This window comes from Puma concolor, chromosome D3 (assembly GCF_028749965.1).
Source record: "Puma concolor isolate L17-30 chromosome D3, mPumCon1.1.hap2, whole genome shotgun sequence".
NCBI lineage: Eukaryota > Metazoa > Chordata > Mammalia > Carnivora > Felidae > Puma > Puma concolor.
In genome coordinates, this window is record NC_141678.1 from 47380405 (window position 1) to 47452493 (window position 72089).

Consider the following 72089-nt stretch of genomic DNA (forward strand, 5'->3'; position numbering starts at 1 on the left):
GTTTGATTGTCTTTTTATTTCCCACACCATGCGGTGCTAAAAACCACCTGGGCATTTCTTATTCTCTGCCTGCAGGTGAAAGCCTTCAGGTTTCTGAAGTGTTCAGGGCCCAGAACCAGCTCAGGTCACTTTGTCCTTGGGGGAGGATGACAGAGGAAGCGCCTCCTTCTTAAAGCCAAGTCCCTCCCAGCACAAAAGGGCAGTTATTCCAAAAGGGGAAATGTGGTCTCAATCCTTCTTATTGCTTTTCTCAGGACAGAAACGGCAGGCCAAAACAGCAAAACTCAACCTTCTTACCTCAATTAGGACACTCACTGGCAGGTCCCTTCTCCCTTAATCTTAGTAGGACATTTCGGAAAAAGCAAACCTAACTACTCAACAATGAAGGATTTTCACAGGGAAATCACAGACTTCTCATGTTTTGTTCCCTTGTTGTTGATCTAGAAGCTCCATGTTCCAGCACCTCCCCTGCCCACCATCTTGGTCCCCACCACCCCGGCAGACACCTCCACTTGTACCCCCTTCTCCTCTTACTTCCCTTCCCATTTGGAGGAGACAGATTGGGGCACTTGTCTCCTGTTCCTCGCTCTTTGTGCTGTGTTTCTGGAAGAGGCTGGTTCCTCCTGAATCCCACCTTCGGTGGGCAGCCCTGCCCCATGGCTCCAGCCCCCACTGGCTTCCAAGGACAGCCTTCTCCCCTTCCTTCTGCTGCTACTCTCTGAGTGCCTCCACCTTTCCTAATGCCTTCCCTTCTCTCTGCCCACAGCTCTGCAAATAGTCACTGCCAGTTTTTAAAGCCTCTTGAACCACCTGAGTTGGGTTTTATTTCTTGGTAGACCCTGGATTGTATGCTATATTTTTGGGAAAGATACAGGGGTTCTTGCTGTCCTTCATGTGAAAAACATCAGAGAGCACTCACAGTTTACTCTTGCTGCCTACTTCCTAAGACAGACAGGGAATGTGGCCAGATCTCAGGACCATAGGAGGTCTCCCGTGGCCTCCAGAAGGTGGGCTCTGCTGTGTTTGCCCAACCTTATGTGGCCAGAATCCCTTTTTTGGTGGGGGGCATCTCGGGGACTAGTATTTCACAGAACCCACTTTGCAAAGCCCTGGGCCAGAGTGTATTTCATGGAGATGGGGAGGTGGAGGTGCACATTCAGTGGTTTGCCAAGGACAGGAATTTAGGAAGCTGATGGAGACTAAGCGGGAGCTACCTGTTTATTTTAGAGAATAAGAATGCCTTTGTACAAACTACTCTGGACCTCTGTTTTCTTCAACAATGTCTAAGTAAACCTTTGCTTGGCTTGAGGAAAGATATGCTATGGTATTTGAAATATATCCCAGCAAAGGAAAACGACTAGGGAAGGAGGGCAAAGGTCCTGGCTGGCTTCTTGCCTCCTTCCCGGAGGTGCAGATGCCCGAGTGAGAAGCAGTAAGGGCATCTGCACTTAAGATGTGCACATACTGCACATCTGCCAGTAAGGAGCAGTAGGGCCACAACCCTGACCTACTGCTTCCCTGCAGTCACAGGGAATGATCCCTTCCCCTCAGAGGCAAGGGGACGTCCTTGTCCTCTCTGCGCTCAGGGGGATGGGTCCCAGAGATAGGCAAGGAAATGTTGGTGCCCACCTTTTTAAATTTTTTTACATTTTTAAAAATATTTATTCATTTTTGAGAAAGGGAGAGACAGAGCACGAGTGAGGGAGGGGCAGAGAGAGAGGGAGACACAGAATCTGAAGCAGGCTTCAGGCTCCAAACCGTCAGCACAGAGCCCAATGCGGGGCTCGAACCCATGAACTGCGAGATCATGACCTGAGCCGAAGTCCGACGCTTAACTGACTGAACCATCCAGGTTCCCCCCTTTTTAAATTTTATTTTTAATTTTTAAAAATTTTAATTAATTAATTAATTAATTATATGTCTGTGCCCACCTTAATTCTGGTACGTATTGGAGATAGTAGGCATGCTGGGGTGGGAAATGACTTGGAAAGGTTTTATCATCATTGAATTTGCTTCTCCTTCAGAAACAGAAAAGGTGGGAACTCAGTATACTCTTCCAGTAACCTCAAGGTCAGCGTGTAATGGTCAGAGGCCACGTGGTCTCTTCAAGATGTCCGGGGGAAAAAAGCCACCGCACATATGGTGGGCCTGTGGGGGTTCAGGGTGAACAAGGGGATACCATGGAGTTCTGAGAACCCATCAGAAGCCCCATGATATGTGGCTTGTTCCCTTCCTCCCCCGAGCTTTTGAACAGCTGACGGGTAACTCTCCTGGGACCCCTGTAAAGCCCCATTTCTGGGGCTTAAATGACAGACTGAACCAGTGACCCCTTGTGATGCTCCCTCAGTACTCTTGGTGCCACATCATTCTGTCCTTGTCCCCTCCACAGTCACATAGTGCAGGAATTGCTTTGTCATGACTCCTCCTACAAACAGGAGACTCTTCTTTGGGCAAACATGAACTGGGTAACTGGGAAGTGAGTCATAGTGTCATATGGGGCTCTTCCAGAAAATTCTGCCAGGCTGACCAGGAAGGTGGCCTTTAATATCTTCCAGGACCTGTCCTCCAAACAGGGGTTGCTGTGTTCCATGTGCGTGGTGCCCCTGGTGGTGGGCAGCATGGAAGCCTAACCCCTGGGGCTCCCTATGGGGACTTTCATGGTGAGACCTGGTTCATCTTCACTCTGTGGGAAGGGGATGGCAGGATTGGAGGCCTCAGTGAGGCTACAGTCTCTTCACTCCTCAGCTCTGGAAGGGATTTGATGATCCAAAGAGCAGAAAATGAACCTGCTGCATCTTGAGTTCTGCTCTTCACCCAGTCCTTTGCCTTTTGGCCAAAGACCCGGGATGGAAGTAACTCGGTGGGTAGGGCCTCTCCCTTCTAGAAATATGCCAAATTATTTTTTCAGAACCCTACTCAGGCTCAGCCTCTGCTTTGAAGCTGTCCCTGACCTCTCTCTAGAGTGACCAACTTGTCCTGGTGGCCAGGATTTTCCTTTTTTTAGGACTGGAAGTCCTGTCTCCCAGAAAGCCACCCCCAGTCCCAGGCAAGCGGGGATGGTTGGAGGTCCTACCCTACTCCCCTCCCCTGTCTGAGGCTGCAAATCTGTTATAGGGCACATCACACTGTGTACTCACTGAGTCTTCTCTGGGAGTCTGTGGGCCCTCTGGAGAGAGGGCTACTGTCTGAGGCAGCTTTATCTCCCCTCATGCCTGGTCCTGGTAGGTGCCCCATAAATATTTGTTGAGCATGTATCACTGCTCAAGGCATAGACTCTGGATAAACAGCTCGCTCCCAACTGCAGTCTCAAGAATGACTAGGCAGAAATTCTACCTAAGAATTGACACGGTGGATCCCTTAATACCCCACATCTCTGATGGGTTTGCTTTATTCCCGACAAAGAAAACTGGGAAGCTCAAACTTTGCAATGATTATAAGGGCTTTATAGTCCAGAATCCCTATCTGTAGCAGATAAACTTTTCTTACTTAAGAACTATTGACTTTTTCTGAATGTTTATTGTAGATCATTGGAAAACACCAAGAAGAACATACAATGACCCACAGTTTCATCCTTGGAGAAAATCACTGTTATGTAGTGTATCTCCTTTACAAAAGAAAAGTCAAATAATAATAATTTTGTAGCTTGTTTCCTTATCTTTTATTTATTTATTTATTTATTTTTTGTTTCCTTATCTTTTAATACGTGAACATTTTCCTGTGTATTGTAGAGCATTCGGGGTGCCATAACAAAATACAATAGACTGGGTGGCTTAAACAACAAACATTTATTTCTCATGGGTCTGGAGGCTGGTAAGTTCAGGGTCAAAGTGCCAACAAATTCAGGTCTGGTGAGGGTCTGCTTGCTGTTCTCCCACACTGTGGTCTCACATGACAGAATGGGCATGAGAGCATTCTAGGGTCTCTTTCAATAGGGCACAAATCCCATCCTGCGGGCTCCACCCTCATAACCTAACCACCTTCCCAAACCTCCATCTCCTAATGCCATCAGATTGGGGATTGGACTTCCACATTATGAATTTTGGGGGAACAGAAACATTCAGTGTATAGCACCTCGTCAGTAACATTCTTCTACCAGGTGATTAAAAATAGATTTTATGGCACAAAAACAGACACATAGACCAATGGAATAGAATAGAAACCCCAGAACTAGACCCACAAACGTATGGCCAACTCATCTTTGACAAAGCAGGAAAGAACATCCAATGGAAAAAAGACAGTCTCTTTAACAAATGGTGCTGGGAGAACTGGACAGCAACATGCAGAAAGTTGAAACTAGACCACTTTCTCACACCATTCACAAAAATAAACTCAAAATGGATAAAGGACCTGAATGTGAGACAGGAAACCATCAAAACCTTAGAGGAGAAAGCAGGAAAAGACCTCTCTGACCTCAGCCGTAGCAATCTCTTACTCGACACATCCCCAAAGGCAAGGGAATTAAAAGCAAAAGTGAATTACTGGGACCTTATGAAGATAAAAAGCTTCTGCACAGCAAAGGAAACAACCAACAAAACTAAAAGGCAACGAACGGAATGGGAAAAGATATTTGCAAATGACATATCGGACAAAGGGCTAGTATCCAAAATCTATAAAGAGCTCACCAAACTCCACACCCGAAAAGCAAATAACCCAGTGAAGAAATGGGCAGAAAACATGAATAGACACTTCTCTAAAGAAGACATCCGGATGGCCAACAGGCACATGAAAAGATGTTCAGCGTCGCTCCTTATCAGGGAAATACAAATCAAAACCACACTCAGGTATCACCTCACGCCAGTCAGAGTGGCCAAAATGAACAAATCAGGAGACTATAGATGCTGGAGAGGATGTGGAGAAACGGGAACCCTCTTGCACTGTTGGTGGGAATGCAAATTGGTGCAGCTGCTCTGGAAAGCAGTGTGGAGGTTCCTCAGAAAATTAAAAATAGACCTACCCTATGACCCAGCAGTAGCACTGCTAGGAATTTATCCAAGGGACACAGGAGTACTGATGCATAGGGGCACTTGTACCCCAATGTTCATAGCAGCACTCTCAACAATAGCCAAATTATGGAAAGAGCCTAAATGTCCATCAACTGATGAATGGATAAAGAAATTGTGGTTTATATACACAATGGAATACTACGTGGCAATGAGAAAAAATGAAATATGGCCTTTTGTAGCAACGTGGATGGAACTGGAGAGTGTGATGCTAAGTGAAATAAGCCATACAGAGAAAGACAGATACCATATGGTTTCACTCTTATGTGGATCCTGAGAAACTTAACAGGAACCCATGGGGGAGGGGAAGGAAAAAAAAAAAAAAAAAGAGGTTAGAGTGGGAGAGAGCCAAAGCATAAGAGACTGTTGAGAACTGAGAACAAACTAAGGGTTGATGGGGGGTGGGAGGGAGGAGAGGGTGGGTGATGGGTATTGAGGAGGGCACCTTTTGGGATGAGCACTGGGTGTTGTATGGAAACCAATTTGACAATAAATTTCACATATAAAAAAAAAAAAAAAAGAGCTATGAAGACATGAAAAATTAAGATTTGATAAAGCTTCATGGGTACTGGAAAAAACAAAACAAAACAAAACAAAACAAAAACAAAAAAAATAGATTTTAATCTATTTAATTTATATTAAATTAAAATTTAAATAAATTAATTAAATAAATTAAAAAATTTAAATAAATTATTAAATAAATTAAATAAATTAAAATTTAAATAAATTAATTAAATAAATTAAAAATTTTAAGAATTTTTATAAAAGACAAAGGAGGAATCATCAGTTTTTATTTGTACGTTTTTAGGATGCTGATTAATTTCATCATAAAACATGTAAAATTAACATGTTAATTAAAAAAAAATCAAGGCTATTCCAGAAGAGAGAGAGAAATCTCACTCCCCAGGGATCATCATTGCTAACGGTTTGATATCTGTCTTTCCAGACATTTTCCCGTGTACAGGCACACATGCTCATGTATATGCAATCACACGTTACTAGGAAGGCTGAACATGCCCGACAAATATATCTAGAATGCTTTCCAGACATTGGAAATTTTCATTTCTGAAGGGTTTGTTCATGCAGTTTGCTTTTTTTTTTTCTGGTTTGGTTTCAATTTTTCATATGGATGGATATGATCATTTTAGCATATTTAAGGATATGAAATATTTTATATTAAAATTGTAATTTATTTTTACATATTAAACATTTTATATTAAAATTAAAATATCTCCTCCAAATTTAATTTCTTTTAGCCTTTTTTTTCTCTTCAGAACTGTACATTTTAATGGAGTCCAATATACCAATATTATCCTTTTAGTTTCTGCCTTTGGCTCAAGGTAAGAAAGGCCTTGGCCACCTCTAAACCATAAAATAAATCAATGGCTAAGTATAAATTCCCGTTTTATATTTTAATTTTTAATCCATCTGGAATTCATCTGGCATAAGGAATTACTCAGTAAGAATCCAAATTTACTTTTTTGCCCCCAGAAGGCTAGCTAATTGTCCCAACATTTTTTTCCCTTTAATAAGAAATGCCAGCTGTAGTATTTATATGCAGTGTACCCATTACTGTTATTCTCCAAATTATTCTAAAACTGCAGTTTTGACTTTTTCCCTTAACCAGTGAAATTTAGAATGGCCCAATCTCTGAGGCGTGGGCTTCATTTGCTATTTCTTTCTATGATATTCATCTATTTATATCTGTACTACTTTGCTGTAGTCAGTGAGTATGATCTGAACTAGGTGGAATTTATTAAGGCTTCTCTGTAATATAATATTGTTTTATTTTGGCAAATGTCTTATTTTGTAAATGTTGACAAGAAGATACAATCTCTATATAGTATACACCTTTCGCTCTCTCTCACATCTGTAATTTCTATCACTGTTAAGTGTGTGGTTATGCTTTTTTCAAAAGAAGAATTTGACTCTTGGAACTTGGTTTGTTGGGGAAGGAGACGCTTTTGAACTTTAGATTAAGTCATTGCTAGATTTGTTGGAGAGTTCTCATTTTTCCAGTTTTATTGAAATATGATTGACATAATGACACTGTTTAAGGTACACATCGTAATGACTTGACATATGTATATATTGTGAAATGATCATCACAATACGTTTAGTTAACGTCCATCACCTCGTATAGTTAAAAATTTTTTTCCTTGTAATAATAACTGTTAGAATCTATTCTCTTAGCCATTTTCAGATGTACTGCACAGCAGTGTTAACTGTAGTTATCACCATTATTTTTTTTTAATTAATTGCCTTTTTAAGTTTATTTTTTAGAGAGAGAGAGAGAACAAGCAGGGGAAGGGCAGAGAGAGAGAGAAAGAAAGAGACTCCCACGCAGGCTCTGCAATATTAGCACAGAGCCTGATGTGGGGCTCGAACCCATGAACACTTAGATCATGACCTAAGCCAAAACAAAATCAAGAGTTGGATACTTACTTGACTGAACCACCCAGGCACCCCTCACCATTATTTTATTAGAGAGTTTTGCACAAAGTCTTGGGAGCAAATTTTCAGGTAATTATAACATGCTACTGCACCTTTTTAAACAATAATTATTCTTTTCCTTTCAACCATGCCGACTTATTTTATTTTTGATCTGTCTCTTAGGTACAGAAAAGAGTTGAGTTTAGTGTTTTGGTTCAAGATGAGAGGCATTTTCCCCCATTGATGGCTTCATCCTTTATGTATGGTTGTTTTACTGGTTGTATTTATTCTTACTTAATTTGCATTGGTGGTGGATGGTATTACTTGTTCTCAGTCATTCATCCACCCCCATTCTTAGCCGTTATTCCTAATGGGCAGAGTGTACTCTCCTTCCTGCCTCTTTGACTTTGGGCTTTGCCATGGGCTTGCTCTGACCAGTGTGGTATGGATAGAAATAACAGCAGCCAGTTTTGAGCAGGGATTTTAAGAAGCACTTTGAGTTTGGCTTTTCCACTGAGTTCTGCCCCCTTGCATAAGAAGCCCCAGAGAGTGACTGCATCTACACCTTAGGACATAGAATGAGAAGACTCAGGGAGCCCAACAGAATTGAGTTGTGCCCAGCAGCACTGCCAACCTGGAAACCTGCAAGCAAGAAATACATGCTTATTGTGACAACCCTTTGAGATTTAGAGTTGCTCATTACTGCATTTCCCTTCCCTTTCCCCATCCATTCCTTAAAACTCTCTTCTTTCTTCCTTCTCTTCTATCCATTCATCATCAAAAAACCATTAGCAAACTAGAATGAAGTAGACATTCCAAGCAGGAATAAGGGCCTGTGTGCAAGGTGGGAACAGGGACTGTGTGGGGCTAAGACATTAGCCATAGAGAGGGGGCTTGAGAAATATATTCAGGATAATGAGAGTCAGGTATCTTACTATTGGAAAAGGAGAGGATATATATGGAAATGGAGACAGCTAGAATTAGGGTTGCCAGATCTAGCAAATAAAAATACAGGGTACCATTTGGAACGTATTTATTCTAAAATTTATTTGCTTATCTGATTCAAATTGAACTAGACATCCTGCATTTTTTCTGGAAATCCTAACTGGAATAAACCCTGTAGGGTTGGATTGTAGTGTAGAGGAAGCTGTGTGAGCTAATGGATTTTAATATATAGAGATAAATATAGAAATAAATACAGATATAAATATGGTGTGTGTGTGTGTGTGTGATGTATTCACATATATATTTTCTAGCTCTGTCAACTCAAAAGGCTTGGGGACAATGATACTCTAGTAAGCCATGAGCATACTTAGTGTCCCGATCTTGGTTTCCAAATACGCACAGGAGTTCTATTTTTTGTTTTTTTAACCGGGGCTCCTGGGAGAAATGGCCTGTTTCAAAGTGGGGGCAGGAAAAGGGCAAGCTGAAAAAGGACAGAACACTTCATTGTGCCAGACTGTAGGGAAGTGCTCAATGAATGTTGGGGAACACTGAAGCCGTCTTGACATAACTCCCACTGGCCAACTCGGGGACGGTTTAAGCATCAAAATAAATAAAATAGAAACTGATATAAACCATTGAATAAAATAAAAATTCTTAAGTTCACACGGACTAAATAAATAAATGAATGAATAAATTGGGCAAAGAGAAAGCTCTTTATAATAGAAAGAATGATGGTAATAGAGATATCACTATATGGCAGTTTTCATCATGATAAGGCACACCAGAAATATCAATGGATGCTAAAGTTAGGGTGTGAGAGTGTACTGAGGAAGAAATGTTTACATAATTCCAAAGTATCTGCCATAAAAATACTTATCAGTTACAAAAGGGAAGAAGTATCTTTGCAGGAGATACCTGGCAGATGCCAGCTTAATGAAGTCATCAAAGCTGACACCACTAGTAAGAGCACAAATGGATATTGTGAGCTGCCCAGCAGGGTGCAGTAAAAAGAACACATTATCTGTAAAATTCCAGGCAAAATGCAAAACCTGGCTCTAATCATGAGGAACTATTGGACAAATCCAAACTGAGAGACATTCTGCAAAATGATTGGCCTATAATCTTCAAAAATGTCAAGATCATGAAAGTTAAGAACACATAGGAATTGTTCCAGATTAAAAGAAACTAGACACTCAGCATGACTGGGTAGACCATGTGGTCCTGGATTTGATTCTTTGCTACAAAGGACATTATTGAGACAATTGTGAAGCTTCAGTGAATGTCTGGGTGAAGGGTATGTAGGGATTCCCTATACCATCCTTTCAACTTTTCTGTAACATAGAAACTCATTAAAAGTAATTTTTGAAAAAAGGTAACTAATTAAATATCTATTTAATTGTAGCTTTTCTACATTTTTAGCTTCCTTGATTTTTGTGCTCTTTTCAAAGGTATATATACTCTAAGTTGTTGCTTCTTTTCTCAAATAATGTATTTAAACTTATATTTCTGAATTTATTACATCTTCCTTTGAAGTTATTTATTCCTTTTAAATAGCATGGATTATTGGGGCTCTTGGGTGGCTCAGTCGGTTAAGCGTCCGACTTCAGCTCAGGTCTGATCTCACCGATTTTGAGTTTGGGCCCCAGGTTCGGCTGTGTGCTTGATAGCTCAGAGCCTGGAGCCTGCCTAGGGTTCTGTGTCTCCCTCTCTCTCTGGCCCTCCCCAACTCGCACTCTGTGTCTCTCTCTCTTAAAAATAAATAAACATTAAAAAAAAATTTTTTTAAATAGCATGGATTATTCACTTTTTTATACACATAAAAATATGTGTATATGCATATATGGTTATAAGTAGCATATGTATATTATATGTATATATAAGTATATGTGTATATATATATAGCATATGTATTTATATTTGTATATATACAAGTAGTATATATATATTTGTATGTAATATATGTACATATAATATTTGTATACACACACACACACACACCTGTGTGCCTATAATATATATGTATATCACTTGCCTATAAATATACATACTATACATATTACAATACAAAGTTACATGTATGTAAATTATACGTGTAACCTTGTACATGGTAGGTCTACCTCTTTTCCTTGCATATTCTAGACAGTGCTCCACTACTTATTGCCATTCATGTTTTTCGAGGGAAGTTTGAGAGTTATCTAATTTCTTTCTTAGGTCAATAACTTATTGCTTCTGCCTGGGTGCTTATCGGATACTTTCTTCATATATGAAATTCAACAACTTGCCAGATTTGGTTTGCTGTGAGTTTATTATTATTATTTTAGCTAGGATAGAGTGAGTCTTCTGAGCTCTATATACAAATCTTCTTTTATTTCACAAAGATTTTCTTCTGTTGTGAATTTTGATATCGTCATTTCTTTTTTGTTGTTGTTGTTATTTCCTCCAGGCATAGAAGTTACTTATATATTAGATCTCCATTATTGGTCTGCCACATAAACCATATTCCATCCAATTGTTTTTATCTTTTTAATTCTTTCTCCATCCATTGTAGGTGATTTTCACAAACCTGTGCTCTATGCTACTATCATCATGATTCTATCGATTTAATTCTGCTTCTAATAGCATCTTAGAATTCTACGCTATTATTTGTCTCAGGCACATTCACTTAACTCGTCTAATTGCCTTTCCATCCAAGTTTATCTTGCTCCATCATCTTTCATTCCATTTCTTTGGTTACCCTGGGAATGCAAAGTAGCTGCTGTCTAAAAACTTCCTTTACTTCCAGATTAAACCATCATTTAAACTTTTCTTTATTCCTTACATATTAGTTTCAGTCCCTCTTTTTTGTTGCTGTTGGGAGAATTACTGCTCAGGTACCACACTGGTTCTTTTTGAATGGGACATTTCTCTCCTGAATGGCTATTTATTCTACATAGTTATGTAGAGTTTCACTGTATTTTTTACCTAGTCATTGTTTGGATCCTCCCTGTACACCCTGATCTGGAGGCAGGATGGCCAGTGTTAACACATTCTGTTTAGCCAGTGAGCTGCCTGAGGAGGGTGTAGATGAAATCAGGGCATGAGAAGCTGCAGCTAGCAAACTAGTCTTTCTAATAATTACATCTTCTTTTTACCCTTAGTAAATTTAAAAAATTTTCAAAACAGCTGGTGTCTAAGCAGGACACAGAAACCATCTGAGTATTGAAATCCATGGAATTAAACACTGGCAGTTAGTTCCATGGGTGGTGAAAGAGCTCAGAAGGGAAACAGGACAGCGAGGCAACTGGGAGATAAGCAACAGCGGAGTACCCGCTCCCAGGCTGGAGAGTCAGAGGCGGGAGGCAGCGTTCCTGGAGCTTGTGGCAAGGTCACCTGCGGAAGCTGGCTGCTTGAAGGCAGAGTCCGGTGGGAGCTGGAACAATGGAGAAGCACCTTCACTACTGAGGTGTCTCCTAAGGCACAGAAGGAGGAGGTAAAATACCCTAAATTCTTCCTTCTTCTATCCTTCTAATCTCCCAGCAGTGCCTCCCATTGGCCAAATCCTGCCAGCTGACTCAGGGGCCAGGATGATGCAGCTAAGAGCTGTCAGCCACTTTATAGTAAAGACCAGAGCAGAGGCAGTAAAGATCAGGACTGGCAAAGGTTTTGTACCTTAGAGATTCTGTGTGTGTGTGTGTGTGTGTGTGTGTGTGTGTGTGTGTGTGTGTGAAGTTATATCTCAAACTAAATAGCTATACGCCCACACGTTCACACACACACACATACACATATAATGTGAGATCTGCTTTCTGTATGTTTTATAGCATATTCGAAAATGCTATTTTTATACATTTATTTATTTATTTTTTAAAGCTTATTTTTATTTATTTTGAGAGAGAGAAAGAGAGTGAGAGACAGAATCCCAAGCAGGCTCTGCACTGTCAGCACAGAGCCCAATGTGGGGCTCAAACTCGCAAGCTGTGAGATCACGACCCGAGCCGAAGTCAAGAGTTGGATGCTTAAACGACTGAGCCACCCAGTTGCCTCATATACCTTTATTTATTTTGAAATAGTAATCTTTTGGGGTTCTCAAGTAGTCCTAAAACTTTTCAGTTTTTTAGTTGACTCCTTTGGGTTATAAGTAGGACTGATTTTTATCTCATCATGATTCCTGTGGCCAGTCTGTGACCCTTCCTGCTCCTGGGAAGTCTTAGGTCAGCATGGCCTCAGACGGAAGTGTACATTTGGTACCCCAGTTGTGTCTGGATTCTAGAGCAACCAGTTCAGTACCCTGCAGGTCAAGAGAGTCCATGCTGCCTCCATTCTGATGGCCACAGAGATTTAATACTTGAAGCTCTTTCATGGGAAGACCTGTTCTGCCTGCCTGTAATCCAGGGGTTCTACTCCCATAAAACAGCCCATGTTTCTCCTGGAGCATCTGATTCTATAGCAGTTCTGGGTTTTACTCTGGAGTTTTCCTCTGCTCACATTAGTTCCCAGCGCTTAGCCTAACACAACTTCTAGAACAGTCCTGCAAATATATGTCACGTATGCTGCCACTACTCCTTACTTCAGATTCAAGGTTGACATCATTAAGTTTAATTAACTAAACTTATTAATTAATTGAGTGATTAAGATTAATGATTATGTTCATTGTTTATTTGTTTTTTTTATAAATATGACCTCAGAATACTTCTTGAAATTCTACTAGAAGGCTCTGCCAGTGGCATATGGAAGGACAACATAGTTTCCATCCTGGGCTTTGTAGCAAAGTCCAAACTCCAGATCAAGCTTCAGCAGGCGATGGTTAGTTACAAGGCAATAAACCCAAGGTGTCCCTTCAAGTGTGAGCCATTGACAGATTCTACTTTTGCCATTTTTTTTCCTTCAGAGGAAATCTCACCAGGAAACACCGAGCAGTAACAATAACACAAACAATGGGAAATCAAGATTAAAAAGCAGAACATCTCTAGATAAAGAGTGGGATTCAGAATTCCATTGGAGGCTTTCTTAGAATGGGTTCCCTGGAAACAGACTCTGAGATAAAGGGTTGCATACTCTCCCCAGGTTTCTTGGGGCGTGCTTCTGAGAAACACATCTGTAAAGAACAGAGGATGACAGAAACAAACAGGGAGAGGCTGGCCCTCTGAGCCATTTGCATCTGAGGCTTCAGCTGACTCTCCAGGGAGCTCTCAGAAGAATTTGGTTGGGACAGAACTCTTCAGAATTGTCCCAGGTCGAAGTCAGGGCTAAGACTTTATATTTCTACATCAGCTAGTCATTGACTGTGGACTGCTCTCAGCAGAGGAGAGGGCAACCTTGGACAAGGCAGTTCCTGGTGGGATATTATGTCACCTACTTAGTGCATGGTGTTTTTTTCCCCCTGCCACAGACTCTCTACTGGATCATCTGGCCAGGTAGCACTGCAGATTGCACCTGCATAACAATAGGAATTTAAAAAGGTATAAATTATACCTTGTTTTTTTAGGTTGGAAGGCATGTTCCCCAACATTCCCCAGTCTACCTGACCCCTAAACACCCTTCATTGAGATAGTGGCTTCCTGAATCCTCTTAGAACTTCTCTTCGACATTTGGAGCTCATGTCTCTTACCAAGATACTCCAAAGACACTTTCCACTTTCTACAAATCCAGCTGATTAACATGACATCACTGGCATTGTGGACCAACGTGATATTATGTGAAATCTCCAGAATGCCCAAGTCCCTTCGGACCATGTTATGACAGAGGCCCTGAGGTGTTAACAGAGATTTAACAAGGCCCTGGGGGAGGAGGGTAACTGTTTACTACCATCCATCCTGTGGGAACATCAACTTCTGATCCTTCTTTCCCATAGGGATGGAAAAAAGTTAGCTGGTTTAATAGCTATGGATATGCTGAAGATCGTGTTAAAGATACCACAAGTGGTATAGTGGCTGCAAAGGAGACTTCTATTTGGTCATGTCTGTGGTAATCTGTGTGCTGAAGCAGCCCCATGCTGGCCCATGAGCACTGACTTACATTTGGAGGAGCCTTGGGAGATGGTTGTTAAGCCTTTGGTGGGAGCATTACACCACGAAACTTGGCAAAGTCTACAAGCCTCCCCCAAACCTTGGAAACACTGACCAGCACACCACTGGTGGTAGTCCACTGTCATCCACCACGATCAATACAGGTTTTATAGGGTCTAGAGTGGTGAATTAATGGGGATACCATTCCTGAATATATTCCTGAATGGGCACTGATTTTTGCCATTCTCTTCTGGATATGATTTTTTAAAAAATATGTTTGCTATTGAGGAAGGCAAGGGGGACATTTCAGAGGTTTCCACGTGGCTTTCTCCACTGCAATAGCTCTTATTCCACAGGTCAAGAATCTGATATAAGGGTTCTGTCATTTATCATGTATGCCCATTATAGTTTTATATTTAGGTATGGGGAAATGATCCCTGGATGAATCTATGGACCCAGTGGACCCACAGGGAGTTGCACCTGGGCTCACAACTGGACTCCATATTCTTCAATTACAACAGAAATTACAATGGTGCTTCAAATCCCTGGGAATCAAAGTCAACTCAGACTCTGGATCCAACAATCCTTGTAATATCCTATTATCCCTATGTGACTAAATGGCTATAGGTCACTTTGGGGGAACAACTGGGAGAATTACTACTGAATATAGTTGCTGTGCTCTTCCAATGCCTTTTTTTCCTGGGGACCTGACTTCTCTTTCAGTGGTTCTAGAAACAAAAGCTCTGGTACAGAAGCCTGGTGAGCAATCATGACCTTTTATTTGGGCCTGCAGACTTTTGATGATTCATTCTTGATTTCCTTTAGTGGGATAATTTGTGCAATACCCTTGCTAGCCGTCCCTAGGAACACCATGTTCTATTTACCATATCCATAGCTCTCTGAGGTTCCCGGCTGCTACTCTGACTTTGCTTTTATTGTGATAATTGCTTTGGATGGTGTGATGCTGCCACTAGACCTCTATTATTTCAAAATTCCCATTGTTTTCGATGAGTTCAGTTCTGTAATGGTGTTTCCTACTCTCAGCCTGGGCTACAGAGGATAGCCACCACGAAGCTTCTCAGCAATGCTCATGCTCCTCTCCCAAGCACATTCCTTCTCTCTTTGGCAAAAGGGCATCCTCTGGGACTTCCTAAGGCACATTGCTGGCAATGGGGAGTTTCCAGACCTACCTAGTATATGCCCTTTTACTAGTATATGCATACCCACTTCTCCGAGCCTTGAGATGCCTTTCCAGGCCCCTTGATATATCAGTTTTGGTATTTCTAATTCATTGGGCCATGTGTTACACATTTTCCAAACTTCTAAGAGCCATCCTAGCATCCTAGCAGGGGTATTTGCCTAGATTTGTATATCATGGGAGAGTAGTCCATGCTGGTAAACTCACCTTAATTCAACTTTGTATTCCATGCCCCCACCTACTAGTATCCTTTCCCATGCCTGCTGGTACATATTGGCCAGATCTTGCAGCTCTTTTCGCATATAGTCCCTATTCTCCCTTAGCTGATCCAGCACATCCCAGTTAGGGGGTGCTGAGATCTAACCTCATAATCTGTCTGGTTTCCAGGAGGGGCAATGGGGACAAGCATTGTCTTTTAAGGCACAGCCTCAATCAGGGTCCAGTTAGGAGATTGAAACCGCACAAGTAATTTAAATAGGGAATATTTAATCTAAAGAATTATTAATTAGCAAAAGATATTCGACTACCAAAAGGACTCTAAGGAGTATAGAAAAGAGGACTCTAAGGAGTATAGAAATAGCATATGTGGAAAGCAGCTACTCCTGCTGGGCTGAGGAAGCATGAATAAGGAAGGACCGAGAAGTTAGAAGAAACATGTCCTCTGTTCTGTTCCTTCCAGACCCTCTGGACCCAGACCTCCACGGAAAGGGCATGGCTACCATGGGAACACAGTGTGCTCATGAAGAAGAGACTTACTAGGTGGCACAGCTGGAGCTTGGTCTGCAGGAACAGCTTTCTGGGGAGGGTTGGAGATTGGCAGCAAGGCAGGGAGGAGTGTGGAGGTCATCCAGGAGGGCTGCAGAGTGAGTATCACCAGGCTTCCTGCATGCCGATCTGCCGGCAGCCAGGCCAAAGAACAATGGCACAATGGGACCAGAAAGAGAAGTCCCTTCCTGCGGCTAAGGCAGTGTCACTCCAGTGCCCTCTATGGACCAATATATTTCACCAGCTGAGAAGGGAGAAATGGTTACCAGGTCTTGCTCCAGGCTCCCAAAGTGCGACTGGTATCCTTTGAAAGCCTTGCTTACAAGGTTGGCCCTGGGTTGGCATCTGGGAACTTGGGTTCTGGGAGGCTTCCCACCATTCCTAGAACTGATAAGAGTGGCTCACTGTGCGTATACTCTTTGTACACATTGTTTATGCTGAACACCTGCTTTCCTTCTGGGATTCTGGAATTTGGGTATGTGCCCGGCAGAGACTGCTTAGATGACCAGCCCCCACCCCCCCATAAGAGCTCTGGGCACTGAGTCTCCGATGAGCTTCCTGGGTTGGTGACATTTCGCATGTGTCGTCACAACTTGCTGGTGGAGAACCAGGTGCATCCTGTGTGACCCCTGTGGGAGAGGGCCCTTGCAAGCATGCACCTGGTTTCCTCAGCACTTCACCTCGTGCGCCTTTTCCCTTGCTGATTGTGCTTTACATCATTTTGCTATAATAAACTGTAACTGAGTACAATGATATGCTGAGTCCTATGAGTCCTCCTAGCACATCATCAAACTTGGTGTATGTTGGGGGGTGGCCTTGGGGGCTCCTGATGCACTAGTAGAGACACTTCTTCATTTGAGATCTCTGAGGGATCTTCAAGCAAATGGGGGTGCTATTTCTTTTTTTTTTTGAATTCTTTTTTTTAATGTTTATTTATTATTTTTGAGAGAGAGACAGAGCATGAACAGGGGAGGGGCAGAGAGAGAGGGAGACGCAGATTCCAAAGCAGGCTCCAGGCTCTGAGCTGTCAGCACAGAGCCTGATGCGGAGCTTGAACCCACAAGCCGTGAGGTCATGACCTGAGCCAAAGTCAGACACTCAATGACTATGCCACCCAGGTGCCCCTGGGGGTACTACTTCTAACAAAGGGGTGTGGGCCTTGTCTGTAGATCCAGGGAGCCAAGGGGGTCTGAGAGAGAGCTGAAAATTCTCATCTGCATTACTAGAGATCCCCATCTCACATCCCAGAGTCTGACACTTTCTCTATTAGGGCCCTGATCTTGGCAGAGGAAACCTTCCAGGAGGAGATGTTGACTTTCTCTGGAACTCTGCCACTCTTGTGATTAAGTTCCGAACCTGATCATTCTGTCTGCCTGCCCACAGGCTATAAGAGATCAGCACTTTCTTAAATGTGGCCTAGAAGGCCATCAGGCTTTCACGAGTTTGCATGAATTGTCCAATAGTCATCCCGAGCTTGTCATAATCTTTCTTCAAGAAGTCAAAGGCCTCCAGCAAGGACTACTCAATTCCTTTTATTTAACATATGTTGCATACTTCTCGAGGGCCAGAGATGCCGCAAGGGCCAGTGCACTCACTTCCACCCGTGAAAATGTTAGCAGTTGGAGCCCTGCAACCACCAGGGCCTCTCCCCCACCCCCACCCCCACCGACCATTGGGGGAAGGGCCTCATCCTCATCCCCTGGGCTGATCCAGCTGTTCCACCTCCAACATCCTACCACTTAGTGCTGTGGTGACTATGATTTAATTATACATACATAATAACACTTTTGGAGCTTCCCGTGTGATTGTACACAAAGGCTCTCCTTTATTCTGGAAACTGTCCTGCAGGCAGGCAGTGGAGTTGCTCTTATCTCCAGTCTCCGTGAGGGAACGAAGCCTCAGAAGAGTGACTCTCCTCAAGTCAGGATCCTACTAAGAAGCAGAGTCTGAAAGAAAGCCCAGATTCTTTGGACTCAAAAGTCCTCTCTCTCTTTTTTATCATGCTGTGCTGCCTTGCCAAAGAACAGGGCATTTTAGTTTCCGCCGTAGGTGAGGAAGTTGTTTGGTTCACATTTGCTTATTCAAATTCTTGTGATCACCTCAGTATTGATATGACTGGTGGCCATCTCTATCAGATACTTCTGACCAGAAAGAATCAAGGGCATATGAGAGCAGAGCTTGTCAACTTTAATGTGCAAACAAGTCACTTGGGGATCTTAAATGTTAAGCTCCACACTCTGATTCAGGGAGTCTGCATCTCTGACAAGCCCCCTGGTTGATGCTGATACTCTCGCTTCCCCACCACATAGAGCAGGTACTCCCTTCATAGTTCTTGAGGGATTCGAGTAAAAAAATGTAGGAATATAGATGCGCCTTCATTTTCAACTTGGTAAAACGGAAAACAGTTCCTCGTGTTAATTCAACCCATAAATACTCTTGCTGACAAAAGGTAACAAAAAATATAAAGCTGCTAATAAATCTAATAAAGCTAATCTAATAAAGTTAAATTATTAGAATTTTGCCTACCATAAGATAAAAATGATGATTTCTAACAGCTTCATTCAGGCATTTGATTGGCAAAGCTCGTAAGCAGTGAGTCAGATAGGGGTGCCTGGGTGACTCTGTCGTTAAGCATCTGACTTTGGTTCAGGTCATGATCTTAGAGTTTGTGGGTTCAAGCCCCACGTCAGGCTCTGTGCTGATAGTTCAGAGGCTGGAGCCTGCTTCACATTCTGTGTCCCCTTCTCTTTCTGTCTCTCCTCTGCTCGCTGTCTCTTTACTAAAAAATAAACATTAAAAAAAATTAACACCACACACACACACACACACAAACAGTGAGTCACATGGGTGCCTATCGTATGTCAGTATGCCTTTCCAGTTTTGCAAGAACAAGTCAAAAGACGTAACTAAATTTTGACTGACCCATGGAGACTGGAGTAAACGATTTGGGGGATCAGAGCTGTATTGGGTGATGTTTGCAAGACCAAGCCCCAAGTTAGAAAGTTTCCAAGTAGACTTGAGGGAAATTTCAGGCTATCTGTGATAGCCTTAGAAATCTCTCAAAATGACACCCTGCTGAATGTCCATCTCCCCCTCCCCCACCCCCCAGGCCACCAACCATCTTGTTTCTGTGTTGCTAAGCTCTGCTACACGAAGCCTAGGAGTTACCCATTCTCACATCCTGTCCTTCTTCCTTGCAAGTGCCTGGCCATGGGGCTCCTGCTGTCCCTAGGCTTTCCTCAGGCTGCAGGGTCAGGACAGGAGTAGAGCATGGCCACCCAGCTCATTCTCAGGGTCAAAGACTGGGGTAAAGTGTCACAAAAATCAAAAGTAGTGGCAATCTTGGAAACAGGGGTTGATTTCTTCTTCCTGGGACATCTGGAGGCCTTAGCTCAGGCTTCACAAAGCCTCCCTATGACTTTTTCAGAAAAGAAAAACCCAGCAATTAAAATCAAGTCACCCCCTACCCCCTACCTCTCATTCTTTGTACCAAACCAAACCACCCAGCCAGCCTGTTGTAGAGTCCTTTTCTTGACCGCCTTCGTCCTCAAATGACAAAATATTTCCACTGGAAGTTTTGGGGTCATCACCTCCCTCCCTCTTTTTTCATTTAAATGGCACCAAAAAGGTGTGGGCCAGAGGTATTTTTCCCTTTTCAGAATGGACTTTTCCCTTCAAGAAGCAATGCTTCAAGGCTGGCAATTGAATGTATTTATTTATTTGCCTATCCATCCATCCATCCATCCATCCATCCATCCATCCATCCATCCATCTATTTATTTATTTATTTATTTATTTATTTATTTATTTATTTATTTATTGTATAAGGTAATAGCTTATGGTACTTACCCAGAGCCAGCTGTTTGCAGGATGCCGAGAGCAGGTGGTCTGGGAGGCCTCTGATGAATTGCAAAAGACACTCACCAGCTGCCGACACTGTGTGTAATGAGCAAACCTGCAAAAATCTTTATTTTCAATTGGATTGTACCTTTAAGTAAGCAAGGGAGACAGCCAGTATAACTACAGACCATGACCAACAACCCACATAAACAGTGTGCAAACACAAGTGATTAATGTACCAGTATTTCAAAACATCTAAAGCTAATGAGTCAGATTTACTAGGGTGCACAAAAGAGGGGGAGAGGGGGTGGGGAAGAGAGAACAACTTAATGGACTTTAATGGCCTTGAGCTGCAGCTGAAGAATTCTTCTGCTTTCCATCCACTGTGCCATTGAGCTGGTAAACAAATACCCTGCTGGCCCATGAAAGCCATTTTCTTCCTGGCCATTCAGGGGGTGGCGTTCTGGCTTTAGGATAGAATGAGGGGAGCAAGCTGGTGACCACTGCGCCCTCCAGTGATCTCTGATGATATGCGGGGATAATGGGTTACAAAGACAGACATTAATAAGGTAAGATAAGAGGGGGAGGTTTATTAATTTTTCAAGTAAGTTAGGATGCCCCAGGGCATGGTAAAAGTGTAAAGAATCTGGTGAGCGATGAGGGGCTCGGCTGATTAATGCAAGTCAGCTGTCCTCTGAGGGCCATAGCAATAATGATGAGATTATGGAAGAACCTACTGAAGACAAATGAGATGCATGTGGAATAAAAACGAAGTGTCCTAGTTACTCTTTTGGAGTGCACGGTGGATTTTTATGAAGGAAGAACGGAGGTACGAATGACAGCCTCAGGAGGTGCCAGGACAGGGATGTGCTGGTGCTGGTCAAGTACTTGGGCCGCCGGGGGTTTCAGGAATTCTGGGCCAGCCTGGGAGAAGGGTTGGTGGGGAAGTGCGTCCCAGAAACCCTTTCCGCATGGGTGGACAGAGCTGTCCCCAGGGCCATGTCTGTATTTACTGCCCTGCACAGCACTGTACTTTCATGCTACCATTTCCTCCAGGACGTGCCAGGAGCTGGGCTCCCTCCATTGTTCACATTGTCCCCAGTGGACTTCCGCTGTGCCACCGCTGACCGATGAACTTGGAGCTGGAGAAAGGGAAATTGGAATTCTTTTTCTTGTCCTGTTCGAAATTGCTCCCTGGGTTTTATACTCCCTCTCTCTCTCTCTCTCCCTCTCTCTCTCTGCATTTGTTGTCTTGCTTGCATGCTTCTCTTTGCTCCGGTGCTTCCCCGGGCTGCCTCTTAAGTCTGTATCTTTCAATCCAGGCAAAGGGCGGGCAGGCAGCACCCCATATCCTCACTCAACTCATGCCTTCTGCACCAGTGCGTGGAAGATTGACGGGGGTGACCCTTGAACTTCAAAGTGAAGAATTATTTGCTAAAAAGGCAGCTTCAGATCCTAACCTCCAGATGGTTGGGAGTGGGTCGCTGGAGCCTGCCTTTCCCACAAGCGCTTCATTCGCAAGGGGTTCTGAGGCAAGTCTCTCTCTGATGGTGGTCTGAGAGACACTGAAAGGTTGGTGGTCTGAGAGACACTGAAAGGTAGAGATTAACTAAGAGTTGCTTCTGACAGACTCTTCTCAATAGTGCCTAGAATTTCACTGTGGATGATGTGCTCCTTTATGTTGGTTCCCTGGGACTTGAGCAGTTTAGGGTACAATGCAGATCTCCTCCCTCCCCTCCTACACAGGAGTAACCCCTTAAATCATGGTTAAGACCACCTCAGTGTGAGTCTATTTACCAGGTTAGAGCAGGGCAGAGTTGTAGGATCAAGTCTGAAAGGAAGAGACTAGGGAACAGAGAATAGCCTGGAAAAGCAAGGACCGTTTGTGGAGCCAGGAGGAGGGGGCAGTGGGTGAAGCCAGGGGCTCTCACCAATTTTTTCTTTTTCTTTTTTTTTTGTAGCAAAGCATTTCTTTTCAAATGAAATGTAAATGGAAGTCTTAATATAGAAAGCCAATTAAATGACAGTTTATTAGTACACATTTGTTTTATTTCAAATTTCAGTAAATTACAAAAATGAAAGCATTTGAATGAATGCAAGCACTCGATATTGGGGAATTACAAACAACAGTTCCAAGTGTTAGATCAGCCTTTTGGAATCAGATAAATACTCGCAATTTATAAGTTTGTTTGCAGTTGCCTTTGCAATTGTGGGAGAGCTTAACCAAACCGATCTGGATTCTTATACATGGAGTAGCAGGAAATTTATATTTTCAAGTTGGATCACTGATGATGCTCAGTGTGTGCTTAGATTCCTCTCACAGACAAGCCACTCAAAAAACAACCAGAACTGGGCGCCTGGGTGGCTCAGTCAGTTGAGAATCCAACTCTTGATTTCGGCTCAGGTCATTAAAATCTGTAAGTTTTTAAACTTACACTTTACATTGAATTTACATAAAAATTATAATGCAATACACATTTGCTATATTACATTTTCATGTACATACATGTACATTTAACTTACAATAAAATGTGCAACTTTTGGGGGGGCAGATAGAGTATGAGATAGATGTCACACATTTGAAATACATATTTAAATAATGGGTTATAAATAAAATATATGTAGAACCCTTGGGGTCTCTCTAAAGAATAGAGGCCTGGGCCAAAACTTTGCTTGTGACAGTCTCACCTGTTGGGGCAGGGAGGGGGGAGGTGGCAAGCAGGGACTGGACTTAGGAAATGTCTTTTAAAAAAAAATTTTTTTTTTAAACATTTACTTATTTTTGAGAGACAGAGAGTGCAGGAGAGGGGCAGAGAGAGAGGGAGACACAGAATCCAAAGCAGGCTCCAGGATCTGAGCTGTCAGCACGGAGCCTGATGTGGGGCTCAAACTCAGGAACTGTGAGATCATGACCTGAGCTGAAGCCGGACGCTTAACCGACTGAGCCACCCAGGTGCCCCTAGCAAATATCTTAAACCATCTGTGATAAGCACTGGATTTCCCTTTCATCCAGCTAACCTCCAGCTATTTGTGTATGAAGGTACAATTAGGAAAAAATAGCAATAAGGTAATGAGGGAAGGAGGTGGTGTAGAGAGAAAAACAAAAAGAGGGAAGGAGAATGGGTTGTGATGAGTTAGAGTTGTCTGGATGAAGAAGCCAGTCCTACCATGCATAAAGATGAAAAAAAAGAAGGGGCTCAGAATCTTCTGGAAAGATGTGAGAGAAGAAAAAAGAGGGGCGCCTGGGTGGCGCAGTCGGTTAAGCGTCCGACTTCAGCCAGGTCACGATCTCGCGGTCCGTGAGTTCGAGCCCCGCGTCGGGCTCTGGGCTGATGGCTCAGAGCCTGGAGCCTGTTTCCGATGCTGTGTCTCCCTCTCTCTCTGCCCCTCCCCCGTTCATGCTCTGTCTCTCTCTGTCCCAAAAATAAATAAACGTTGAAAAAAAAAAATTAAAAAAAAAAAAAAAAAGAAAGAATAGAGGATGGTGAGGTGGAAGGGAAACCAGAAGGGACTCTGGAAGGGTCCAAATTATATGGAAGTGTGGAAGGACCTTTATTGAAATGATTCATGAAGTTCATGCTCGTGCTGTGAGCTTGCTTTTACTGCCCTGGCAAGAGAGGAGGTGCTCGAAGGACTTTGTCTTGGAAATCCACTGTGGTTCCCCAGTGAGCTGGCTCTTCACACAGCGTTAAGCCCTGCGTTTCACTCCCTAGCCTTGTTTCTCTCTGCTTGCTCCCTGTGGTCTCTCATCTCTTCTCAGCTCTCTCCCACTTAGCCCACCAAGGCCTGTCTATCCAAGTAGAACAGACTTTCATTTTCCTTGGGTTCACACTGTGCATACTGACTAACCCGCTTCCTGCCACTCCAGTGGCCCCTCTCCAGCTCCCAACCCCTCTTATCTCTATGGTAACGGAAGACACTACGATCTCCGGATTCTGCCTCAGAGAGTTGGTCTGTACAAGCAGGCTTTCCTGGGGTAGCTTGTCCTTTTGCAGTTAACCAAGATGCTGGGGGAGAACCAAATCCATGGGGGAGAAGAGCTGCCCCAACAGGATGGCACACAACAGCCGCCAGATGTGGGCACTTGGCGAGTCTGAGCTGAACGTCTCCATAAAAATATGATGTAATTAACAGACCTCAGCAGCTGGAACAATTCAGCACCTCACATTGATTTTCCATGTCTCCTATTTACTTTCCGTTTTTGAACTGTCTGCCGTGACAGGAAATCAAAGAATTATAATGGCGTGTGTGAGGGCCATGATGCTGGGTCAGCATTTCCCTGAGAAATCCTGAGACTAATCAGTTTATTATCGCTCAATCATCCCTTCTCCCTCCTAAATTAAAGCTGTCCCCCAAAAGGCTAAGAAATAGCAATTTATTTTGGGATATTAAAAAATCAATGTACTATTTTAAAATATGAGCGGAGTTAAAAAAAAAAAAAAAAGAGTAGGTCCCAAGTAATGTTAGTTGGATCTGTTTTCTCCTTCAGGCTTAATATGAGGTTGGCAAAGACGTGGGTGTGGAGAGACAGAAGTGCTATATTCAACCTTCCCAAGTTTCACGGGCTTGGAAAAGTTACCTGGTGGAACTTGGAGAGGAGTCTTGTTCCAAGTTTTTCCCTGAAGTGAAGAGAAATAAGTCTCTCCGTTTGTGCTTATTCACGAACTTTCATATGATGCAGGATTGGCTTTCTCATAGTCTGTCACTGCATTTCCAACCCTTGTCAGGTGGCAGTCAGAATGTTGGGTTAGTTTCACTTTGGATTCCTTAACACTCTGGAGAAAATTGGCCAAAAACTGAGATTGTGACAGAGAAATAGGTCTCCCTCTGAAGTCCGCTAGTCCAGATTTCTTTTCAAGATATGCCTCAGGCTCCTTGCTGTTGTTTTTCTTCAACTTCACTTACGTTGGCAGATTTCATGTCTTGGTCACAATGTAGGGATGCCTTTTTCTTGGTCTTTTTATTGACTCAAGTAATATAACCCCTTCCTAAATAATTCGGAAAATAGAGAAAAGAAAAAGATTGCCCATAATTCTCCCACTTAAGCACAATAGCTATTGTTGTTTTGGAGCAATTCCTTTGGGTCATTTTTAAGTGCCAAGTTTTGATAGGATTCTAAGCACAAACACAAACAACTTTGTATTTTGCTTTTCCACTGAATGTATGTCAGAAGCATTTCAGTATTATTACTTCAGTAAATATCTTTTTAATTGCTGACTGGGCCACTGAACATTTGTCAGTCTCCCGTTTTGATTTTCCAGGTATCCTATAGAAATAGAGACGCCATATTTATTTAACTATTTCCATATTTGGGGGCAATAGATCAAATCCATGTTTTCATCATAGTAAGTCCTATGATAAGCATCTTTATAGTAAGACTTTTCCGCATATAAGATAATTTCTTTAGGATAAATTCCCAGAAATTACTGGGTCAAAGTGCATGAATATATTGTGACTCAATATTTCCTGTTGCTCTTCAAAACTAGTATGTCAGTTTGTAATATCACCTAAAACGTTTGAGGCATCAGGCTTGAGAAGGGTCTTTTTTTTCTACTAAGTAGGCAGTACTGAGAGTGCTTTATGTGTGCAATTTGATGATGTTGACAAATATCCCGGAGATAAACATTTTGGACTTTAGAGGCGTTCCCCTGTCAATTGTGTTTAACATACAGAAGTGACTTCATTATAACCGTTTCTTCTACGTGTGCCATAAAGTATGAAATTTTTTGCCTGGCTGTAATGTTCTATCTCATCAAACCTCATAAAATGAATTAGCGTCACACCCCCTCAGTTTGGCTGTGAATTTTGAAGATGATACGGATTTCTCTTCCACATTACATAGAATTCGGTGGGTATCCCCTTGCTGGGAATAACACCTTTGGAAAGTAGGAAAATACCGAGTGGAAAGAAAGTACATTTTCTAGGAAAAGAATAAGAACCCAGAGAGATGGAGTGAGAATTGTGCCTCAGAGTCCCAGCAGCAGATGTTTTGGGTGTTGAAACTCCCACCAGAACAGCTGCAGAAATGTAGAATCACATCTGGGTGTGTGAGGCGGCTGCATCATTACCTACCGACAGCAAAACAGCCAGATGCTTCCAATTCATTTTAAGGACCAAGCTTCAGGTCTGAACCTGTGAATGTCTCTACTTCCCAACTGACGACTTATCAATTGCTCAGGCAGTTCATGAAAATGTGGCCTCATGGGCACCTTAAGGACGGATCTTCTCGGTTACAGCAGGTAGAGGCAGAGCACAGCTGCTGTGCACCCAGACCCACGGCTCTGGGTCTGCTGCGTGGCTCGAGAATGAAGCCATCAAAACCCTTCCACACAATGGCTGCTGCACGGCTTGTCACTGACATAGGATGCCTCTGAGGGCTCATACTGTTTTATTTCTCCTGGAGTTCTTCAAATCCTTTCTCTCTCTCTCTCTTTCTCTCTCTGTCACTCTCTGTGTCTCCCTCTGTCTCTGTCTCTCCCTTCCTCTCCCAATATCCCAGATGTAAGTTTCTTTCCCAGACAACTGAGCAGAAAACTGGGTGATCATTACGGTAGCAAATAGTTCATAAGACTCCTGGATGAATACTGTGACTTTTAAGTACGTGGCTATTTTCTTGTGTCATTTCTCTCCTCTTATACTGACAGTAACTGTGAAAGTCAAGGTGAAAGTGGCTCCTGGTGACAGAGCTCCAGCAGCCTTTCCCCTTCCCTGATTGAGTTCAAAGCAGGGCAGCTCACAGCCCACACCCCACCCTGGAGGGTGGGGGTGGGGAAATCGTTCAATATGTAAATCTCAACCCCAGGAGAAAAAGGTTACTCACTGTATAAATCTCAACCCTTACAATGGTCAAGGGACAGGTTCTTTCAGAAACAGCCTGTCCATTTCACACCATGGAGGGAGGGGAAGTTGACAAGATACATTTGCTGAAACATGGGGACTCATGCGTTAGATCCAATGTTAACAAGTGCCCTGAGAAACAAATAATGGTAGAAGGCATGGAATTTCTAAAAAAAAACAGTAGAAAGTATCTTCCAGTCTTTGAAGTCACTCACACACATAAAAATGCTTCATCTCACTCAACCGTCACACTTGTACCGTACCTTCTTGTAGAAGCCTCACATTTGTTATTAGAAGTATTTTTATTATGTTGAAGGGGAAATCTTTCATATAGGGCTTGCAAATGGGGGAGGCCAAGGAGCCACAGAAGTGGATAAACACCACCAAAAGAAAAAAAAAAAGAGAGAAAACTAAAGGAAAGGATAGTTAATAGTCAAATAAACGCAGAGTTGGACCCAAGCTTAAAAAAAAAAAAAAAAGTAATAATAATATTAACTGAGATTTATTGAGTGCTTACTATAAGCCGGGCAATGTTCACAGTTTACAATGTTTACAGTTATGAAGTCATTTAATCCTTATAAACACCTTAGGAGGTAGGTACTAATATTATCCAATCTTGCACAGGAGGAAATAGAAGCTCGAGGAGGTGAAATCACAGTTTCGTAGTGCAGCTCGACTCCAGATCCTACACAGTTCACCACCACACTGTGCCTGTCTCTGCTTATGCTGCCTCTCCGACTATAGAGTATGGTGGCAGGGTCTGGCAGGATGAGGCTAACCCCAGGGCTCTGGGATCTTGGCAGCAAAGGTCTTCAAATGTGGGTGACTGGCTCTGTTGAGCAAAAATGATCTTAGAGTTGAAGAAAAGTAGGGGTGTTGTTCACATCCATCACGACCCAGGGTGGATATCTCCTATTGAAATGCTTCTTATTCAATAATAATAAGATAAAGGAGCATTTATTGAGGCGTACCTCCTCTTGCAGGAGGGACAGCGAGGTCTAAGATGTATATTCTGCCTTTAAGGGATTTATAGCCTGGTAAGAAGATTATCAGAGATAGAGGAAAGATTAAGAAATGTTCAAGATCATGTAAGAAGAGCTATGGAGGTTTGTATGCAACATGGAACGCTAAAGGGGATAGGTTTTCCGCAACTAGTGGACAGAGTCAACATCTCAGCCAGTGGGGTTTGGGGCAAGTGTACAGGGAGTGAGAGGAGGGATCTGAATTGTATTTGGAAAGGTGCAAAAACCTCCAAATATAGAGTAAAGGAGAAGCATTCCAGAGGTTTGGAATTTGGGGGAAAAGGGTAAAGATGAGAAATGATATGTTCGGAGAGCAGCCATCTTGTGTAGAGCGTAAAAAAGCTGCAAAGGAAACCTGGAATCAGGTTGCAGAAAGTCTTGGTTACCCTGGACCAGGAAAGTGGAAATGGCAGCACTGCTGGTCATCTGGTAAACTGCTTTCAACAAGTAGGCTTGTACGAGCTCAGCCGAGAATACGTGGCACAGAAAGGACTGGAGCCAGAGGTTAAGGGCAACTTAAAAAGTCTATGTGGTTTGTTTTTCACAACCTAGAATGTTTAGCAACTGTATGGAATATTGTCTTATATACTAATCCTGGGCTGATAAAAATCTCTTTATCTCCCATCCAACTCAAAGGGGACAAGCAGAGATGCTTCAAGGGATGCCACACAACAGCCTTAGCCATGGAAACACCTATTCCAGAAGTGACTAGTAGAAGTTCATGACTTGCTCTTCATTATGGATTTATTAAAATCAGAAGAAAGGTCATGTAAAAAAGGATAGTTGATTGGGCATGATTCAAGGCACATTTGGAAAACTTAGTAGCTGACCCTCTGTGGCATGAAGAGGAAGCCTTTTGAGTAGAACCTGAAATGTTGTAAAGTGGCACCCGACCTATGGGGGAACCAACCTGGGTGTCCATGTTAGAAGATTTCTGTCCACGAGGCAGCTGAGCTCCTCCAGCAGAGTTTAGTTTAGACACGGCTAAGCTATCAGAGCTGGAGTGGGCCAGTGTATTTAGCCCAGTTCCTCAATCTCAAGAAAGGTCTTCATGCCCAGCCAGGGTCAGTGATCTGCCTGAGATCTCTTACACTGATCAGGGAACCACTGCGAGGTGTTGCGACCGGTGCAACAAACACCGAGATCAGGGTCCTGAGGGTAGGGGAATGTAAGAAAAAAAGACAGAAGAGAAATTTTGGGAACAGGAGGGTCCCCTGGGCTGATGGCCCAAGTGACGGCTTTATTGTTGCTGTACACAATCTTTTATAATATAAGACTCTTATGGATCAGGTCATTCTAAGAATAAAAAGGTTTCACATGATCACTGCCAGCCAAAACATTTAGTTCTGTGTACCTTGTGAACTTTCTAAACGGGTCACAGCAAGACCTTGTTGATAGATTGCTAGCAAAACAAAGTTCCCATGTTTGTTTCTATTTGACCCGGGGTAGAAAAAGGGGGGTAACATTACTGCCAACACCCACAGACCACAGGCTTCAGGAATTAACTTTCTCAGCCCTGACAAGGCTTTCGTATGCCCTTGCAAGTGGGGGAATGGGAGGGGGAACCACTGGGTTGGCTGAGTCAACAGGGAGCCGTTGCTCGACCCGGTCTCAGCCTGGCACTAGGGTCCGGCCTCCCACAGTGAGGTGCCACACCAAGCCCGGGTCTTTGCTTTGGAGACACCTCTGCTACTACTTGAAGACTTAATTTCTCTTTGGGGGCTTGTAGTTTATGATCTCTCTAAGAGGTATACCTTCTCAAGACTAAGGCACCAATATCATTCTTAGGGGCAACATAGCATCACCATTGACAGTCTGAAGAGTTATCAGATACAGTTATGCTCAGGTAGATCATTACAAGGACCAAATACAATTGGAAAGAGTTGAGGTACAGTTGAAGGTGTAAAACCTACTTTGTAAATTTGTGTGTCTACCGACAGGGCTGGTGTACATACCTGCGTAACCCCAGGGAGTATCAATACCTGGGGTCTGATGTGGATCGTACCCTCTTGGGTGATGCGGAGGGGGCTCATGGTGACCTCAGGTTCTTTTTGTTGCAGACTCTCCAGAAGACAGTGCATTATCCATAGCTCCAATGTTCTTTTTCTCTCAGTCCAAGCCAGAATCGTTCCTACATAATCTAAAATGCGATTCTTTTCTCCCTGATTGCCCAATGCCGCTCTTTCATTTCTGGCAAAAGGGCACCCGTACTGGCTCAGCCTGGGTTTCTCCTCATGGCTTCTAGCTTCAACATAAGCCTTTCCAGTTATTTATTCAAACTGTCTTACCTCACTATTTATTCTCCTCTCCTCTCTCTTCTATCTACTTATTCCTATATATTCATCTACTTAGTATTATTTTTTTTTATAATTGTTAAAGTATTCTGTATGAACATAATTTAAAAAAATGTGATCAAAAGACATAGAATCAACCGAGCAGCACCCATCTCGAATTTTCCCCAGGCCCTATTTTCTCTGTATCCATTAGCAACCACTCCTAGGTCTTTTAGATTTTTTATAAAAATGTACACTCGTATTTGTAAACAATCTGCTAATACTGTTAATTCTTGATTTACCTATTTTAGACATCATCTATTTGTTTCATATGATGATAGTGGAGCTTTTCTCTAATCACCCCCACTTCCTCTCAGCATATTTATACCATGTTCATTTGATTCCTGTTCAGAGCTTACCTTATTGTGGCTATGTAAATATTGTTTGCTATTGAACAATAAGTGCTACAGAGTAGACCTCCTTTATCCAGGGGGGATACATTTCAAGACTGGAAGTGTGAAACTACAGATAGTACCCAACCCTATGGGTACAATATTTTTTCCTGTACACACATACCTATGATAAGGTTTAGTTTATGAATTAGGCATGGTAAGAGACTAACAGCAATAGCTAATAATAAAATATATTATAACAATATACAATATTATAACAATATACTGTAATAAAAGTTATGTAAATATGGTTTCTCTCTCTAAAAATATCTTATTGTACTCTGTTTACCCTTCCTCTTGTGATAATGTGAACTGACAAGATGCCTACATGATGAGATTAAGTGAGGTGAACTACATAGGCATTGTGATGTAGTGTTAAGCTACTACTGACCTTCTGACCACTTGTCAGAAGGGGGATCATCTATTCCGAACTGTGTTTGGCCCTGGGGGACTGAAACTCTGGAAAGTGAAACCACAGATAAAGGGGTTATTTATTTACTGCATTTACCTTTAGTTTATTGTACATCTCCCTCCCACTTCCCCCTCCCCAGAATGAATAGTCTTTTCCCTCCATTCGCTTAGTGTTCTATGAACCTATCACTGATTTTTTTTCAAGTCCTCTGACAGAGGGTGTAAAATGCTTCTCATGCCGTTTTCCACAAGTTAGGTATATCAAATAATCTAGAATTCTCCCACTTATCCCTACCCCCCACTTGGAGATTTTTCTCCTAAAGTTCTCCAAACCCCTTGCACTCTACATTGGTTGCTTTCCAGGCTCATTGCATACTTGTCGTATGATTCATTTTCTATATCTTGCTGGGATTGATTTTCTCTTCTCTCCTTGCCTAGACTCCAATTTCGTTTTGCCATAATAACTAAAAAACAGTTTTGGTGAAGCGCTAATTGCAGTTAACACGAGTTAAGCACTGACACCTTGAGAGAGGGTGTGTGGGAGGTGTATTGTTTTTAGTTTTTGTTTTTCTGAAAAATTTTTTATTCCACCCTGATATGTTATGAAGAGATTGGCTTGCTGTAGACGTAGACTGAGAATTGTTTTTACCTCGGAATATGCCAGGCATTGCTATATTGTCATTTGGCCTCAGTGTTCCTTGTGATAGGCACCAATGGCATTTTTGTTTCCTGTCCTTTGTGATAGGCTTTCTCTCTGCAGACTTATGAGCTTTCCTATACCTGGTATTCTGAAGTTTCATGGTATTTGTCTTGCTGGGCTTTTGCTTTTGTTTTTCAGTGCATGGTGTTGGACACTCTCTAGAAACATATCTTCCAGTTGTGAGATCATTTCCACCCCTTTATTATTTTAAGTTTCTCTTTCTGGAATTCCTGATGTTGGACACATTAGACTGGTTCTCTAATATCCTTTTCTCCCCCTAGTCCCTTTTTTTTTTTTTTTTTTTTTTTTTTTGGCTTTTTGAGGACAGTCACTCAACCTTATCTTCCAAGTGTCCTACTGAATGTTTTCTACTTTGGTTATTATACCTTTAATTTCACAAACTCTTCTTTTGCACTCTGATTCTTCCTTTTTATTGTATCCTATCTTGTTTTGTGAAGGCAATGTTTTTTCAGAACTCTCTGATGATAATTACTGTAAGTTCATTTTTTTGTCTTTTGGTTTTACTTTTGTTTCCTCTGCTGCCTCGATGTCTTCTTAGTCCCTTAAAAACTATATTTATTTGTTTAGTTCTCTTTTTGCATCTTTGAGAACAACTTCAAATGTCTGGTGATCTTTGAATCTTCATTTATGATTAACAACTGATGCAATAAGGAGCCATTAGGAAACTGTGTGCATGGGAGTGGCTTGTGCCTCCGTAAGTATTGTCAGGAGGTGAGCTGGCTGAGTTGATGAAGAACATTTTTAGATGGGAGTCTCTGTGGAGATTTTCTCCAGAGCCAGTGAATTTCTTTGGAGAATTTTCCTTTATGCTTCTGCTTGGGCGGTATATATCCAGACATTCATGTTCCGTGAGCAGAGGCAGGAAGGGTGCTTGGAAAACCAGATTTTCACCTAAGTGCTTTTCTTTCAGTCTAGCACCTGGTTCCCCATCCTCTATGCCTGTTGTTATCTGAGTCTGGGATTCTCTGGTTCAAGTTCTCTAAAGAATACATTCTTGGCTTCCTGGAAGAGATGGAGCAGGGATGGGTTGGTGGGGGCTGGTGAGCAGGGCTGGTGTTTGGTGGAGGAAGAGACATACATACTGTGTATGCAGACTTTCAGTCAGAACCTCTGTTTCAGACCCATGCCTCACCCCCAGCTATGGAGGACCTGCAGTGTCCATGTGCCCAACCTCTCCAGGGTTCTGCACCTTGGTAGCTTATAGTTTCTTCCCCTCTGCTAAGCTAACTGCCATTTCTCCATTACTTTCTAACTGCCCCCCCACACCCCACAAATGTGTTGACAGTTGTCATTCACTGCTGTTGCCTCTCCAGTTCTCTTTGACCTATGGGTTTACATCTTTTTAATTCTTTCACTGTCATTTTATCTAGGTTTTGGATGGGAGAAGAGATACATGTGTGTGGTCTACTTACCATATTTGACCCAAATTCCCTTCTGTTTACCTGAATTTCAGAAATCACACTTGGTGGGTTTTAGTCACAGAGGGCACCATAGATTGTAGTTCACGTCTCGTTCATAGGAAACAAAAACTTCTTTATGTCTCAGAGGCCCCCACAGGGGGCAGCCCTGCCAGGTGGCGGCCTGCCTGGCAGTTGGGTCTGTTGGCCTCTAGAATCCTTCACTGAGCCTGGCTTGAATGCAGTCAGGGCCAGAGACACCTCAGGGAATTGTCTCCCTGTGAGCAGCTGTTGGAGCATCAGGCATCTGAGCATGGGAGACAGACTTCTGGGATGGATTTTGTGTGATTAATTAAGGTCTGGAGCAGTAATTTTCCTATTTACTCATGATGTCCATACTCCAAACTGCCCATCACATTTATTAGAAGGAGAAATACACAAAGAAACAAACCTGGAGTCCTGTCTCATGGAAAGCTTGTCAAACAGGAAAGCATCACATATGCTTTTTCTTCCTATCTGCCTCTTTCGACTTGAGAGCAGACTGTTACCTGTGAAACAAGACTGGAGCTTATTTCTTTATACCAGACTGTACAAGTGTTCTGGAGAGACGGGGACAGGGGCAATGCTTGTTGTAAGAACGCAATGAAGATAAAGAACAAAAAACAGTCAAGATTTAGCAATCAAGAAAGTTCTTACAGAAAACATTGTTAGGACAAAACAACTATAATAAGAATCTACCCCACCTCCCCAAAACTCAGAGATAAAAACCACTCTTTTCTCTTTGGTTTGTTTTGCTTTAAACCAGAGGAAGAAACTTTGCTTTCAGTGGCTGAATTTCAAAGATCCTTAAGAGATTTATTAGGAATTGATTTGTGCCTACAATTTCTTTTTCTTTTTTTTTTATCTTTGCAATATTCATTAAATGTCACTGTTATGAAAAATATAATGCATCAACAGAGAATTAAGAACAAGGCTTAGATGCACTTCATTTCTTTTGAGGTAAAGCTTGGTAAACCCTTGGATGCTACCAGAAGCATGTGATTGTTCCTCTTATGGGCAGAATTGTGTGCCCTCCAATTTTGTATGTTGAAGCCCTAACTTCTAGTACTGTAGCATGTGACTGTATTTGGAGATGGGACCCAGAACAAAGGTAATTAAATAAGGTCATCTGGGCGGGCCCCGATCCAATCTGCTGTGCAAACTGGTGTCCTTATACGAAGAGGAAATTGGGATGCACAAAAACACCAGGGATGCATGCACACAGCAAGAAGGCAGCCATCTGCAAGCCAAGAAGAGACGTCTCAGGAGAAATGAAACCTGCTGACATCTTGATCTTGGACTTCTGACCTCCCAAACTGAGAAAATAAATATCTGTTGTTGAAACCACCCAGTCAGTGGTATTTTGTTATGGTAGATCTAGCAAACAAATGCGGTGCCTAGATCTTTCTACCCTATTTGATTTAAAATCTGAACATAATAAAGAGCATAGAGAAACTAAGAATCAGACACTTGTAAAAGTTAACTTTTGCTAACCAATGGCTGAAAAGTCCGGGTAGTAGATCACAACTGCTGCACGCATCACACACGAAACCACTTTGGTCCTATTACCCATGAGGCGAAGATCTAAGGTGCTGAGTTGGCCTTGGCTTTGGCTTCCAGAGTGGTAACTTGCAGCCTCAGACTCTCCCTGGAGTCCCCCTCAGGGCTGGTCCTCTAGAGAAAAATGCACATCTCTGGGCCTGGCAGAGGATGGATGGGATTGCCTGCAAGCCCCCGGCATAGTGGGTTGGATGGAACCAGAAGGTCTTAAAGGAGAAGGGAAGAATAGAGTAAGTGTATTTCTTGGTGGAGGGTGTCCCTGATGGAAGTGGATTCAGGGGCCCATTCTCCTGTCACACACACCAGTCAGCATGGAGAGAAACACAATTTGGGGTGTTGGGATGCTGCCATGGAGAGCTTGATAAATGGCTCCTCACTGAGAAGAACTTTAACTGGCAGAGCCTTCTGGTGGCACCTGGGCAGTCATTTCTATAATTCAAGTTGAGGGAGTAAGGGAAAAAGCACTGTATCCATTTAACTAAATACTAGAAGTGCTTGTATTTGGGCTGAGGAAATAGCTGGGCACTGGCACTGGCACTGTTGCAGCCTCCAGACGTGTGGTTGCACGTTGTCACAGTTCATCAAAAGCCAGCAAAGAAAACAAGGACATCATGTTTAGTCTGTATTCACCATCAGAGTGTGTTACCCTCCCTGTTACCTGAGTCCTCATGTTGACCAAGATCCTAGATCCAGAGAACAACAAAGGAGAAGAAAATTGAGGGGTGGAGAAGAGAGAGGCAGAGATGGAGATTCAGGGAGACACAGCAAGAGCCACAGAGAAAATCCACAAAGACAAAGAACAAGCAGAGAGAAGTAGGTGGTCACGGGGAAAGCAAGTCAACATCGCTAGACCTCAGATCCCATAGGATTCTTATGGATCGCGCGTCAGATCTGTTCTCTTCTCTGCCTCTGATCTGGTTGAAACCCCACTGGAGTGTCATGGCTTAACGAAGCCCGTGGGTGTTTGTACTTGTGATGTGGTTTCTAATGGATACCCTGTGAATTCACTGAAGTGGAACAAAAAGAATGTGGGAACCAAGTTACTATGTTTAGGTTTTACTAAATAGGTAGGCTATGCCTGAGATTCACTCATGTAAGGTGGACGTCTTGTTCAGGCAAGAGAATCACATGAAGAACTGAAATCTGGGGGAAGCCAACAAGACTCGGGGCAAGGGATGTTTGTTCTTCCTAAATGAGTCTTTATTGCAAGAGTGCTGCCTTTTCTCTGGTGCTTGTTAAATACTGTATTTATGCTGTGTATTTGTATACAGTGGGATTAAGGGACCAAACTGAATTACTCATGATGGTTGCTTGAAGGGGTGTTTGACTAGGAGATTTACAGAGCGTTCTTAATAATCTTTTTTATTTATTTATAGAATGTTATCATTCTAAACGTACAGTGCAGCCATCCCTTAGGAAAAATGCTTTCTATTTGAGGACCACCAGCTCTGCATGTTGATTTGAAAAGAGATAAAAGGGCATCTGGCCACCATAGTACAGGCTGCACATTCCCTCCCTCTTCATTATGCAGAGAGCTGATGCAATTTTTGCTTCTTTCCTATTTATACAAATAAAGAGAACGATTTGGGAAATATGTCATGCTGGCATTAAACACCACCAGTCTTGCTGGGTTGAAATGTACACGTTCCATTAACAACAATTATATTGTATAATTAAGGTTTTGGTCCCCAAAGTCTGACTCGGAAGCTTCCTCAAATACTGATGGGTTTATTGAAGACATGTTAAAATAAATATACCCCTCCCATTACCCCCCCCTTGTGCTTCCCACCCATGCACCCCCATCCCTTCCCCCCAAAAAAAAGTACCACCAGTACCTGTGCCAATGACTTGGTCTGCAATGAATGTAGTGTTCAAGTGCCCTCTAGTGTAGCTGTGGCTGAGATTAATAGGAGAGTAGAAAAGAAGCTTTGAAAGGGCAGATGCCAGAAAGCAGAGCCATTAGTACATTCTGTACATTCTATGAGGCTCCTTTGTGCTGGGTCCACATGAAAGAAACTGGGTGCAGATAGATCATTTGGAATGGCCCCTCCAGAATGAGGCTCTCCATGTAATCCTTTTATACTGGTATTCATCACTCTTTCTGTGGGGCTCTCAGTTTACATTGAGGTGGAAATTCCCTGAAGCTTATGCATTCTTGGCACACACACATGTGTAACCAGCCATGGGGAAAGGGCTAATGAAGTTGAAGTCCTTGCACATGGGAGCGCCTCTTGCTCCTGTGGCCTTAGCACATTTCACTCTCCCAGCAGCCAGAGAGAGCTCTGACCTGTGTCTCTTCAGTGAATGCTGCTGGTGGGGACAGTAATGGATTCCTAAGGGCGATTAACACAGTGACAGGGTTTATAAGTGATAGATTATGACAACATTCCCTGCTATCAGGATTTTTCCTTTGATGACCACATGGCTATCGATAATGGTTGCACCAGCCAAATGCTACATATCTACCTGTGATCAAGACTAACAAAAAACAAGTAGCTGAAAAGCCCGGAGCAGACTCACATCCTACCCAGGAGAATTGTTGACCCAAGGGCCCCAAATTAAGGGTGACACAAATTAGGCATAGAGGAGGGACACACACCTGAATCAGGGACACCAGTCTGGTTAGATACAAATCTGAGTAGACTGGTGGGCTTCTCTCCTCTAGCTCTCTTTCATGGGAATCTGTGAGCACACAAATGATAAGAGCAAGAAAGTCATCTTCCTAACTTTCTGAGTATGCCCATTCTGAAAAAAAGGTGTGGCTGGGAAAGGTCCGGCTGAGTGGCTGTTCCCTCTTTCCTGGATGGGTGATATGTAGGTGCTGTTAAAAACAAGACAACAGGCCCCAAATGGAGTCACTTAGGCTAAGCCCCATGCCACCAAATGGAGACTTAACTTAATTACAGTTTCTGTTCCATTAGGAATAGAATCTCAAACCTGATGTGAACTAGTTAAGTAATTTGCCTGATACACTCCAGCCATCCCCCAAAGAAAAGTAACCTTGCAATAACCAACACCTCTCTCTCTTTTTTTTTTTTTTGCCTAGTATAACTTCCTTGTTCCTGTTCTTTCCTGCCAATAAATGTCCTGCATTTCAGACAGCAACTTTGGAGCTCTTTTCTATCTGCTAGATTGGATGTTACCTGACTCGTGAACTGCTGAGTCAAGCCAGTATGATCTCTAGAACTTACTTAGTTGAATTTCATTTTATAACAGTGCATATATGTGTTTCCTTGCTAAAGGGTCAAAATCAGGTAGATTTTCTTCCAGAATTGTATGATTGTGGAGGTGTAATCCCAGGAAGGCCTACAAATAATGTATGATTTTGTATCTAGTTATTCTTTAGAATACCTAGGAGAAACATGGCTCCACATAGAAAATGGAAGTAGGTTGAAAATATTGGTAGGCTTCCTATAAATCTGGAAGCCTGAGCAAGTGGTAGAGGTGAAAATGTTAATGGGGTTGAATAGGTATAAATGGACAAATTCATATTATTAACAAGGTGAGTAGGACAAGATGAACTATTTTGGGAAACCCGTGTGGCTGAAACTATTGATTCCTTATCCCAAATTGACCACTCCATTTTTTTCCTTCCTAGTAGAGCATTGCATTTGTTTAGTAATTGGGTTTACAGGAGCTCCAAAGACCCCTCTCCAGCTCCAGAGGCAAATGTTGATCACGGTAAGACAATTGTGGGTAGTGTACAAGAAGCCTCTGGGAAATGTCTTCCTTGAAATACATAAAGAGAAGGAGGAGAGGAACGCCTTCTTCTTTGCTGGATGTCATGTCTGTGGGTACCATCTGGAATTGCTACAGCCAACTTGCAAATATAAAGGAGGGCTTTGTTAACCTGCTGAGCATGGCAGAGTGGAAAGATGCAGAGTACCCAGCTCCTGGGAACTGACCACCTTCAGACTTCTTACAACATAAGGTAACATATTTTTCTTGTGGTTTTAAGCCACTTTTTGCTGGGTTTTCTGTTCCTTGCAACTGCAAACATCTCCACTGATATAACCACTATTTGGAACAGTGCATAATAAGAGTGTCATCTTTGAATGATCAACACAATAAAAACAATTCAAATAAAGCAATTAAATAAAATGAGGATAGTGGGTGACATAGTCTTTAAGCTGCCAGTTTGTCCCAACATGCCATGCTTTAATCCTTGGGTCTTTCTGTTATGGAAGAAATTAGTGATAACAACAACAAAAGTTTATGAGGACTTTTTGATTGATCAAAAAGTTGATCAAACCTGGGGCATTGTGAGTGAAATAGTCTTTGTTTGTAACTCGGACATTTGTAAAATTTAGACATTGGAATTCTTACTGTTAAGCAAACAAGTCTGTTAAGCAAACCAATCATTATCATTGACAAGAGAACTAAAAAATGTTTCCAATGATGTGTTTTGAATGATCACATCCTATTTAAGAGTACTTATCCAAATGTCTTGAGCCAAGCTATGAGTGTATGCCATCTGCCATAAAGGTGGAATCATGTGTGAATTTTCTGACTAATGATCCTAAAGAAGTAAGTAGGGTTTTCTGGGCAGATTTAGGCTATACTTTGTAGTTTAAGCATGTATTTTATAATATATGTATCAGACAATGTCTCCTTCAATTTTCTTTAACATTGACAGTCTAAAATGAACAACTTAGGAAACAACAGATGTTGGTGAGCATGAGGAGAAAGGGGAACACTTTTGCACTGCTGGTGGGAATGCAAACTGGTGCAGCCACTCTGGGAAACAGTATGGAGTTTCCTCACAAAATTAAAAATAGAACAACTCTACAACCCAGCAATTACACTACTAGGTATTTATGTACCTAGTACATAAATGATGTAATACAAAAATGATGATTCAAAGGGGCACATGCACCCAATGTTTATAGCAGCACTATCAACAATAGCCAAATTATGGAAAGAGCCCAAATGTCCATAGACCAATGGATGGATAAAGAAGATTATATATATTTATATATATAAATAGAATATTACTCAACAATAAAAAAATTAGATCTTGCCATTTGCAACAATGTGAATGGAACTAGCGTGTATTGTGCTAAGTGAAATAAGTTAGACAAAAAAAATATTATATGATTTCATTCATATGTGGAATTTAAGATACAAAACAGATGGGAAAGGAAGGAAAAATAAGATAAAAACCGAGAGGGAGGCAAACCATAAGAGATTCTCAAATACAGAGAACAGACTGAGGGTTGCAGGAGGGGAGGTGGTGGGGGCATGGGTTAAATGGGTGATGGGCATTAAGGAGGGCACTTGTTGGGATGAGCACTGGGTGTTTCATGTAAGTGATGAATCACTGGGTTCTACTCCTGAAACCAATACTGCACTATATGTTAACCAGCTTGAATTTAAACAAACAAACAAATAAACAAAAAAGTCCAACAAAACATTGACAACCTTGATAAGGGAAAATGAATGATGATGTCTGGATATATATGAATAGACTTTACTATTATAATAAAATAAAACTTGGGAAAGGTTAATCAGATAATATCAAGTTATATGCATATTGGTCACAGGTGACAAGCAGTCCACAGAAAATGACTATAATTTATAGTAATTATTCCCAGATTTTCCAAGTCTGTTTCAATTGCAAATATTCTCTCCCCCTGTGAGAACAATGAGAATTGATTCTTAGCTTGGGAAATACGGTCTGTCAGAGGATACCATGTGCATGAACTCCACCCTGTAGCAAGCACTCAAGTTGTATGTGGGGTTGAGGAGAAGGAAGAAGTAGATAGATGGGAGGGAACCCAGCAGGGGCCCTGAATCTACAACCCAGAGGGACCTTCTCCCTGGGTTTCCCTCCACACCAGCTGTGGTCACCTGTTCCCTGGGGACACTAAGAATGCTCTCCTCTCTTTCACCTTGTCCTGAGTAATACTACCCTTCACCTTGTCCTTCTGGGAAAAGTTTCCAGAACAAGCTTAGCCTTTCTCCTGGTCCCTTCCCCCTGAAATGTGGGCTCCACTAGCCTTTTATGTTGTTCTGTGTTCTGATAAGATGCAACCTGAAACCAATTGGATAATAAAATGAATTACAAGCCATAGCAAACCCAAGGATTTGATTTGTACACTAAGAGATGAAGCTTGTACCTCTATGATGTGCTCTGACTTGGGAAGTTTCATTGATTAAGTTCCTAAGAAGGTGGCATTCTAAAGCCCCATTTATGATTTAGTACCAACATTATTGAAGAGTTAGTGTCCTTTTCCTTTTGTGTGTCTTGGGGTTGATGATGAATCTTACATTGAGAACCTGTCACGTGAAAAGCATTTTCAGGTGTTAGGTTGGAAGCCTTTCCATGTAAGTCTGCCCAATTCGTTACAGGCAGCAGCAGAAACCAAGCTGATCTTGTACCCCTTCTGCAATTTTCTCTTCAGTTTAAGGTAGCTCCATGGAATTGTGTTTCTTTGTATGATTATTTCCCTGGCCCTGATGAAGTTCATGCATTGTCTAGTTGTCCTGTTTTTCCTTTGTGACACTGAATTGTTTTAGGAAAACACAATACTTTAAGTGATTCACTAAAGTTGTCTATGGGGCTGTTTTTCTCTTGAGAACTCTTAGGACTGGAGAGTTGAAAATGAAATTATTGACACTTGAATAATATGGCTGAAGCAGGGACAACAGCCATCAGGTGTTGATCACTGACAAGATCAATCCAAGTTGTGAAATGCTGAGAATTACTCTGGACTGAAGGATGAAAATGCCTCCAAAATACCAGAACTCTCAGTTTGATGACAGAGGATACTCATGGAGAGTGGCCACGACATGCAGAATGCTGGCGTTTGAGTCCGTCACAGTCTTTGTTGAGAAGAATGGGCAGAAATGTGAACTTTCTAGCATTATAGATGCTCCTCAGAGGAGGGATATTTCTTGGTTGACTATTTGGGGGCATATCTTATGTCTAACTCATGAGAAGGGGAATTAAAAAAAACAAAGTGAGGAGCCAGACTTTGGTCACTAAACGAGATATGGGTGCTTATTTGAAATTCATGCCTACTACTCCTTGATGTTATGTGATATTTGACTTGAACTTGGGCCACTTACTGTCAAGTTTCCAAGGGTATAGGTAATATTGGGGAAAAACACCTCAAAGGCGAATTTCTATGTAGGTAAACCATGAGTATAAAGTCATAGAAATCAATGAACACAATTATATTTTGCAAACCCCAATGACTAATAACTGTAGTTACTGCTGTGCAACCAATTGAACAAAACAATGGGTATACTTGCTCTACTGTGACTTTCAGCAACACCTCCAGCAGCTCCATTGTCAAGTATAGGCTGCAGCTGCTCAAGGTCAAAGATGTACCATCCTGAGCTGCCAAAGTCATCTTTAATCATTATTATTTTTAAGGTGCTTAGCTTTTTTTTTTCTGGGGAAAAACCCAACAAATATCTTTCATTTGGTACTGGAGTGAGGTGGGGGTGACACATGCCAGGGGGCTCAAAGGCAATTAGCAAAATAGTGGGAGACATAAGGGCAAGTGTCTTTTCTAGACTAGAACTTCACCTGCTGCTCAACCTGTTATCATTTTTGGTTGTTCATGAGGCAAGTACTCTATGATTATAGGTGTTTGAAATCACATTATTGAATACCATCCTCAAAGAGTTTGATCTCATTAAGAATGAATGATTATGAATACTGGTAACCCTTCATCTCTATACATGCTTATAATTATTTATCTATTCCAGATAACTTGTCAAGCATTTCTTGGTACTGCTTAAGTGTGTCTGAAGAAAATACTAATGCCATAAGTCTTTAGAGAAAATTTATAATCTAATTTTGTTCTCTTATAGTGAGGTTAAAATTGAATGATGTTGTGAGATCCATGTCCATTTATTCTTTTTTTTTAGTGAATACTTATGGAACCCCTTCCATGTTTCAAGCTTTGTGCTGGGACTACTGATAAAAACAGAAGGGCAATGGACAAAATATGGTCTGTCTTCAAGGATCTCACAGTCTGAAAGGGAGGCAGACCTACATCAAATAATTACAATAGACTGTGGCACGTTCACCATGGAGATAGGCACAGATGGTTGGCAAGGCCTGGGATGAGGACCCTGAATCCCAGGCTAGTGCTGTTGCTGCTTGAGTGGCATGTCCCATGTGGGGCAGGACTTACAAGTTCTTGGGAAAAAGAACACTTCAATGATCCGAGAAGCTCTTTACCAAAGAGCTTCATCAAAGCAGAGTTATCTGTGCTCTTCTCATATACTGTTATTTTCAAGCATTTATTAACAATCATTAATCTGCCTACTAAAATTAAGAAATAACTTTATATCACTACATGATTTTTACTTCACAATGGACTGGCATTCACATGCATTTTCTCATTGAACTCCAATAATCCTATGAAGTGGTTAGAATGGGCTTAATTACTATTATCTGTTTTCAGATGAGAGCTCTGAGGCACAGAAAAGTTAAGGGACTTTACCCAGGTCATGGAGCTAATTAGCTGGCAGATTGAAAGATGTGTATCTTGATCTTTTTAACTGCTTGGACCATGAGTTTTCTTAGTTGATGTTACAATGCAAGATGCTTCTTAGTCTCATTTCACAGGTGGAATAAAAAAAATTGTCTTTAATGTTTATTTTTGAGAGAGAGACAGAGTGTGAGCAGGGGAGGTGCAGAGAGAGAGAGAGAGAGAGAGAGAGAGAGAGGAAAACACAGAATCTGAAGCAGACTTCAGGCTCTGAGCTGTCAGCACAGAGCCCGACGCGGGGCTGGAACTCACAAACTGCAAGATCATGACCTGAGCCAAAGTCGGACACCAACTGACTGAGCCACCTAGGCGCCAATTTCATAGGTGGATTTAACAGATATACGGGGCTGGACATTTCTCCCTTTTGAAGACTGATCCTGCAGTACATCACTTTGCACATTTCTTGTATATTTCTGATTATTCTGTCCCTGTGTCCAAGAAGCCTTCCTTCCTTTCCCCCTCAGGTAAGTGCTGATGTTTCCCTGGGGTCTGTCCCTGCCCTGTTCTCTCCCTCTATACTCTCTCAACTGGGCAATTACATACATTTTCATGGCATCACTACCACATAAGGTATTACTACAATTCCCAAACCTACACCTTCACGCTCTGACCTCTCGTCCAGACAGCCGAACTGAAATATACCAACTGCCTGCTGGACATCTTCCCTGATGTCTACAAGTATTGGACTTTCTCACTGAACTACTCACCCTTCCATTCGGCACTAGAAACTTCACTATTATTCTTAACACACTTGGCATCAGCACCATTGACCTAGTCACCTAAGCTTGAAACCTGTGAACTTCTTTCCTCGTCCTCACTTGTCAGCTCTAACTGGATAACCATATCTTGATTCGGTCCCCTAAAATATTTTTGGAAATCTGTTCTGTCTTTCCCATTCATGCTGTTGCTGCCCTGTGTATTTAAATGGGCTTTCCAGTGTGTCTGTAGGGTTCTTGAGAGCACATTGAAGAAAAGGGCTAGTGATATATTTACTTATGCATTCCCTCACTAATTCATTCCACAAAAATGTATTGAGGCATATAGATCTCCCTATTCCTGGAAAAAATTGTGTTGGTCCTTTTGAGAAAATTAAAATTGGCCTGGAAACTCTAGCCTTTTCTCATACTACCTAGGTCAATTAACTATGTATTCCACAGCTCTCAAGACTTGGCAGTTTCAGATTGGGCATTTAACTGTTAATGTAGCCAGAAATCAAAGATTAAATGACAATTCTTATCCATCATATCCAAAGTAACCTCTCTCAAAACCATCACCTAAGATTCTGCTGAACAAATACTTCAGGCTTTGATTCAGAAGATGTTTGGGCCACTTATAAGTCACTGACTTATCAGATTTTTCCAACAGCAATTGTAAAAATTCCAAACTGGTAGAGTTTCAGCAAAAATGTTAGTGAATCTACAATAATTTTGACAGTAACTTTTTCTACTTTGTGAAATTATTTATGTAAAAATGCTTATAATTTATAAAATTAGCTCTTATTTGATAATATATTTATGAATATATTCAGTATCATATTCATGGAATAGTCTTTATTGAAAGGAATAAAGATAAGTGGAGTTGGAACTGTCTTGGAACCAAGCAAGCAGAGAATTCCCTGCAAAAGAATTGATTTCCTTTAATTAGCCAACTCCTTTGATGCATTAAAAGGTGATTCATTTTCCAAAATATTGAAGTATAGGCATGTTTCAGAAATATCTACTAAACGTCAAGTAAGGAATACCTATTATGTGTTAATAATGGTAAGGGATGTATTCATGCTAATGGATGGTCTGATTGGGTATGCTTCCATTCTAGAGGCCTAGAACTTTGACATTTTGTTTATTCAAAGTTAATCAAGTCCTAGGAAGAAGAGGTAGATTAAAGACGACTAAAAATTCCTTGTTTTCCATCCCATTGAAAGATGGAGACTATGGAGCACCTGGGTGGCCCAGTCAGTTAAGCGTTTGACTTTGGCTCAGGTCATGATCTCATGGTTTGTGAGTCTGAGCCCCACATTGGACTTTCTGTTGTCAGCACAGAGTCCACTTCAGATCCTCTGTCCCTCCTCTCTCTTTGCCCCTCTCTGGCTCATGTGTGTGTTGTCTCTCTCTCAAAAATAAATAAACATTAAAAACAGAGAAGAAGAAGAAGAAGAAGAAGAAGAAGAAGAAGAAGAAGAAGAAGAAAGGGATGAAAGGGATGGAGACTATTTCTTCTCTAAATGCAGGATGGCCCTCTGACCAGTTTTGACTAATAGAATATTGGCAGGGATGACTCTACATCTGAGGGGAGGGCAACAGTGCTTCAGCTTCCACTTTCACTGCTTGAGACACATTTTCTTGAAAGTCAGCATCCACCTGAGAAGTGTTATTAATTACCCTGAGACCAGCATGTGGCGAGGAAGACCAAGCTAGTCATGCAGCCACCAGGAGGCGCTGGAGCCTTATAGAACTAGCCCAGATGAGCACCTCACCCCCCGCACCACCTGGCCCCCACTGAATGCCACTAAACAACTGAACCCAGCAATGCTACCGATTGGAAGAACTACTCAGCTTATCTTTATCTGAATTCTTGACCAGTAGAATCATAAGCAAGAAAAAAATAGCTATTTTTTTTTAATTGGTTTATTTATTTTAGAAAGAGAGCAAGAATGAGTGGGGTAGGGACACAGAGCGAGGGAGAGAGAGAGAATCCCAAGCACGCTCCACACTGTCAGCATGGAGCCCAATGTGGGGCTTGAGCCCATGAATCTACTAGATCATGTTAGATGGACTTACAAAATTCTAAAAATCAAGTGTTGGAGGTTTAATTGACTGAACTACCCAGGCGCCTCCCGCCCCCCAAATAGCTATTTTTAAGCCCCTACATTTTGGGATAGTTTGTTACACAGCAATAGGTAATAAAAACCATTGACTCCTACCACCCACTGTCTTCAATGAAGGAAAGTTTACTTAGGAAACCAAATTGCCTGATAAAGAAGAGAATGACAGAAAATGTTTTCAAGGATAGGTAGGACTACATTTCCTGGCTGTTTTTAATTTGATTTGGGTGTCATTTCTTCTTGCCAATCGGAGAAACCATTGCCCTCGGTTTGTCTCCTTGTGGACACCATTTTCGCATTGTTTTAAAATGCTCTTGTCAGTTCTTCTGATCACTCTCAGTAATCAAATTACATCAGGTTACAGGTTACAGTCTATTTGTGTCAGGCAGTGGACCTCGAGGAGACACTCAAAAGGGCCATTCAACAAAAATGTAATGAGTCCCTGCATCGTGTGAGGCACTGAGCTGGACAATGGGGCACATGCACAAATATGCAAACATGATACAGTCCCTGTCGTCACCAAGCTTGTAATTTTTTAGGGGGAGCAAAGCCACATTCGAATAATTATGATACAGTTCATGCTTGAAAACACAGGAGTATTTATTTCTGGCTTGGAGAATTTCAAAGGGAGAGTGACATTTGATCTGGGCTTGGGACAGTGAGTAGGAGCATGGCAGGAGGGAGAGCTTATCAAAGTCATTCCAGCCAGAGGGAACAATATGAGAGAGTTTCTGGTGAGCTTGGGTGCCTTTGAAGTGTCTGGGGAGGCTGGGTGTAGCAAGAATTAGGAGGGATGAGATTGGAAAGATAGCTTGGGGTCTCATTGTGCAGCTCTTTGGACACTTCCTAGGAAATGAGCTAGAAATTTGTCCTTTTAAAAAAACTGGGGAGCTGTGGAGGGTTGAGAAGAAGAGGTGGTCACATATGTGTTCATACACTGTTGGTCATGGGTCTTCTTTCTCTCCTCATCCCACATTCTGGAACACTTCATTCACAGACTGATGATAGACACTGTGGGAAAGAAAAAAGATGAGTAACTGGCATGACCTTACAGGAAATCTGCTTGTTTGCTTGAGAAGGTAGATTGTCACTTGACTGCTTAAAAACAGGGAAAGATACTCAAATGCTTTCGTGCTATTGTTTTAAGGACAAAAAGACTGCCCAACTCTTAGAAAGTGTAGCATTTGCAGAAAACAAGAACATGTCACTTTGGAGAGATATTTTTGCTGGTTCCAGAGATGAGAGCGGGGCTGGTTCCCGAAGCACCCAGAAAGGTCTTTGATGGGGAGTGGGGAAGTGGCAGTTTCTCTCAATCTGTGTTGTGTGCCAGGAATAATGACATATTCTCCCAATCACAAATTAACTATCGCTTCTTGGCAAGTGTCCCCTTCTCCCTGAGTTTATCTTGAAAGAATTCTCAGAGGTCTCAGTAAGCTGCATTTATTTAGATTTTTGCCATATGAATATTGACAAGTGGGTTGCTACTTTATGCTGTTTTGTGTGAGACATGCTAGGAACCAGAAAATGAGATTGAGAATCTGGGTCCTGTCATTCACCTGCTGAACTCCACAACCCTTGGAAGGGAGGGAGGTTAACCAAGGAATGAGTGTCACTCCCCTTGGCCTTGAGGGGCAAATAGTGCAGGAGGGAGAAACACGTCAGATGAGGAGGCACTGAAGTAAAAAATACTGGTTTATAATTATAAAAAAAAATAAATAAAGATCTTTAACTGTCATGTCTTCAAAGGCTAAGTGTGTAATTTTTCCCTATTGTGTTATTTATTTTGAGGTTTCCATATGAGAATTAGTCTAGCTCTATGAAAAGATTTGGAAAGTTTTTTTTAATGCCATGGAATATTTTGTATAAACTTAGGAGTTATGTTTCTTGACTGTGTGTGCAGAGCTGGTGAGAACACTTTATGGGTGTGTTAATCTTCTTGAAGGTAATTTGTTGACAACGTCCCTTCTTCCCTCCCTTGTTTCTTCCCTGGTTATTTGTCTATTTAGTTTTCTGCTTTTTCCCAAGGGAATTTTGAGTTTGTATTTCCTTTCCTTTTCTTTCTTTTTTGTTTGTTTGTTTGTTTGTTTTGGTGGTTATTTTATTTCTTTTTTTTTTAATTTTTAAATTCTAGTTAGTTAATATATAGTGTAATATTGGTTTTGAGAATAGAATTTAGTGATTCATCACTTACATATAACACCCAGTGTTCATCTCAACAGTGTCTTCCTTAATGCCCATCACCCCCTTAGCCCATCCCCCATCCACCTGCCCTCCAGTAACCCTCAGTTTGTCCTCTGTATTTAAGAATCTCTTATGGTTTGCCTCCCTCTCTATTTTTATTTTATTTTTCCTTCCCTTCCCCTATGTTTGTATTTTCTTGCAAATCAGCTATTTCAACAAGACTTCATAGTATTCTGTGGTCAGTGACTTCTTCTGTATCAGTTATATCCCTGCCTCACACTTGATTTCATCTGTCTTAATATCTTTTATTTTTTCTTTAATGAATTAACTACAGGATTGTCAATTTTATTTATTCTGCCCTCCCTGAAACAGCAAGCATTTCTCTTCCTCGTCTTGACAGGCAGTGGGCAGAGAGTTCTAATATTTCCATCAAGCACTGTCCTGCGACCCCTCTGTGTGAGAGCTGAACATTCCAGGTACATTATTTTACAGCACTGATCTCCTTAAGCTGTGGCTAATGCCTTTGGCTACAAGATGGGAATCAACTTCTGCATTTTCTCAATCATGTCTTTATCACTCTTAAGATCATGTCTAGTTTCCACTAGTATGATGAGTGTTGGGGAGATGGAGTCACACTTCAGGATACCACTTTGCATACATATTTGCAAATGATGTGGGACTCACAAGGGAAGAGCAAATGAAAAATACACCTGTTTGCAGACAGGATAGGGGGTGTAATACATCATAATCTTCTCGTCCAGCTTCTTGTCTTAGAAGCCCATCTACCATAACATTAGTAGAAAGTTATCAAAGAAAATGGGGACATATTCTCCAGGAAGTACATTGGTGTGTTACTCACTAGGAGACAAGTTTTGCCTATGCTCTATCTTTGACCTGATAGCCTGCATCTGGGCCAGTGTCTGGGTGGCTTGTGGCTGTGGCTTCTTACCACAGGCAAGAAGTGGCAGGGCCTCTGTCTACACTACTTTGCCATCTGCAGACTAGAAGCTGAAGCTTGGGAAAGACACCAACCAAAGCTGGAAGAAACCCCCATGTTTGCATCTCAGTGGGATCCTTGAGGGTCAGGATGTCTCTCCAGCCTATGAGAAACAACCTCACATTACAGACTTTGAAAGAGATGGAAATGGTGGAAGAATACTTGGTCTACAATCATTTATTCAGTGTAATACAAATTACTCCAAGTAGTAAACAAGACTTGCATCTAGAGCAGATTTCATGAAATGGCTGTGGGTGTGTGTGCACCCAAGGATGGCCTAGTGGCTCCATTTACTAACAGTGGCTCCACTTACTAACAGTGTAAGGCCCACTGGAATGCCTTTCTAGAAGAAGGATTCAGCATAAGATAGTAGGATCTAAAATTATAGTCGTAGGACCAGGATTTGAATCCCATTTCTATCACAAATAAATAAAATAAAGTGTTTTTAATCTTTCTGAGGTTTAGTCTCAACATCTGTAAAATGGAAATAATAACACATACCTACCAGGATTGTTGCAAAGATACAAGTCAATGAGAATAAAAGGAAAAACAAAGGTAAGGTGCTTTGCAAGCTGTCAAGTAACTTAAAAGTGAAAGTTATGTACTTAACAAGTATTTGTTGAGGGACTATTGTGCACATAAACCATATTAAAGATCCACAGCAATTTACCAGGTAGGACTTTAGATGTCTAATACTATTTTAGCTGAGTTGAAAATTTTTCAAGGGGAAGATTTTCTCTGAAATAATTCTGTTTTATATAGTAATTTATTGGCTAAATTTTAGAAAACGTCAAGGAGCATGAAGATTTTTCAACACCCATTCCTTGCTTTTATTAATAAAAAGAGAACTGTGCCAAAGGGGCATGCCTCAGTGAGAAATAATGAGAGAAAATTGTTCACAGGGCTTACTTGGTTAAGTGCAATTAAACTAGCCTGTAATTTTTGTATTAAACTACTGGTAGTCGGGAACCAATATTTGGAGCTACTTATTAAATAAATTACCTAGATTAAGAAGTTTTTCCATGATTGCAAACACTGAGAGGAAGGATGTCTTTAAACCCATGGTCTCTTAAAATAAAGGCTAATGCAAGGTTGCTGAAGAGGTAGCCTTAGACCTTCCAAGCTGCACTATGCTTGGAAACTGTTGATAAAGGCCCTCCCCCTCCCTAAAACACATTAGAGGAGAGAATTACAGTGGGGCTTGGAACCTGGATGCTCCTGCTCCTTCTGCCACTTTTAAATGTGTGGGAGCTTTGGCTAGCATGGAAATTCCCTGAGCTCAGTTTCTGTGTCTCTAAAGAGGAGCAAAAACATCTATATGGCCTATTGCATAAGGATGTGGTGGTGGTCTGATTCAAGATGCAAATTATGGGAGAAGCTGATTCAGAGAAGGTGAGGAGTTCTTCTCAAAAGCCAATGTGTGCAGAGAGTCACCCTGGGGATTTTGTTCAAATGCAGATTCAGCCTCTGGAGGATCCCCAGCCTGGCCCTGGTTCTGCATTTCTGACAAGCTCCTAAGTGAGGTTGCTGCTGTTGACTCATAAAGATCCCATTTCGAGTGGTAAGGTCTTCCACAATAAAGAACATTTTAGCTGATGCAACTGCAATGTCCAGGAATAAATACTGGTGTCAGTTAAGGCTTGTTCCAGCTGTCCAAAAAAGTTACAAAAGTACTAATTTCCTTTTGCTTTTCCCTGTGCTCTGTAATGTTCGTTTCACCTGGAGGCTGGTTCTCCTCAGGGTACCAAGATGATGACCTGCAGTTCGTGGGGTTTTGGTTCATACATCTTGGTTGTGGCCAGCAGAAAACTGTTTTCCCAATATTGCCAACAAAAGTCCTAAGATTCATTCTGATTGTACAGGTGAAATAAACTGATTGGCTTAACCCAAGCCAAAGGCTCCCCTCGTGGAGCTGAAGGTGGAATAAATTCCCCAGAACTTCATGGAAATCGGGGCTATGATAAAGATGAGGAAGTGGGTGCTGGGGAGACCACCAAGGAATGTCTTTGGTAGAGGCAAATGAAAAAAAAGTTTTTAAATTGGACCTTTATTTTTAACAAATGTCATATCTTATATAAATATGAAATATGGGAAACAGTTTGTACATTTATTTGCCCATCATATTTGGAAAATTCTCTAAGTCAGGAAATACATGGTTTTGTTAATATCGAATATGGTTTGAAGGTCATAACACTATTTTAGAAATTCCCAAGACATATTTTTATTTATTACTTTTATTTTTTTTAAATTTATATCCAAATTAGTTATCATACAGTGCAAAAATGATTTTAGGAGTAGATTCCTTCATGCCCCTTACCCATTTAGCCCATCCCCCATCCCACAACCCTTCCAGTAACTGTTTGTTTTCCATATTTAAGAGTCTCTTATGATTTGTCCCCTTCCCTGTTTTTATATTATTTTTGCTTCCCTTCCCTTATGTTCATCTGTTCTGTGTCTTAAAGTCCTCATATGAGTGAAGGCATATGATGTTTGTCTTTCTCTGACTAATTTCACTTAGCATAATACCCTCTAGTTCCATCCACATAGTTGCAAATGGCAAGATTGCATTCTTTTTGATTGCCAAGTAATACTCCATTGTATGTGTGTGTGTGTGTGTGTGTGTGTGTGTGTGTATGTGTGTGTGTGTATATATATATATATATATATATATATATATATACACCACATTTTCTTTATCCATTTATCCATCGATGGACATTTGGGCTCTTTCCATACGTTGGCTATTGTTGATAGTGCTGCTATAAACATTGGGGGTGCATGTGCCCCTCCGAAACAGCATACCTGTATCCCTTGGATAAATACCTAGCAGTGCAATTGCTGGGTCGTAGGGTAGTTCTATTTTTAATTTTTTGAGGAACCTCCATACTGGTGGCTGCACCAGTTTGCATTCCCACCAGCAGTGCAAAAGAGATCCTCTATCTCTGCATCCTCGCCAACATCTGTTGTTGCCTGAGTTGTTAATGTTAGCCATCCTAACAGGAGTAAGGTGGTATCTCATTGTGGTTTTGATTTGTATTTCCCTAATGATGGGTGATGTTGAGCATTTTTTCATGTGTCAGTTGGCCATCTGGATATCTTCTTTGGAGAAGTGTCTATTCATGTCTTTTGCCCATTTCTTCACTGGATTATTTGTTTTCTGCATGTTGAGTTTGATCAGTTCTTTACAGATTTTGGATCCTAACCCTTTATCTGATATGTTGTTTGCAAATATCTTCTCCCATTCTGTCAGTTGCCCTTTGGTTTTGCTGATTGTTTCCTTTGCTGTGCAGAAGCTTTTTATTTTCATGAGGTCCCAATAGTTCATTCCTGCTTTTGTTTCCACTGCCTCCAGAGATATGTTGAGTAAGAAGTTGCTACAGCCAAGATCAAAGAGGTTTTTGCCTGCCTTCTCCTCGAGGATTTTGATGGCTCCCTGTCTCACATTTAGGTCTTTCACATCCATTTTGAGTTTATTTTTGTGTTTGGTGTAAGAAAGTGGTCCAGGTTCCTTCTTCTGCATGTTGCTGTCCAGTTTCCCCAGCACCACTTGCTGAAGAGACTGTCTTTATTCCATTGGGTATTCTTTCCTGCTTTGTCAAAGATTAGTTGGGCATACATTTGTGGGTCCATTTCTGGGTTCTCTATTCTGTTCCATTGATCTGAGTGTCTGTTTTTGTGCCAGTATCATACTGTCTTCTTGATGATTACAGCTTTGTAGTATAGCTTGAGGTCCAGGATTGTGATGCCTCCTGCTTTGGTTTTCTTTTTCAAGATTGCTTTGGCTATTTGGGGTCTTTTCTGGTTCCATACAAATTTTGGGATTATTTGCTCTAGCTCTGTGAAGAAGGCCAGTATTATTTTGATAGGGATTGATTGCATTGAATATGTAGATTGCTTTGGGTAGAATTGACATTTTAACAATATTTGTTCTTCCTATCCAGGAGCATGGAAACTTTTCATTTTTTTGGTGTCTTCTTCAATTTCTTTCATAAGTTTTCTATAGTTTTCAGTGTATAGATTTTTCAGCTCTTTGGTTATATTTATTCCTAGGTATTTTATGGTTTTTGGTGCAATTGTAGATGGGATCGATTCCTGATTCTCTTTCTATTGCTTCATTGTTGGTGTATAGTAATTCAACCGATTTCTGTGCATTTATTTTATATCCTGAAACTTTGCTGAATTCATGAATCAGTTTTAGCAGGTTTTTGGTGGAATCTTTTGGGTTTTCCATGTAGAGTATCATGTCATCTGCGAAGAGTAAAAGTTTGACTTCCTCCTGGCTGATTTGGATGCCTTTTATTTCTTTGTGTTGTCTGATTGCAGAGGCTAAGACTATGACGAATATGTTGAATAACAGTGGTGAGAGGGGACATCCCTGTCTTATTCCTGACCTTAGGAGGAAAGCTCTCAGTTTTTCCCCATTGCGGATGATATTAGTGTTGGGTCTTTCATATATGGCTTTTATGATCTCGAGCATGCTCCTTCTATCCCTACTTTCTTGAGGGTTTTTATCAAGACAATGCTATATTTTGTCAAATGCTTTCTCTGCATCTATTGAGAGGATCATATGGTTCTTGTCCTTTCTTTTGTTGATGTGATGAATCACATTGATGGTTTTGTGGATATTGAAACAGACCTGCATCCCAGATATAAATCCCACTTGGTCATGGTGAATAACTTTTTAAATGTATTGTTGGATCCAGTTGGCTAATATCTTGTTGAGGATTTGTGCATCCATGTTCATCAGGGAAATTGGTCTATAGTCCTCTTTTTCAGTGGGGTCTCTGGTTTTGGAATCAAGGTAATGCTGGCTTCATAGAAAGAGTTTGGAAGTTTTCCTTCCATTTCTATTTTTTGGAACAGCTTCAAGAGAATAGGTGTTAACTCTTCCTTAAATGTTTGGTAGAATTCCCCTGGAAAGCCATCTGGCTCTGGACTCTTGTTTTTTGGCAGATTTTTGATTACTAATTGATTTCTTTACTGGTTATGGGTCTGTTCAAATTTTCTATTTCTTCCTGTTTCAGTTTTGGTAGTGTATATGTTTCTAGAAAATTGTCCATTTCTTCCAGATTTCCCATTTTATTGGCATATAATTGCTCATAATATTCTCTTATTGTTGTTTTTATTTCTGCTGTGTTGGTTGTGATCTCTCCTCTTTCATTCTTGATTTTATTTATTTGGGTCCTATCCTTTTTCTTTTTGATCAAACTGGCTAGTGGTTTATCAATTTTGTTAATTCTTTCAAAGAACCAGCTTCTGATCTGTTCTACTGTTCTGGATTTTTTTTGGTTTCAATAGCATTAATTTCTGCTCTAATCTTGATTATTTCCTGTCTTCTGCTGGTTTTGGGTTTTATTTGCGGTTCTTTTTCCAGCTCTTTAAGGTGTAAGGTTAGGTTGTGTATCTGAGATCTTTCTTCCTTCTTTAGGAAGGCCTGGATTGCTATATACTTTCCTCTTATGACTGCCTTTGCTGCATCCCAGAGGTTTTGGGTTGTGGTGTTATCATTTTCATTGGCTTCCATGAACTTTTTAATTTCCTCTTTAACTTCTTGGTTAGCCCATTCATTCCTTAGTAGGATGTTCTGTAGTCTCCGAGTGTTTGTTACCTTTCCAAATTTTTTCTTGTGGTTGATTTTGAGTTTCATAGCATTGTGGTCTGAAAATATGCACGGTATGATCTTGATCTTTTTGTACTTGTTGAGGGCTGATTTGTGTCCCAGTATGTGGTCTATTCTGGAGAACGTTCCATGTACACTGGAGAAGAATATATATTCTGCTGCTTTAGGACGAAATGTTCTGAATATATCTGTTAAGTCCATCTGGTCCAGTGTGTCATTCAAAGCCATTGTTTCCTTGTGATTTTTTTTTTTTTTAACGTTTATTTATTTTTGAGACAGAGAGAGACAGAGCATGAATGGGGGAGGGTCAGAGAGAGGGAGACACAGAATCTGAAACAGGCTCCAGGCTCTGAGCTGTCAGCACAGAGCCCGACGCGGGGCTCGAACTCACGGACCGTGAGATCATGACCTGAGCCGAAGTCGGATGCTTAACCGACTGAGCCACCCAGGCGCCCCTCCTTGTGATTTTTTGATGAGATCATCTGTCCATTGCTGTGAGCAGGGTGCTGAAGTCCCCTACTATTGTGGTATTACTATCAATGACTTTCTTTCTGTTTGTGACTAGTTGATTTATATATTTGGGTGCTCTCACATTTGGCAGATAATTGTTTATAATTGTTAGGTCTTCTTGGTGGATAGACCCCTTAATTATGATATAATGCCCTTCTTCATCTCTTGATACAGTCTTTATTTTGAAGTCTAGATTGTCTGATATAAGATTGGCTACTCTGGCTTTCTTTTGTTGGCCATTAGCATGATACATGGTTCTCCATCTTCTTACTTTCAATCTGAAGGTGTCTTTATGTCTAAATTGGGTCTCTTGTAAACAGCATATCGATGGATCTTGTTTTCTTATTCATTCTGTTACCCTATGTCTTTTGATTGGAGCATTGAGTCCATTGACATTTAGAGTGAGTACTGAAAGTTATGAATTTATTGCCATTATGTTGCTTGTAGAGTTAGAGTTTCTGGTGGTGTTCTCTGGTCCTTTCTAGTCTTTGTTGCTTTTGGTCTTTATTTGTTTGTTTGTTTGTTTGTTTGTTTTCATCTTTTCTCTCCTCAGAGAGTCCCCTTAAAATTTCTTGAGGGCTGGTTTAGTGGTCATGAACTCCTTTAATTTTTGTCTGGGAAATTTTTATCTCGCCTTCTGTTTTGAATGACAGTCTTGCTGGATGAATTTTTGGCTGCATATTTTTCTGATTCAGCACATGGAATATATCCTGCCACTCCTTTCTGGCCTGCCAAGTTTCTGTGGATAGGTCTGCTGCAAACCTGATCTGTCTTCCCTTGTAAGTTAAGGACTTTTTTCCCCCTTGCTTACTTTATGATTCTCTCCCTGCCTGAGTATTTTGTGAATTTGACTTTCATATGCCTTGTTGAAGGTCAGTTTTTGTTGAATCTAGTGGGAGTCCTCTGTGCTTCCTGGATTTTGATGTCTGTGTCTTTCCCCAGGTTAGGAATGTTTTCTGCTAGGAGTTGCTCACATAACCCTTCTACCCCTATTGCTCTCCCTTCCTCTTCTGGGACCCCTATGATACTGATGTTGTTACTTTTTAACGAGTCACTGATTTCTCTAATTCTTAAATCGTGCTATTTTGCCTTAATCCTCCTCTTTTTTTCTGCTTCATTATTCTCTATAAGTTTGTCCTCTATATCACTGATTCTCTGTTCTGCCTCATCCATCCTTCCCTCTGTGGCATCCTTTCCAGATTGCAGCTCAGTTTTAGAATTATTTATTTCATCCTGACTAGCTTTTACTTATTTTATCTCTAGAGAAAGGGATTCTAATCTATTTTTGACTCCAGCTAGTATTCTTATTATCGTGATTCTAAATTCTGGTTCAGACATCTTGCTTGTATCTGTGTTGGTTAAGTCCCTGGCTGTCATTTCTTTCTGCTCTTTCTTTTGTGGTGAATTCCTTCATTTCATTATTTTGAAGGGAGAAAGGAATTAATGAGGCAAAAATAATTAAAATAAAAAAATTGAAATTAGAAAAAATGTTAAATTTAAAAAATTAAAAGCAAACACAGACACAAAAATTGAATAAATGATGCTAGATCCTAGGTGTGTTTTGGTTTGCGTGTTGAAAGGGGCTTGATAGATTAGGGAAAAAAGGGGAAAGAAATAAAGAAAAAAAAGAAATCATTTGAAAACTTGAAAAAATGAATACACTGAAGTACACTAAAATGAAATGATACAAGTAAAATAGAATTTGAAAAAATTTACACCAAAGTAAAAAATATAGTAGAAAAAAATTAAAGAAAAATATTTTTAATAAGAGTTGAAAATAAAAATGAATTTTTTGTCTTTCTGTATTCAAGAAAAAGAAAAGAAACAAAAATAGAAAAAAGAAAAAAGAAAAAAAAGAAAATTGAATAGATGGACTAGTGAACACACTGAAGTATGACTGAAATTACTTCGTTTCCCCCTAGAAGTCAAACTATGAATCCCTTGGGGTGCCCGAGTGGCTCAGTCGGTTGAGCGTCTGACTTCAGTTCAGGTCATGATCTCACAGTCTGTGGGTTCGAGTGAGCCCTGCGTCAGGCTCTGGGCTGACAATTCAGAGCCTGGAGCCTGTTTCCAATCCTGTGTCTCCCCCTCTCTCTGCCCCTCCCCCACTCTCACTTTGTCTCACTCTGTCTCTCAAAAATAAATAAATATAAAAAAAATAAAAAAAACAAACTATGAATCGCTTTATAGTCCATAATCTAAGCAGGGGGAAGGACTTGTGTTCCTGAAGAGTGAGGTTGGCCCAGTTGGGCAGGGCTTAGTGTAATGGCTCCGTTCTCCACTAGATGGCGCTGCTTAGCTTACCGGGTTGGATTGTTGTAGTGCTTGTAGATGCGTATGCGCATGCGCTGGAGCGTGACCATGGTGTCACCCAGGTATTCAGTCTCTAATATCAGAACTCTTTTCTCCTTGATCAGCAGTCACGCACCCATCCTTTGTCTTCGGCTTCCATCCACTCCCCGCTTTTACACGGTCCGTGACCAAGCCCCAGGTAGCACCTCCCTCCCGAGTTTTGTCTCAGATGCGGCTGTTTTTCCCGACCCCTTATTTCTGAGGGACTGCGGCTTTGACCTGATCTGCCCGTCTGGGGGAGGGTCTCACCGAGCAATGGCCGGGTGCCGGCCGCTCCCAGGAATGCTCGCGGCCGTGCTGCTGCCGACGCCCAGAGACTGGGGCCGGGTGCCAGCCCTCCCCGGAAAAAGAAAAAGTTTGCAAGACAGTGTGGCAGCAGCGCCTCAAGGATTATGGAAAATCACGACATGCATCTGGCACCCGGCTTTGCCCTTAATGACCTTGTTCCAGCACCAGGGAATGTGGTTGTTCTCCCGGGTCCACTGGAGCCTTGCCTTTGGGGGACCCACATAGCCTCTACCAGGTGTCCGCCCATCAGGGAAACTGCTTCTCCGTGTGGCCTGAAGAACCCCGGACTCCACTCTGCTCCTGGGGATTCTCCCTTCTCACCAGAGCACCGCCAGGTATGGAGCTGCGGAGTTTCAGCCTCTGTGCTCCCCCTGTTTATAGTCTTAATGGAATTTAAACCCTCTCCTTTCTCCTTTCTCCCTTTTTAGTTCAGTCCCTGCGGCTGTTTCCACTTTTCCACTTTCTCTCCAGCTGCTTTTGGCGGGGGCGGGGAGGTCCCATATCCTACCCCCGCCCCGTCTCCATCCTCTTTGCAGGCAAAAGAGGCTCCCAGCCTTCTGCACTTCTCTCTCCCTCAGTTCACTTCCCTGCGCCGGCGCCGTGTACCTGCTGAATTCTGTGGTTCAGGTTGTGCAGATTGTTGTGTTAATCCTCCAATCAGTTTTCTGGTGTGCAGGATGGCTTAGTGTCGGTCTGACTGTATTTCATGGACGCGAGACACACATAAAACTTCCACAGTGCTCCCTATTTATTACTTTTAATACATTTACCATGGCTTGTGTCTGTAGGAATCGCCAAGAAAGGTTTGAGTATCTCTATGAAAAGGTCAGAGAATCCATGGCACAGAAAAGGTCTTTTAAGGTGGTTTATAATGTTTTTTAAAAATATTTATTTATTTAATTGAGAGAGAGAGGGTACACATGTGCGTGAGCATGGGGGAGGGGCAGAGAGAAAGGGAGAGAGAGAATCCCAAGTAGGCTTCTCACTGTTAGCATGGAGCCTGACATGGGGCTGGATGTGGGGCTCAAACTCACACACAATGAGATCATGACCTGAACTGAACTCACAAGTCAGATGCTTATATGTTGAGCCACCCAGGAAGCCCTATAGTTTGTGTTTTAAGTTTAGTCATAAATATACTTCTGTCCAGCTAGACTTGGAGTGGAATAAGGGAAACCGTAACTAAATAATTATAGCAAATGAGAATACCAGGAGAGTAGAGTATAAGGTGAGATTGAGGGTGGGGCTGCCCTCCCTGGGACAGAAGGAATGATTTGTTGATTAAGATAAAACACATCAAATTTTTGAGAGCTGTCCACAGTTACCAATGGTAAACTCCTTGCTAATCTTGTCATTGCTGTGCCCAAAGCTTTCACAATATTGTTCTTTTATCCTGACAAAGACCACATGCTTGCCATCCAACCAGCCAGTCTTAGCAGTGGACACAAAGATGGGTAGCTATTTGCATTGGATGCAAGCATTTATCATGGAAAGTGTTCTAAACAAAGTTTGCATCAGAAATTTCTTTCCATAGATAGACTTGCCCCAGTGCCATGATGGCAGTGATTTCACCATTCTGCCAAAAAAACCTCAAGATTAGTTCTAAGAAAGCAAGAATTCTAGTCAGATTCTTTCTCTCCAGTGCTTAGAACACTGGTTTACTAGAACTTTGTGTCCAAACAACTTAAGTAGACACAAGGATTTGTAGTATAGGGCAATGTCTATGTACATGACAGGGTTGGCCATATGGCTAGGTGTAGATGTGGCACAAACTGGATGAGGCTATGGATCTGGGTGTTAGCCCCTGTAAAGTCTCGGTGTCTTTTAGGTAGTGTGTAATTAATAATTGAACCTTACCCAAAGAGTAAAAGAGTTTTATCAACATTGAAAATAACCTTGGGATTCCTGAACTTGAAGTTGGTGTCAGAAATGGGGTGGTCTTATAGGCTGTAACCCTTAACTTTGCAGTTGGCATCAGAAGTGGGATTCCCTAGGGGTGCCTGGGTGGCTCAGTCAGTTAAGTGTCCAACTCTTGATCATGATCAAGAGGCTCAGGTCATGATCTCATGGTTTGTGAGATTGAGCCTCACTTTGGGCTCTGCGTTGAGAGTGAGGAGACTGCTTGGGATTCTCTCTCTTTCTCTCTCTCTCTCTCTCTCTCTCTCTCTCTCTGCTCCTGCTCTGCTTTCTCTATAAACAAACAAACAAATAAATAAATAAAAGGAGCTTTTTGCATGAACACTCCATGTTACATTGCGGCTACAGTATTAGGCAGCAGTTTGAGAAGTCCGGTCAGATTTGTTGTCTCATTTTCCCTTATGGAATTTTATAGAATTAAAAAAGTTAGAATGATTCACAAGAAAATGGGGAAAGACAATGGGTTGGAAATTTTTCAATGGTTTTTGAGAAATGGGATGAGTAAAGTAGACACTGATGAGTTGAAATAAAGGTCTTAATGTAGCACTATTGGGGGTCAGGTAGACAATGGGAGTCCCTCCTGGTTCCCAACATCAAAGGGCCTTAAACAAAACTACGCTATTGAACCCAGTGTGGAAGAATTTGGAATTCTGGAAGGTGAAGATGACAATGAGAAACAATGAAATTGCTGGGGGCAGTGGTCTGGCATATTAAGATGGAAGTTGATAGAGTGGACAGGACCTTCTTGCTCAACGCCCAGCTGGGGCCTAAATCCATGTGCACATGTGTGGGTTAAATGGCTAGTGGGGTTGGGGGGGGAAAGAATTTTCTGGGATTTCTTGATATGGGATCCCAATGCGCTATGGTTCTAAAGCCTGCTGGTGAAGTCCTAATGAGATGTACAGTTAGACTGGGAGGAAATGAGGTGAAATGGTTGATAGGATAAAGTGAAAGTCTGGATTACAATTGGAACATGATATTTTATATGAAGTGACTACATTTCCTTTGCCTGAAAGGCCCTTCCAGAGGTGGAAAGTTTGGGCAAACATAAATGGCAAATGAAAGAGAAGGAGAAATAGTAGCTCAGGGTAAAGGAATGAATAAATGGGTGATGATGCACTGAGAGAAATCCAATATAGTGCTGGTGACTTGATAGAGGCTCAGAGCAGAAGAATAATAATACCTCCTTAGCTCAATTGTACCAGATGCCCAGAGGGGTAAAGCCATGTTTTCCAAGGCCACCTCTGCTTTTGGAAACTCACAAGACTGAATAGAACCCTGCAAACCTGAGTGGCATTGCTCTAGGAGACATTTTGGTCATATAATATGATGAGCTAGACTGAAGGTCAATGAATGAGTAGAACTCTGTTTTTTAAAATGTTTATTTATTTTGAGAGAGAGAGAGAGAGAGAGTGAGTATGAGCAGGGGAGGCACAGACAGAGAATCTCAAGCAGTCTGACTGGGGGATTGATCATACGAACGATATGACCCAAGCTAAAATCAAGAGTCAGATGCTTAACTGACTGAGTCACCCAGGCGCCCTGTGAGTAGAACTCTATTAATGTGCCAATCTCAAACTCTTATTTCTCAGGTTGTATCTACATAGAAGATATTATTTGGGAAGGAGTTTTTGACAACTGCTCCCTATTGGGTCATTGGACCACGTGATATGCAACTCCTAGCTGACTGACAACTGTGTAACTATAAACCTGGATGACCGCATGCTTATTAGAAAGCTTCTTAGCTATATTGGACACAATATAGCTGTGGCATGCCTGATATGCCATAAAATGCTGTGCACAAGTACACATCACCCTTGTTTTTGTGGGTGGAAAATATTAAACACAATAGGAAAAAAAAAAAACAAAACAAAACAATGGGTCCTGATGGGATTAGAACTGTAGGCACCACAGGGCAGATTTGGATTCCCCTGGGACAGCACTACCTCAAGATGAGGAAGGCTGTGGGAGGCCTTAGGGCATACGCAAACTGAATTACATCCAGCTATGATCACCACTCATCTAACTCTAGAAGGGAGGACCAACATTTTTGAGTATGAAACATGTATTCTAACTGCACTCAGGCCAATTAGTACACAATGGCAATAATATGCATGATGGATTAAACCACACTGGTCCCCAAGTCAGAATGAGGCCTTATGGGAGATGGGTTCTGGCCTGTTCATCCTGGGACAAACTAAATTCACTTAAAAAACATTTTTTTTTTTTTTTTTTTTTTTTTAGTATTAAATGAATTTGCTTATAATGAGGAGTGGTATTTGGAGAAAGAAGCCCTATTAACTAGAATGAGAAAATTAGAAGTATTCTCTTTGAAGAGAAAGACAAAAGATGGGAGTCAGCTTAGAAAGATGATGAAGCTGTAGTAAAGTGTGTCAGGCTGACTCACCAAATAATGCAGGGTGGAGTGCCTGGGTGGCTCAGTCAGTTAAGCGTCTGGGTCTTGATTTTGGCTCCGGTGGTTATCTTGAGGTTCATGGGTTTGAGCCCTGCAGAACCTGCTTAGGTTCTTAGGTGCAGAGCCTGCTTAAGATTCTTTTTCCCTTCTCTCTGCCCCTCTCCTGCTCGTGCTCTCTCTCTCTCTCAAAATAAATAAACTTAAAAAACAAAATAAAACAAATAATGTGGGGTAATGCTAGGACCCAGTGTTGGCAAAAGCCTTGTACCTTGATCCAAAAGGGACTTTTGACTATTTTCGTACAGATGAAGGCCAAAGTAGCCTTGGGGCACCGGCTCTCCATCCTAGCGGCTGAGGCTCAAGGGCACAGCTATGATAATTTTACAGGCTTCCAAACCTGTGGAAAGTCTCTGGGGGCACTTGTAATTTACATCAATATGCTATGACTGCCCTCACCCCTAGGGCATATCAAAATAAGACACAGACTGAAATACAGGTAGCAAGGATAGGAACTATTCTGAATGCCACCTGTGTCTTCCTCGCAGGAGGGAGGTAGGGCTTGCTATATAACAGCACATAATGGAAATGTTTTTAGTACAAGTCCATGAACTGAGACAGGTTGAGTGGCTTTGTCCCCAACTGACTTTGACCATGGAAATAACCAATCATGGCCAGTTATAATGGCACCTGTTCATAGTAATATGTGGTATACTGGCGAGGGTTGGTTGTGTTGGAAGGTGTTCCAACTGCCTCTGTAATTCTTACTGATTTTGTTCTGTAATGAAACATAGTTGAACCATGACAACACTGTGATATAGTGTACCATTGGCATTTTGGGTAAGATTTGACTTCCTTATGTATGTAAGTCTTAAGATTATACTCATGTTCATAATCAAATATACTGGGAAATTGAGTTAAAGCCTCCTCAGGATATAATAATACCAATTGAAAATGACTAATCTGAAGAAGAACTGGATTAAGTAACCATCACAATTGCTATGCTAAATAGTTCTACACAAGTTTATCATAAGGTACAAGTAGTAATAGATGAAATAATCAAGTTAGTACAAAATGTTAAAATGATTCTAATGCCTGTTTAGGATGGATTAGTTTCTTTAAATCTATTTCCTATCCCACAAATGTTAGACATATTCATACTGATACTATTGCTGTCTTTGTCATATAAATGCTATACTAAAGGTAGATGCTCAGACAACTATGATCATTTCCCTAGAAGGAGAGATCCTTGGCCAAAGGCCATGGGGTGGCTTGTGTAATAAGGAATTTAAACTTATTCAAGGTGAGATCTCACCTTAGCTAGAGGTGCTTTCTAGAAATGTCTGTTTACCTGCGGGCTCTGGGCCACAAGAGACAACTAACCACGTGATTTATGATGATGGCTTTGGGATGCACGATATCTGCTGTACTTCTGGAAGAGCTCCAGAGGGGCTGGAGACCAAAATCAGCCATGTGTGCAGGCAACCATGTCTCCACGATAAAAACTCTGGACACCAAGCTTGGGTGGGCTTCCCTGGCTAGCAATATTCTATGCATATTGTCACATATTATTGTTAGGAAAGTAAAAATTGTCCATGACTCCATGGTGAGAGGACAACTGGAAGCTCCATGTTTGGAACCTTCTGGGACTCTGCTCTTGGCCGATTTCAATCTGTTCCCTTTATTGTTTCACTGTAATAACCCATAACCATGATTATTACAGCTTTCACTGAGTTCATCTAGTGAATTATGGAGCCTAAACATGGACTTGGGAACCCCTGAACTCTAAGCATGGTCTTGTGGACTGTAACCCCTAACTTCACAGGTGGATTTTTTGACTTTATTCAGACCATTTTTTTCCTATACTCAACACCATCCACTTCAAATATGTCTCTGCTAGAAACATTATCTTTTAAATGGTTCCTTGGATGCCATTACAAGTATGGCATAATCTGTGGTAAAGCACCATTAAGATGTTAACACAGATGTATGTGTGAATTAAAAAGTAACTCTAAATGCAGAGTAACCAATTTACTTCACATTAATAATTCAGCTAAATATTTTTATTTGTTTCTAAACAAAAAGCAAAGAGGACCCAGTCCACTGAGCAATTTTAATAGTGTGCACAATTTCTATTAAACCAAAATAAAACCTTTTGATGTTCTTGGCTTATGAAAGTCACTCAACTTCACTTCTTTTTTCCTATCAAGTTTTTCCTTTGCAAATTTGTTCTTTCTGACTGAAGTTAGAAACTGACATGTCCTTCCATTCTCCTTTTGGGGCAAAAGGAGACATCAATACTAGTCCTTTTAATGGGAAATCAAACCCACCTCTAACTAGGGTATTTATTCTAGTTTTATTCTAGAATTATTATTTATTCTGTTCCATCCGTTTCAAATAAACACAGTAAAGTGATCGGAGATGAGTTACAAAGAAAGAAAATGGCAGGCGTGCTACACAAAGACCCTTAAGTTGCACATTTTCAAGATTTTCATGCTTGAGAATAGCAGGCATGTGTGATTCACAAAACACTGCACAGAGCAACATTCTTGGCCCCCGTTTTGTGACTGGCAACAAAACAAAACAAACAAAACGACAACTGTGCCCACCTCCCCAAGAAAAAAAAATCAAGACCAGGAGGGCAGAGCAATAACATTATTCAGAGTCATGGAGGAAAGATGAGGAATGCCAGATTCGGAGCCAGTCCCCTGGGGGGGGCAACATTTTTCTCTTTTCCCCTCTTTGCATGCCTTGGTATTGGATTTCAGTTATCCAATTTCAGTTTCACAAAATTTCAGTTGTGGTTACTTTACTTACAGTCTGCGCCCATGTTCAACATTTACAGTGCATCTGCATCATGGCCACATTGTTGCAGGTTAGCCTCTGTCTCTCTGTCTCTCTCTCCCCCTCTCCGTCTCTCTCTCTGTCTCTCTCTCTTGACTCTTCTCTCATGTCACGTGCACGGCTTGGGGAAAGCCTGGTTATGTGACTGCTTGCACGTAGAAAGAGGACAAAATCTCCTGGCGATGGTCTATGTGCGAAAAGATTTCTCATTTAAGGAGAGCTTGCGGAGTTCTTTTAGTTAGCTTTTCCAGGTTACCACAAATGATTTAGCCCATTCAAAGAAATTTTACAGACGAGTTTGACAAACATTTCTATCTCAAAAAAGCAACATTTTCAAGCTCGTTAGCCCCAATTTTTACCTATGTGGTAGTCCAATAAAATAATTGCCAATATAAAATAATAATCTCATCAATATGAAGAAGTACATAATAGAAGAATTTACAAATATACAAAATTAAAATGTGCATATTTTCGGTGCTTCTAACCCTTGAGGAAACATAAAACAAGTATAAAATTTCAAATTATATGCCCTTCAAAAAGTCCTTCTGAAAATGAAATTCAAAATATCATCTTTATGTGAATGGGGCTGGGGATGGTTTTTTTTCCTGAAAGGACATCCCCTTTGTAAATACCTGTGGTGCTGAGTGCTCCAGCTTAGGTATCTGGATCCGGCAAACATTTGCTCTGAGTGATGTATGGTGACTCAGTTCCCTCACTGTTTCTCTAGTCATAATCCTGACCAGATGCTATTCACATGTCTGCTGGTCTTTATGTGGCATGAACACATCATACACTCATCAGAGGCACCTCACTTCTTTTCACTATTCATTAACTCATGAATATCAAGAAGAATTCCTCTATGCCATTGAGATTCTGAAATATCCCAAATGTACTCGATTAGAACCTGTTTGTTCTAATCGATCCAGAATTTACATGGTTGATGTTTTTTTAGATAATCATCAAAATGAATATAACAAATTAACAAAATAAAACTTTGATAGAGAAATCAGGGAAAGCAAAGATTATGTCACTTGGTCCCAGGCTCCAGAGATCCTTTAAAGGTGTACATGCATATGCATTTTGATTTAACAATACTTGATCTAGTAATAATTCTCATCATGAAGTAATTTAAATCTTTCATCAGGGGCACCTGGGTGGCTCAGTTGGTTAAGTGTCCAACTTTGGCTCAGGTCATGACCTCACGGTTCCTGAGTTTGATCCCCGCATCGGGCTCACTGCTGTCAGCCTGTCAGCACAGAGCCTGCTTCAGGTATCTCTGTCGCCCTCTCTTTGCCCGTCCCCCACTTGCACTTTTCCCCCAAAATAACTGAATATTTAAAAAAAAAATAAATATTTCACTGGGTTGTTGTAAGAATCAGTGGAATATTCTATGTGAAAAATATTTTGCAAGTTATTAATCACATAAGTATGAGGTTGATTTTTTCTACCTCTTTCATTTTCTTCTTCCTCAAAGACCTATGTAAGACACACACTGAGTCGTGTTGATATACTTCCCTTTTAAAATTTTGTTCCTTGAGTCTTTTTTGTTAGCGTATTGATCAGCTATCATCCGTTACTTCAGATGCAAGCTTCATCTGACTGTTTACCACATTGACAAAGAGACACCGATGGTCTTTTCATGATTTCTTGAATGTCTGGCACTGTTGGAAATAACAATGATTGAAAACAGGGAGCTTCTTGAAATCTTCCTGTTGGAGTCATAGAGTTTTAATTCATCCCACTGTATCTGAGAATTGTGCTACCTGTAAAGAAATACATGGCACTCATGATATGTGTGTAGGGGACAGAGACACCTCGTAATAATCTAATTGTACTTAAAAGAGAAGGGGAGAAGGACCAAGTGTCAGGTCATGCTCTGTCCCGGACACTTATGAGGCACTATCTGTATTATTGGCATGGTTTTTCCGTTGTGCTGAGAAGAAGCTGATGTTCAGAAAAGCTCAGCGATGTGCCTAAAAGCACAGAAGAAATTGGAACAGGTTTGACCCTAGGTTATGGCCTCCAAGTCCATGTTATTTTCCTGACACTTGGAAGAGTGAATAAGGATGCAAGGAACACAAACTAGGGTTTTGGGCAGAGGAAACCAAGCTTCCCCCGCTTGGGTCCTTGAAATTGAGCATAGGTGTGAGACACAGTTTGGCTGGCTTCCATCAACCAGCTTGGGTGACCCTGATAGCAGAGCAATGATAACATTTACTGAGTGACTACAATGTGCCAGGTACTATTCCGATTGCCTTGTATGTATTATTTTATTTAATCCTCACGAAAAGCCTTTGTAGGACCTATTAATGCCATTTTACAGATAAGAAAACTGAGACACAGTGAGCCTCAGCAACTTGCCCAAGACTACACAGCTGTGATAAGGCCACAGTAGATTATGACCCATTGTTATTACATCCCTGGTACTCTGTGCTGCGCTTCTGGGCAAACCTACATGAATTGCTATCACCATGGATTTCTATGTATGTGCTATGCATACCTGATCTTTGGTCTCAGGTTGCAAGGTGCTTGGTCCAGGAAACAAGTGTTCCATTTTCCATGTAGCCCTCATCGTACAGAATAGTTCTGAACAAATAGAATAGGTACAGGGAACAACGTTGACTTGTTCTACATGAAACAGTAATATTCAGGTACTTACTTGTGAAGGCATAGAGAAATAACCCATTTTAAGTGACATGTTGATATCAAGAGGGAAACTAGACTTTAACATTAAATACTGTTAAGGGCTAAAAATTCATTTGCTAAAATCCTAATCCTCTGAGCTATACTTAGAGGTAGGGTCTTTAAAGGGACAATTAAGGTTAAGTGAGGTCATGAGGGTGGGCCCTAGTCTGGTAGGAGTGGTGTCTTTTTAAGAAGAGAAGACTGGGACACAGACACACTCAGAGGAAAGACCATGTACAGATACAGGGAGAAGACAGACATCTATAAGCCAAGGAGAGAGGACCTCGGAAGAAACCAACCCTGCTGACAGGGGGAAATAAATTTCTGTCGGGAAATAAATTTCTGTTATTAAAGCCACCCATTCCGTAGTACTTTGTTAAATGGTGGCCCAAGCAAATGGATACAGATACCATTGGGGCAGAAAGATAATAGGGCCTGGATGAACTTCTTAGGCTCTGAGTCCCCAGAGAAGCAGAATCTTTTCCAAATTTCCCCCCAATTCTCCCCCATAGTCTCTGCCCGTTTCTTCCTGGTTGGTGGGTGATCAGTCTCTTATTTACTTCTGCCGAGTGATACAGATATTATCCATTAGCAGGCTATGGCTTTGCATTTTTTTTCTTTTATCCTCTCCTTGTTTTTGGTCTTAAACTTGGATGACAGTCTAATGTGTTGAGATATTAATTTATACCTTTGCTTTTAGTCCCAGAGGAGGCTTGATGGAATTATTAGCATATCTCCTGTCTCTATCCCAAGAAGGAAGTCAATTTTTCTTCAGAGTTTTTAGCTCCTAGCCTTAGGGATTTGTTAAAGGCTTTCTGGCAGGGCCACAAACAGAAGTTATATATTAAAGTTGTGTGACCTTGGGGAGTAACTTAATTGCTCTAAGACTCAGACTTTCCCATCTGGAAAATGGAGATAATCATGGTGCTATCTCACGGCTTGCTGGGAAGATAAATAAGATAATGTTTGCAAAGGTCTATGAGATATCTATCTATATCTATCTGTATCTATATTTATATCTAAATCTATATCCCATTCCTTGTTATTGCCTTTGGGATCCATATTGACTCATGCATAACTTGTTTGCAAGGCCTGGGATTAGGGGAAAATTATGGTAAACATTTGGGTAGATGAAGTGTGCTCACCGGAGTAGGGGCAGATTCTTGGAGATTAAGAGATGGGTTTTTTTTTTTTTTTTTTTTTTGTATGTGGGGACATGTCCATGAGTTGTGCAGAACTATGCTCTACTCACAAGCCATGCCCTTCCTTGGGGCAGAAGGGACCATGGCCATGGAATAGTGGTGGAGGGGATCAAGCCCCCATCCCCACCTCTGAGTGCCAGTACCTGCTGCATGGCCACATCTGGATGCTCAAAAGAAGAGAAAGATGGTGCATTAAACACTAACGGTCTGGCTCCTTCCTCAATTCTCTGTATCCATTTCAACTCCTGATTGCACTGAGGGGCAAGAGGGCCCCCATAATGACCACTATGAGGCATCTTGCCTGTCCTGGGCCACTGGGCCTCAGAGATTTGATCTGATCTAGAGAAATCAAATTATGTGACAGTTTTTGCACCTGAAGATTGAATCCCAAATCCTTATGCTTGCAAGTATTTATTGATTTTATTTTCTTTGCTTGTAAAAAATTCAAAAACTCGGTTTGTAAAATTTTAAAAGTAGAGAAAAAACATAAAAATAAATTAATATTGCCTACAAATTCACCACTGGGGACTAACCACTCATATTTTTCTGAGTTTGAGTGATGTAAATATAATACATATATAGGTACAGAAGTGTACATTATACAGAAGTGTACATTATACTATGAGTAGTCTTAATCCTAATTTTCATTTAACAATGTTATAGGTATTTTCTCATGTAATACAAAATTCTTCATAAAGACCATTTATGTGCTGCATGAATCCTGTTTTATGGAAGTGCTTTAGATGATTTAACTTATTCTTTATTATTGGAAAGGTAGATTGTTTTTAGTTTTTGGCTCTATTAAATACTGTTGTAATGATTATTTGTGTTCCTGCCTCATTTCCTCAGAAAGTTTACCTGGAAGCTGTTCTCTCTCTTATTTCTAGGGTAATATTTCATTTTATTCTTAGGAAGCTCATCTTATATTTTCTTAAACTCATTGAAATCCAAAAATATTTCTTCAAAGAACCTAATTTTCTTGATTACATTTTCTTCTCACCAGTCATCCCCAAACACCTTCATTTTGAGATGGTTGAAGACTGTCCAAATGGCAAATTAGCAAGATTGGGAAGACCTCCATTTGGTCATTTAAATCAAAAAGTTTCCTTAGCCACAGCCAAACCAGCACTTGCCAAAATGCATCCACAACTAAGGTTACGTTGGTTATTTGATTTTGATGTTTCCATATCTGGCCATACCAAACTCTTGCTGCCATCAAAAGGTCTACTGTTTTACTCAAAACTGCCTTCAGCGAGATTGTAAAGGAGTAGGAAGCTGGGGCCCTCAAAGGAATAGCAAGATGATAGTTCATCCTAATGTGCTGACTGGTTGTTGCTTTCCATTCTTTCCTGGAGCTCTGTTTGTGAGTATGTATGCATGCACGCACACGTATGTGTTCTAGGTGCATGTGTGTTTGAGGGCACTGGTAGAAAGAAGCTCCCTAGAGGTGTTTTAGTTATCCAGAGTCCCAAACCATCTTGAGACGATCTGCCATGCTGGATGTCTGAAAGCATAGTCAGTCCTCACTACAGAACCAACATGGATACGCCCTTCCCCAGATTCTACTCTGCTATCCCATTTTAAGTGCTAAATTTGTGATTTCCCCTGGAGTTGCAAGTTTAATTTGCAATGAAATTGAATATACAGCTCCACAGTATTGTGCCTATTACAAAGGAGAGCCCCTGGCTGGTCTGTGATAGAAACATTGGCTTGTCAAGGATGATTGTGCATGGATGATGTGTTTGTCCATCCTTGTCAGGCTCTGCCCACTTCGGACTGGGTCCTACATCCCATAGTCACAGCCAATGGTGCATTTTCCTTGCTTCTGATGAAGAGTAACAAGGACTTTTGGTTTTAGGGATCAGATGGAGAGTGATTCTCTTTGAAGCTTTCACAAAGCCGGCAAGAATTTCACACCATTTTGAGTGCTGCAGGTGAAGAATTTAACAGCTGGTGGGAGTGCAAATTAGAGCCAATTATAATTTGATTGACCTGCCTTGACAATAAAACTGTCTTCCCTAATTTAAAATGCCTAGCAGGATCCTCTCTGCCCTGGTAAGCTGGTGATTTCAAACGAAGAGCAGCTCAAACTAGGAAATTCTTTAACAATGCTGTGACAGTAATAAAGATTTATTTATATAGCACTTCTTTTTTCTCTTGGACTGAAATGACTATGTTCAAACTGAGGAATAGCACATTATGTACAGGAATGAAAAGGATTGGGCTTGGCAGAAATGGTGGCAGCAGAAGTAGAAAATCCATGTAAATTTTGGAAAGTAGTGAGGAAAAGGGGGAAATGTCTCAGTTCCAAAATGTAATACCAGGTGTCATAATATTTGTAAAGAAACCACATTAGAATTGAAAAGCATATTTTTTGGAACTGTTTAAAAATGGCATAGGAGAAAGTCCTTTTTCTTCCTTATTTGATTTTAAAGCTAATTTATTCCGCCACCTTGTTTAAATAGGTCACAGAAAGCTCCAAACTCTAGTTCAGACTCAGCCTAGTCACTCCCTACTTCTTATTCACATTAGCCTGGGTTTATTTAACTATCTAATTTTTTTTTTCTAATATTTATTTACTTTTGAGAGAAAGAGAGGGAGAGACAGAGGCATGAGCAGGGGAGGAGCAGGGGGGGGGGGGGTACACACAATCCAAAACAGGCTTCAGGCTCTGAGCTGTCAGCACAGAGCCCAACTTGGGGCTCGAACCCACAGACCATGAGATCATAACCTGAGCTGAAGTTGGATGCCCAGCTGACCGAGCCACCCAGGCACCTCTATTTAATTATCTAAACTTTAGAAGGAAAGGAGTTGGTTGCTCTGCATCGTTTGGTCTGCCTTGAATCAGGTCTCTGGGTCATTTTCATTGAAC

The 72089-nt window shown here is 41.4% G+C and overlaps 1 long non-coding RNA gene and 1 pseudogene across 1 annotated transcript; both read right to left on the reverse strand.

Annotated features, from left to right (window-relative positions):
* Nucleotides 1–32275: 32275 nt before the first annotated feature.
* Nucleotides 32276–33451, reverse strand: LOC147575551 (uncharacterized). Its single transcript, XR_015242728.1, has 2 exons — nucleotides 33324–33451; nucleotides 32276–32883 (listed from the first exon to the last, which is right to left on the reverse strand). It is a non-coding gene; the product is annotated as an uncharacterized LOC147575551 (long non-coding RNA).
* A 15243-nt stretch (nucleotides 33452–48694) lies between these two features.
* On the reverse strand, nucleotides 48695–57879 carry LOC147575552 (ras-related C3 botulinum toxin substrate 1 pseudogene; annotated as a pseudogene).
* Nucleotides 57880–72089: the final 14210 nt, after the last annotated feature.